This window comes from Haemaphysalis longicornis, unplaced genomic scaffold, assembly GCF_048455015.1.
Source record: "Haemaphysalis longicornis isolate Haplotype H1 unplaced genomic scaffold, Haemaphysalis longicornis Haplotype H1 scaffold_3, whole genome shotgun sequence".
Taxonomy (NCBI): domain Eukaryota; kingdom Metazoa; phylum Arthropoda; class Arachnida; order Ixodida; family Ixodidae; genus Haemaphysalis; species Haemaphysalis longicornis.
The window spans coordinates 105,549,086-105,609,521 of record NW_027526335.1 but is presented as its reverse complement, the minus strand read 5'-3'; the positions used below and the strand labels follow the sequence as shown (position 1 = coordinate 105,609,521).

Genomic DNA, 60,436 nt, shown 5'->3' with positions numbered 1-60,436 from the left:
TCCGATGCGATGCGGAAAAATATCTAGCTGGTTGGACGCACTCGGGAGCGGACGATCCGGGGATGTTCCGGAAACCAAACCAGTTCTCGAAGCGGGGGCGCATGCGCAGACGTGCCTTTTTCTACTCGTGTGTCTAGACGTTTACCCGTACTTCCAGTACACAACTGACAGGGTACAGGTGGAGGATTATCAGACCAGCACATGATCTTCTCTTCTCTGTTCAACAGGATTACCACCACGCTTCCAACACAAGCACCAGCCACAACGGGGTATAGACACGTGCACCGGACCCGGCTATTCACACAGGAATAAACGCGTTTACGGTTTATAAACATGTAGGAGTTGAAGCCCGTATGCTTTGTACGTGGCATCTTCGATTGCGAAAATCAGAGCAGGGCACACACAGAGGTAAACCTGTTGATCAACCCTTAACGCACGCTAACAAGAAAACGCTAAGAAAACATTTTAATACATGAAGCGCTAAAACAAGTGCTCCGCCAAAACCGGTGTGCTCTGTTCAGTGCTTTCGTCCACATTAATTTAGTTTCACCAACGTGCGAGGTCTGTCGATCCGGCGTACTTACTTGAAGCGAAGCGACTGCGTCATGGCGTTGAGCACTTCCCCAACCAGTCCACTCAAGGAGCGATCACCACTCGCATCCTTCAATACCACCATGTGCGGTTCATACTGCAACGAACACATCAAAAATGACAGAGGTCATTATCTTCGTCTAGGGAAAAACGAGAATTGAAAAATTGTAGTTACTTTTCACGACTTGCACACTGTCTAGGGGAAAATAGCTGATGTAAGCAAGGGAAAGTGTGACCGCATCAGTACTGACCTGGGGTCCGTACACTTGCGCCTCGTAAGAAACCAATAAAGTACCCTGCACCTTAGGATAGTTCAAACTTGATCAAAACACAGCAGCCCATTACCGGTAGATGAGTCTACTTTCGGTAGCTAGGTTTCGCAATTATATTTTGTTAATCCTTCCTAAGGGAACAATGGCATGGTGCTACAAACCATCATACCAAGAGAAGTTTCTGTTATGAGTTTAAATGTTTCTGACGGCCGACCGCAGTCGCAATTCCATGCACCGATGTGTTTAGCCTCGTCTGCAGTCTAAAGCGGATCAGACGGCAGGTGGCAAAATGGCGTCAGCGATCGCTACTACGAAACACGCACAAGCTTCGTTTGGCAATGCAGACGTGCGAGTAACCAACAACTTCGCATTTACGTCCAGGGCATGGATGGCACGAAAAATTTCAGGGTGTAAGAAGCTCATCGGAGCATATTTCTGAAAAGTAGGCAGGATCTTGGGTTCGACTTACTGGAAAAGTAGCCACGCGGAGCACGGAATCGAATGCCATGACCGAGCAGCTATGCGCGCCGCAAGAACACCCTCAGTTCATCGTAAAGCGAATGTCGTCGCCCAACTGCGACGTCGTCTTTAAAACATTTTGCCCATTTTTCAACGAACGAATCATTCGTGCCTCCTTTGCAGCATCATTTATAAGTTATAACCCTATTTACGTGAAGCTCTCTCTCTCTCTCTCTCTCTCTCTCTAAATATATATATATATATATATATATATATATATATATATAATCAGAATATCAGAAGATCTCTGCAACTGTTGCCTATCGTTTCTCAAAAGTAAACTGACCTGTACAGCTTGAGTGTTTAATCATTCGACGATATTTTTTCACATCACAGCGAAGTGAACGCGAGTATATTTATTACACGGTGGGTCATGCGTGTCGACACGTGGTGAATGTTTTTATATTTGTATTTGTTTTCAATATCGCGCCAGTTCACTTTGACATCTCACGGAGGGTGCGAGAAATTACACTTTCGCTTCGGGAGGTCATGAGTACCGCGGCGGATAAAGGCTTTTCGCATTTATCATTCCGCTGAAGCAAACACCGGAACAAACGCCGAGAGACACTTTGTTGGCTCATTTTCAGTGGCGTTATGATGGATAAGTTTGTGAGAGGAGGAGGAGAAGGAGGAAAAAAACTTTATTTGTCCCATCCGTTGAGTGAACTTGCGAAAGTTTTAACGGTGACTGTTTATTGGGAACGATATCAGTGAAAAGGGGTTTGCGCCTTTTAAACCGACCGAAGTTATGGGGAATTAATGCCAATATTCTCACCGCTAACGAAAGAAAAAAAAACCGTTTACGCTGTTGGTATGGGTCGTCGTTTCAAGTCTGGAGATGATTTGAGATTACCAACCTTTTGCTTGGAAGACGTTTGCAAGCATTGCCAAATCGAAAAAGAAGCTCACCGGGTGCTTTGCGGTCCAGTTTAAACAGCTAGTTAATAGTAAGGCAGTGAAGCTGTGATGCAAGCTCAAAAAACATGGTAAGCCTAAGGCAAACGGATTCCATTGGTCGATTCTTCGATATTTCGCAAACGTAAAACAGAACCTTTATACTGCAACTTTTGTCGTCCCAATCAGCTGCATTGTTACGGCTGTGTCATACAGCCGAGAGTGAGCTGGGGCTCAGCTTCCTCTCATACAAGTAGCACTGCTCTTTACACGAGAACTGCGCCACGATATGTGTCATGACAGCGTCCCTAGACAAGCCACTAATTTGGTAAACGGAGAGAAGCCAGCTCAATAACAAATGTCACTCGCGTAACACCGCGCACCATGACGAAAAATTAATTGACTTTTGTTGTCCTACACTGTAAAACGATTAGCACCCTCAAGGGGAAATTTTTCCTTTCTATAGCTAACACCCTTACACCCTAGCAAGAACACAAGACAAAAATCATTTAAAGCGTGTTATTATATGACTAACACCCTTGCACACTCTAAAAAACACAATAAAAAACACCTCATAACGCCATTATAAAATGTTCTTTAACGCCCTTATATAACGCCCTTTAATGCCCTATAACGACCTTATATGACGCCCTCTAACAGGGTATTTTCTTGTGCTTTTACTGGGGTGTAAGGGTGTTAGTCATTGAGACTAAAAAGTTCCCTTAGGGGTGTAAATAATTTTACAGTAATACGTGTAAAAAGTTAGGGCTTTAGAAGCCACCTTAGTTTTTCTTTATCAATGATAATTGGAATACAGGGATGTAGGTGTTGCGAAGCAGGTGTATGTTTTCGCTATTTTCGGTTGTAAACACAAATGAGCCACCCGAACACTTGGCATCAAGAGCGATTTTCCGATACATATAGGAACAGTTCACCGCATGCGTAAATGTAGGGGTTTCCAGAGCCGCGTCATTTGAATTTGAAATTTGCTCTCTCAGCCGCTGCTTGCTTAAAGTTTGGAGAGGTGCGATATGTCGACAAATGGACTAGGGGAACATTATTTCAAACAGACTGCATGTGTAAGATAAACCGACTCGACAAGGATCCATTAATGTGTATATTATAAGCTATCGACAATTTTTGATGCCACCCATGCGTATCTGGAGATAAGGGCAATTTAAGGGGGAGGGCTAAAGTGGGTTTGGGCATAGCTGTTTAGAAAGGAGTGCAACCGAGTGATAAGGTCAATGTGGACGCAAACTGCCTTGTTTTTTGAAACTTCGCGGAAAATAAATGTTCTTTTTTTGCTCTGTTTACTGTCTTTCTATTGAAGCCGAAAGCAGTAAGCAACGCAGGTCATCATTTATCCGTCTGCCTTAGATTTATACTAAGCAGTGAGAAGTTGGTTGCAACAGCGACACTTTACTTTTTCGGACACAGCAGCCGTTCTCCATTTTATTTCCACCTGCTGGGACACGTATGAACTAAGGAATTGTATCCCCATTTCCGCAAATAAACTTTTACAGAAACTCAGGCACCAGGTGACATCAAGAGAAGCGAGCTAATTCAAGAAATTAAGTCCATTCGTTCGCCCGCTATTCCGTTTATATGCCTCTACGAATTTCCTCCGTATTTCTGGCATATCGACATTTCATAGCAAAAAGGCATATCGCTTTATACAACCTTACATTTGCAGTGCCCTGCCCTTCAAACATCCTCAGTGTCTCACGTATTTCCATAATATCGCACTCACTGCATGGGCAGAACATATAACATTTCCTTTTAGCAGGCATTCAGCCACCCTTTGTTGTTTTCGCTGACTTTCTGCGATACCTACATAGCTTTGCTATCTCGTTCAGAGAACGACGTTGAACGACAGTGCAATGTATGTCTGTCTGTCTGTATGTATGTATGTATGTATGTAGAGTCACTAAATAAGGTATATAGTGACACCGTATATAGTGACACTATGTATGTATGTATGTATGTATGTATGTATGTATGTATGTATGTATGTATGTATGTATGTATGTATGTATGTATGTATGTATGTATGTATGTATGTATGTATGTATGTATGTATGTATGTATGTATGTATGTATGTATGTATGCATGTATGTATTTAGGTATACGTATGTATTAATGCATATATGTGTGTATGCGTATGCATGTATGTCGTGTGCATGCATGCTTTCGTTTGGGAGTGTGGGTGTTAAAACGTATATGTTAGTGAAGTCAATTCTTATTCATATCAATTAACCCTTCCACGTTTACGAATAGAATTCATGGTGTAGCTTTCGGCTCAGTGGAGAATGCCCAAGCGGTCTCTATGGTACTTACAACAACGTTTATCGCCCATAGGTTAGTTACTTAGTCTACCTGCGACGTCTTTCGTGACATCGATTTGCCCTGTAATTTACCTTTACCGCGTGTAGACCCTTCCCGTCGTCAGAGTTTCTAACGTTTTCCACGTTTGCATCTGATTTAAATTTCAAGTTAATTTACATAGGGCCCTTAACGCGAGCGTCAAGTTACTTCAAATCACCAGAAAACATGAATGAAAGACTTTTACTTGCTAAATGTGCTGAACCGAACCGTAACAACCAATCTCACGCGCGAAAGTTTCGGCCGCGAGCGTCAGCCACATCCTCTCAAAGCACCCATGAGTCGTTGTCGACACGACGTTTCTGACTTCGTAGCACCATAAACAAGGCACGCAGAAAAGACACACACAAAAAAAAGCAAAGCCTGAAAGGGAGAGCGCGAGGGAGAGTAGGCGCCGCACTTTCGGGGAAACTCTGACCCGAGTTACGTGACAAAGCATGTCGTGACACGAACAAATAACGCATTCTTTACTGAACAAGAGAACACATGTTCGAGCGGCGCATGCAAATTTTCCCATCGAGGTTCCGCTCGAAACCGATGAGCAGAGTTGAAGACGTATGGTAGGAGCCTGTCCCCGCGACTTTACTCGAAGACGGGCCTAAAGCCTGCCCTAATCACGGTCATGCTCACGTTTAGCTGCAATGCAAATGAACGTTCCAGCTAGAAAGTTTGCTCGGGCTGAGGCACGCGCGGCCGCATTACCTCGTACACGCTTCCCGCGTCGGGGATGGTGGCGGCTGAGATCGTTATGGATTGACAGCTTGCCTCCAGCCGCTCCCCACGCGCTCGTCGTGAGCCGCGGCCGAACGGTTCTCGTACGTCAGGGCCCCCGGCCAACGTGCCGGGTATCGTTGTATTTCAATCAGCATGACCATACGCCGGCTCTCTTGCCGCCTTAATCGTGTCACGTATCTACACACTCGCAAATTGCACGCAGTACCGGCCAGACCACGAACGCCTAGGAGAGATGGTCAGTTTCCTGGCTTCCCGAGGCTTAGACACCGAGGCTTACACTCGGATGCTAACACTCGCGAGGCTTACGCTCGCTTCAACGTGCGGAAGTTGAACACTGAAGAAAGGAAGGGTGTGCCCTGACTCCGTGAAGGGAGAATTTAAAACATTATTAAACACCGCCTTCCCGATTGGAGAAATGACTTGAAGGGGAGTATAAAACACTGAGAAAAACATTTTGAGGTTTAGAAGTACACCCAAGAATGCACGTTTACTTTTTGTTCTGATCTTCACCCATGTCACAAAACAAGTAGAAAGCGCCTGCCTGTGGTGCTGACATCTCTTTGTTGTTATCTTTGCCCTGCTTAGTGAAAGGAGGCAGCAACGCTATGTTACATCGTTCAAGACTTCGATACCACGTCGTAGAGAGACAAATACGAAAATGTAACCAACTACATTTCTTGTGTTCCATGTACGAGTGCCCCAAAAAGTAAATGGAGCACGGGATGGAGATATGGAGGGGATTTCTCCGCAATCTGGCTAGCCAGCAACCTCTAAGCTACTTCTCAAGACCGTAATTCTAGAATAAAATCGATCCGCACATATCCTATATATGCTGGCAGCCACATAAAATAGAAATTATTCTAATTTAGGAAGCCGTGCTCCGTTTGCTTTTTGGGGCACCTGTACGTCGGCATTGTCAACACACTGGATGAAACATTAAATGACCACCGTTTTATTTCATCCTGCTGGTAGCCGCTTATTCATTTTTACTGCCCTACTGACTCCACAAAGCAGTGATAAAGTAACAGCGCATATGCACGAAGACACACAAAATTCAGCCAGTCCAATTCTGCCGGGCGTTCGCACATCAAAATTCGCTCACAGTTATTAAACGTTTAATTTCAGGCATTAAATTGCCTTTTTGCGAACCTTGTCCCTTTCATGTGTGACAAATGTACTGTTCCCTGTACTCTGTAACCGACTGATTGATTGATTGATTGATTGATTGATTGATTGATTGATTGATTGATTGATTGATTGATTTTTTGGAAACCAATCTTTCACGCAATGTTCAGATTTTTGCACATAAACAGAGGAAAATACACAGTCTCGGAAACACCGGCGTGCAGGCCGGGCATTGGCATCGGAGTATAATAGCCTGGCCATGCGTGAACACTATACGGAGGACCTGCAACAATGCGAGCTTCAAAGGTACCCGGTCTTTATTTTTACAGCCACGAAGCCGACGTCATATGAGTCGAGTTGTTAATCTTTTTTTCAATATCTTTTGGAGCACATTCCCGGAGCACTCCCCAATAAGAATGATTCCACACCCCGATGGAACTGCACTTTTTTAAGCGCGCGTTGAGACATGTTGCCCTAAGCCTTCAAGGTATAAGGCTCTGTAGATTTGTGCGGGTATCACTACGTCAAAGATGTCTCTATATACAACCATTTACGCAGCACGTTTACGCTGCCAAGCTTATCGAACACGTGAGAAATTAGAAGGGAACGCCCGAGGGAACTAACGGGCAGCGTTCGAACGCGTAAGCCAAGAGAGCAGTTGCGCACTGTACAGAACTGGCCAAGGTGTGGCGAAGTCCTTCCCGGAAATCGCTGCTCCCTCCCCCCCTATTCTCCCTCCTCCCTGTGCACCTTCATGCGAATAGCTGCAGCAACGCAAGCTTTGGCTTGTCAGCTTTGTCTCCCAGCGTCTCACGTCGGCGCGCGTTCTCCCTCCCCGACCGGTAGCTGGCCACGCCACGCGGTCGCTCGTAAATTGAGCAGACCTCAAAAACAAGCCTCCCGCCCGTCAGAGCTCGCATACAAACGCGAACCCACGGCGCGCGCACTGATTGAGCTTGGCAGGACTTCTTGTTCTGTATGCTGAGCGGAGGGATTCGATGACTTGTGCGAGCGACCGGTAAGCGGCCGTCGCGGCAACAGGAAAGGTCGGTGCGAGCGCGCCTTGGGACGGCGGAAACAGAGGCCCCGCTCTCTTGCAACACCCGGTCTTGAGGGCGTCGTGACATCGGCAACGGCTGCGGGAGGCACCGTGTTTGCACAGCCTTCGACACCATGGCGACACCGACCTGCTCCCTGATCTTCGTTTCGGCCCTGCTTGTCTGTGCTGGCCGCGACCGGCATGCCCGTGAGTATTTGCTGTGTATGGCACCTCTTGACATATTGCGCTTGAGACTAATCTGGGGATGACATGAAAGCGATGACTGAAGTGCGGTACTTCAGCGCCTTTCAGTCTGCCAGGAGACAGAAGAAGTGTTAGTTTAGTGTTATATACACAGCGAAGCTTTGCCCCTCAGGAGGGCCCACAGGCATCGCTGGGTAGTGGAGGAGGAGAGGAGAGAGAGAGAGAGAGAAACTTTTATTGAGCGACTGGGGTTAGGGGAGCGTGGTGGCCGCCAGGAGAGGAGAGGTTGGCATTGAGGTTGGCCAAGAAAAGTAACACAGCGAGCCGTCCTAGTTTGAAGCTATTCATGGCAACGAAGGCGCAAAACAAACAAGGACGAAGAACAAACGACAAGGAAGAGCGCACTATAACAAAACAAACAAGGACGAAGAAGAAACGACAAGGACGAGCGCACTATAACAACTTGTCGTCACAGTGCGCTCGTCCTTCTCGCACCTTCGTTGCCATTGAAGAAAAGTGTTGGGGCTGGCGTAGGGTCAAAGGCGAGCCTTGAGACCCGAGTCCTCTAGGTACGTGAGGATGTGACAGAAGGCCTTTCTGTGTATCATGGTCGCCCCGGCTGGTGTATGAGGCCCTCTGGGGTGGTTGGTGGCAGCCCCAACTGTCGGCATCCAGACACGAGCTTGTTCCGGGCAGCAGCGTGTGAAGGGCCCGTGCAGAGGACGTGCTCCAGGGTCTCTGGATCCGGGAAATTCACAAAAGGGAAGGTGTCCTTGCGTCCCTCCCTGTGCAGCCGAAATTTTGTGTCCTGGAATACTCAGTACTTTTACAGCAAGAAAGAATTGTTAAAACACAAAGAAGACAGCTGTAAGTCCCAACATAGCGGCGAAGGTGCATTTAAGTGATGTTCGTGAAATTTTTCTGGGCGCCTCACTGTCCGCATCTGTCTTTTTGGTCCCCTGTCAGCAAACAGATATAGCGTCCCTTATTTATTCATAATTCACCGATAAATAAGCGTCAACCACAACTCGATAAATAAGAGCACCGATAAACAAGCAACCTGCTTCGAACTGCTTCGCAGTCCAGTAATTGCACGTAACGGTGAGGGGCTCATAGTGTTTTCATTCGAGGACCTATACCGACCAAGGCGTCACGCAATTGCACTGAATTTCTGTTTGCATGGTGCTCCCTTGGCTGGCTTGGCACACGCGTGTGCTTAACACGCATATAAGGTGGTACACGGTGAGCCTCTCGGCGACACTGTATAGCGCAAGGCTACGCGGTTCTGTTCTTGGTTCGCCTATCGGCCCAGGACAGAGGACACTCCCACTAGGAATGCATGCGGCAGCTCGTCACTCGAGAATACCCATAGTAAAGGAAAAGCCCGATCCCAGTCATTATAGCAGCATGTGGCCTCTCTACTGGAAAACTATAGGGCATACAGGTCCGGTGGTATTGCCTATTGTCACATTTTTCGCGGTTTGTTGCCGCCACACTTAAGGTTCTAGGTGAATCGTACGGTGGCGTTGCTATAGGGTAGTCTTTCGGTGTGGGGAACGTGGATATCAAAAATCTGCAAAGATGCATTCCCAGTGGAAAACGAACTTGCCAGTCAGACGACGTTATGTACCGTTAGTGGAAAGAAGCTAGGCCCCCAAACACTGGCACATTCTCGCTGCGGTTTTTGAGGAGGAACATCAGGTTACCTTAACTTCTTGTGATGTCTTCACCGCGGGTATACCATACACATATACGCTACATGTGACTGCGTTGCTCAAGACATGCGAATAATTTGTTGGTTCAATCATATTACTCGTCTTGTTGGGCCTTTAGTAGGCCTCGTTTCGTACGGTGAGTACCCCCAGTATCAGTCATTTCCTCAAGCAACCTCAGCCCCTGTCCACTGTATTTGGACATCTTCAGAGAACAACGGTGTTTGATGTGAAAGGATTCCAACATCTGCTTCTAACTGTACCCTAACCAAAGGCGCTGTAGCGTAGTAAACTTCGTGAAAAGCTGCATGCTTAACGGAGTATTTCTGGGCAAAGCAGTTGAGCAATACGTTTTACAGTAGCCGCATGCCCATGAGGCTCAAAACTATTGTACCCCCGGACCGCCGGGAGCATGCCTTCACTGCGCAGGCCATTACGGTTATGACCAGTTATGACCATTGAACGCCTCAACCGTTGTAGGGAACCTTCACGCACCGCGCCGTACGCGCTGGCATGGGTGTCGGCACGATTTTTCTTGAGGGGGGCAAAGCAGGCGCATCAGTGTGGAGGAGAGAGAGAGAGAGAGAGAGAGAGAGAGAGAGAGGGGGGGGGGCAAGTGCTGGTGGGGCTTGGGGGGAGGGCAAGTGCCCTCTTTGCACCCCCCTGCCGACGCCCATCCGCAGACGGCCACACGACCATCGTACGCTTCACCGCCGAAGGGAACCTGCATTGCAGGCTTTCTACGGCGATGGGGAGTACGATAATCGTAACCCTCGTGATAAGTGGCTTAGAGACCACGCATGCACCGCGCCTTTCCGGCATGGCATTGTGCAAGCAGGATCCCTAGACCTGGCCACCAACTACGGCAGCGTCAATCCCAAGTAGGCGACTATCAGGAACTGCAGCCACCCTCTCTCGCTTACAAATCTAGACGGCTTTCTGCGCCTTGCTTTATACAGCTTCCGTAACCAAGATTCAGGCAGTGTTGGTCATTTAAAAGTAGCGTCGCTGGACTGTCGGGTGCGCCGCGTGATGAGCACTTGACCGTTTTAATAAGCACCTGGCGCAGTGCACTCCGGAACGCCCAACTGTAAGCAGTCAGCACTTTCTGGTCGTCGATAATTAAACGTTCCTGAGCAGATTTGAAAGATCCGTTGCATGGGAGCTGCAGGTGCACCACACGGTATATCATGTTGCTATAAAATTGAGCTTACTAGTATGAGCTTCTCTCTGTTACGTCTTAAAAATATCTTTCATACACCAATATTAACTCAAATTTAGAGAAATTTCGGTGTACAAAAAACGTGAAACCCATCAATAATAACAGGCAAAACCTGCAACAACTTGTAACATGTGCAGCTTACCAGCACATCGCAATTCTTTCAGAAGTAATTACTCCGCAGTTATTTAGCGTAATTTAAGGAATTTTGGCACTGTTAATACTGAGGGTGACAGCCTGCATTGTGCGGAGTTCGAAGTTCGGCGCTTGAGTTTACTACGCTCCAGAGCCAAGGAAATTGTCCCATTGAAATTTATGGGCGCAAACATTGACAGCGAGTAAGGCAAAAACTTTTTAGAGTAATGGAAAATTCTTTCACAATGTTCATGTCCAAGTAGCCTTTCTGCTCCATACGAAATATAGCTTTCCTGCAGTGGTTCCACTGGGTTCCTGAGAATTGGGAATTTTGAGCGAGAAAGCTGGGGATTACAATTGTAACAAAAGCAGAACATACAAAGTATCTGCTTCGCAGCTTTGTGCTTAGCTAAAAAGGCAGGAAACTGCTATAGTTCTAAGGAGCAGGTCAAATTGAAAACGCTTTTGCCAGACAATTTGTTTATATGTTAAGAATTTCAGTCGTATTAACTAAATAATCAAACAAAATAAAGATTGCATGGGCTCAGAAATAAAGGGGAGTAATAGAATAGAAGTTAGTAAAGGTTGGGGCTTTTTTTACTTACCTACACCAAATTAAAAAAAAAGGTCCTAAAAATGTGTGCACATTTCTCGTCAGTGCATGCTTGCGGGCTCTCAATACTAAACGCAGGTGAGATTGGTCACTTATTACCTATAACTCTGTGTAGCAGTAAAAAAGCACCGATAAACTAAGAGAAAAACAACGATGCTGAACCACTGCCATCTTGGTCTCCGCTGCGGCTGTACTCACACAGGCGCGCATTATTAGCCCGATTATTCGAACACGCACTAATACCGTTACTTGCACCTACGTGCCCTTTGCACGAACATCGTGATTAAACCCCATGAACCCCAGATATCGGTGTTTGGTTGTGAAGGAGCTGGCGGTAAAGATCAGACGAAACTCTTTGTAGAAGGAGCCACCTTCGAGCAGCATCCTGTGATAAATCCTCTTTCTACTGGCTCTCTTCCTCTGGATACCAATTTCCGTTTCAACTCACTCCTGCGATCCGCCTCAAAGCCGGCGGTCATCGCTGCTTGCTTCGGGTTATTTCTTTGAGCTGTGTAACGCGTCATTCCACCGAATGTCCAATTTCCGATTAACACATCTCGCCGCCGCCGAGGAAAGCCAAACGAGAAAGCGGTGGAGTACAGAGAGCATACTGACAATACATTTATATTGAACTGGAGGACTTGGCAACAAATTATTTTACTTTACGCACAGCGCCTCCTTTGTCCTACCTTCTGCATCCTCTTCTCAGGAGCATGTCAATGGTGCGGAATTTCCCATCTTCTCTAACGTTCATGGCGTGGGCTTTTCCTCGAAAACCCTCCATATTAACCGTGCGCATAGTTATCACTAGCACTCAGCGATGGGAAGCTGTTTTGCTCAGCTATCAAGCCGCCCTACAAGAATAAGTCATCAAGCTAGCGGAGCAAGCCGCCAGGGCCCACGGACTCCTGGCTGACGTCTGACGAGCAGGGGCTGATATCACTCTCCCAGGAAGGGAATCAACCCTTTTTAGACATTAACGGACAATAAAGCTTACCTGACCTGGCCTGCGATTTATTAGGGCAGACCGCCTGAATTTATTTACATCATATTCATAACTATTTTCAGATGAAATCTGTTTATTCAGTCGAATTTCGTAAGCTAAATTTCCCTGGGGAAGACGGAAGGACTGATAAGGCACTTCCATGTTGAGGGCGGGGTACAAGATTAAAACAAGAATCGATTTACGTTAGGCAGAGCAGGCTTTGAACCATGCGGAAGCAGACCACTAAGTCATTGGTTAGATAAACCAGAATATCCTTTCCACATTTTACCTCATGCGTGAGACTCGTGCACACACGTCGTAACTCGAGTGCGTGGTCAAACTCACAGGTTTGTACTGGCGAGTACAGTAGTTATGAGTAGTACTCGTGAGTACAGTATTCGCGAGTGCTGTACTCATGAATACCCATGAGTACCCGCGAGCACTGTACACACGAGAACTGTACTAGCGAGTACTGTAGTCTCAAAAGCACTCATGAATGCAGTACCCGCGAGTACTACATTCACGAGTACATGTCCTCGCGAGATCTGCACTCGGGAGTACATGTACACATGTACATGTACATGTACATGTATACATGTACACGGGAGTACACGTTTGTAGTCACTCGTCCTCGTACTCCATTTTTTCTGGGTCTTTACTCACTCATCATCGTACTAACTCGTGAGTTTGAGTACAAATTAGTCAAATTAGTGTACTTACAAGTGACTGCACTCGTGAGTTTGAGTACACACGAGACAAGTTAGTGTAATCACGAGTGAGTTCGCTGACCTATGCAGATTTGTCGTTTTAGGGGTGACGCACATTAGGGGCTCGGGCTGCCGGTGTCTCCTGTCGTCACGGTAAATAAAGTTACCAAACGCAGGTCAAAAAACAAATTTGTGTTGGATAAAACCGGTTCAAAATAAACTAGCATGATCCAAACTAAGTTAGGCTAAAATAGCGATGTTGCATCGATTTTGCAGTGGGAAGCACCGGCGCATACTGAATGCTTCGCCCCTCCCCAGGTTTCACGTTAGTGGAGATGGCCCGGGTATTTTTATCATGTGACCTTTCCGCAATATTTAATGACCGTATCGAAATCAAACCTAAATTGTCATACCTGAAAACAAATTTCTTAAAAACAAGACCCGATTTTTGAAGGTTATATGACATTTCTTCCAGTCTGCCTATAACCTGCATTTTGTTTTGTGCATTTTTACCAAGTTAATACGCTGCGTATTTGCTTAGCGTAATAATGTACTCGCTGTCGTTTACTTGAAAACATGACATGAACTAAAAGCCGTTTAAGGTGCCGCCTTCGACAATTCACCATTCTTTGAAGCGAAGCTTTATGCGGCTCGGCGAATGAAAAGGCCGGTGTTCCCGTGTACGCAGAAAAAAAAACACGTCGGAGAGGAGTTGCAGGTAAGGGGAGGGAGATTTGCTGTTTTTATCTCAGAAGAGCGCACGTGTAGCGAACAGCTACGTGAAGCACAGCTCAAACAACAACGGTGGCAGGATCAATGGTGGTGCGAGCGAAGCAGCGTGAACGTGGCCCCAGCCGCACGTTATTTCAAAATGGCTAGGCTACCCATCATACGTAAAACACCCGCCGCACTTTGCAGCTTCGCTGGTTAACCGTCTGTATGGAGTGCATTTTTAAATTTATCGCATGTTGTTTTTGAGATTCACAGCAGGCACAGAGGAGCTGTGATACCACCAGGTAGGGCCAGCTACATCGTGTGCTAATCCGTGAAGGGGCACATGGCGCCAAAAAAGGTGGCGTACGTAGTATAACCTTGTGCGTTGAGTTTACACGTGTGAGCCGGAGCATTCATTTGTATACGTATTTCCTACTGACGATTTACTCAGACCTGCTTACTTTTCAGGTGTAGAAGGAAGCGTGAAAAAGCCTCGGTGTGTTTGTTTGTCCCAATTTTCTTTTTCTTTCGGAAGAGGTAGAGCAGCTTTCTCACATTTATACGTTTCTATACGTTTTATTGCACTAGGTTGCTTTGATAATCCCTTAAACTGAAGGCGATGACTCTGCTTGCGTGCAGGTGCACAGTTCATCAAGGGAGGAAGTGTCAAAGGATCCGTGAAAGGCGGCGAAAGTGGGAGTGCACTTTTTTACAAGGGAGCGCTGGGCAGCAACGGATTTTCTGACGGAAGCGGCTCCAAAGGTTCATTCTCAGCACAGGCCTTTTCAGGTGGTACCAAAGGAGGGGTCGCCTTGACGAAAGGAAGCTTTTCCTCGTTCGGAACCAAAGGTCTTGGTGTGCAACAGTCCTCCGCTCTACAAGGTCTGAAGGTTCCCGACTACAGCCAGCAACAAGGTTCCTTGAAAAGTGGAGGAGCCTTTGGCAGTCTCAGCCAGACTTACCAGTTCTCAGGGCAGAAAAACATCGGGGCTGGAATTGGCTTGAAAGGAGTTCAGGAAAGTCAGTTGACTAAGGGCTTCGTCAAGGGCGGTTTCGGTTCAGGGCAGTTTCAGCCGTACACTGGAATGAAGGGCGTCAAAGACAGTAGCTGGCTGAAAGGCGGCCAGAGCCAGTTGACCAAAGGTTTTGTCAAAGGCTTTGGCGGAAGTTACTCAAACCAGGTTCCACAATTATTTGGAGCTAAAGGTGTTGTTGGCAACGGTGGTGTCAAAGTGAGCGAAGTAAGGACCTCCTGGTCTAATGGACCCTCTTTGGTAGGCGTCAAACTAGGACAGGGTAATTCGGCACCTTTAGGTGCGCCGTGGAGCAGCGGAGTTAAGGGAACTTTCGCAAGTCAAGACGGAACAAAAGGACTCATCAAAGGCAGTGCCTTCGGCAACCTTGTCCAGAGTCAAGGGGGGTTAAAATCACAAGGCACCAAGGGAAATTCTTTAGGACTTCTCCGAATCGGACAGCAGTCTGGCGGAATTAAGGGACAATTCGTCAATGGTGGAGGCTTTGGCATCGGTGGCGGAGCACAGCAGTCTTTGAGTAGCACAAGTTTTCTAAATGGCAATGGCAGGTACGCATACCGACACAGTGCCTCGCACTATGGTAGCGTTTCCAGTAGAACGCAACACAGGCAGCACTCGTTTTATGGCCACCAAGGGAACTTTGGCTCGTTCAAGGCAAAGCAAGTTGTGAAAGGCGCGCCCTATCAATCCCCCCTTGGTCAGCAGAAAGGTGGTCAGCAGCAGTCGTTCTCAGCTCAAATGTGGGGCAGCAAGCAGGGTTCGGGCATGTCGAAGGGCTTATTGGCTGGTTACCAGCAACAGCAGTCAGGAGGGGGCGCCACACTCTTCTCCGCAAAGCAACAGCAGCAGCAACTAGGCCAGCAGAAGATTAGTTTTGACGGCTTCAAGACAAAAGTGGCGACGTCACAGCAAACAATCAAAAGTGCTCCGCAGCTGCGAATTCAGCAAGCAAGTGGTCAAAGCCTCAGGGTGCAGCAACAGCAAAGTGCAGCAGCTCCCCGACCGATAATCAAGAGTGCTCCGCTGCAACAAGTCCAGACAGCGGTTGGTCAGAGCCAGCAGAAGATCTCTCTGGGAGGCCTGAATATTCAGCAGAAGGCAGCACCACAACAGACGGTACGCATTGATCCTCTGCAAAACGTCCAGCGAGTGGTTGGCCAAGCCCAGCAGAAGCTTCCGTTGCAAGGCCTACAGGTGCAGGCGCAGCTGAAAGCCTCTCCACAACAATCCATTAAAATTGGGCCACAACAGCAAGCCCGGAACGTCATCGGCCAAAGCCTGCAAAGCGCCCAGCAACAGCAGAGCAGCCAGGTCGCCATCAAGTCGCCGTTCAGGCTTGGTACTTTTGGTTCGGGATCCATGCAGCAGTCGGTGAACGGAATTCTTCCACAACAGCAGCAGCAAAAAGGATAGGTTGACAGTGTTCAGCAAAAATGGAAGGTATAGGTGGACTGTGCGCAAGACTTTCCCGGATTTTCCGAACCACCTGCATATCTTACCTGAAGGACCCAATAAACGAAGCTCCTTAATAAAGTTTTCATACATTCACTCCAAGCGGGAGCATTAAAACATCAATACCAATTTTTCATGTGACATTCGTATGATGGGCGCCCGTGAATACCCAATTAACGTTTTTCTTTTCTTTTGGTGCTCTTTTGGGTAGTGCCGAATGAAGTAAAGTGTAAGTGCAGCAAAACGGGCATTTGGGCTAGTTCTTACCAGTTCACCGTGGTGGGGCATCGCGCAAAATAGGAACGAATAAGGCGAAGAGGACAACATGGCACCCATGTGGTTTCTTATAAATATCTTCTAGAAAGGACACTGACGCTACAACCGTGTGCCATTGTGGGAATCGATGGAGCACCTAGGTGGGAATGGGCCAGGACATTAAATGATGACTACCTCTAATTATTCTTGTGGCAGAAGGTGCGCACCAATTATGGGCAGGAGCGATGAATGCTCTCAACACGACGATCAGTCATTTTGAAATTTCACCTGGGGAAGGGGGGGGGGGAGGTATAAGCAAAACGATTTCAACGTTGTGAAGATTACGGCATGCTCTTGACGCTTTCTTTTAATTTTTAGTTCAAATAACTTCCATACATTGAAATTTTCTTTTTCTTGTCGTGTTGTTTTTACTTTTTCCTCCCCTCCTTTTCCCTTTCTCTTTTTGTCCTCTCCCCCCTTACCCCCGAAATGAGATCCGGCGTACGCCACCGCTGGGAATTATACGAAGAGAACGAATTTGTATTGTCTTCGTAAATGGCTTGCCTAAATCGTTTTAGCGAGTGTGGAATACATAAAGTGGAGCAAAAGTGCAGCGTAAAATGCTTGTTTACATAAAGAGGAAGTAAGAACATTCTGTAGATATAAGAAGCTTCAATAATGCGCATTTTCCTGCTTTTTCGCTGCTCTGGCTGCCACCCTCAAGCTCGGAATATATTTTAATGCACATAAATACACCGTAAAGTGGATGACAACGCAGCCGCGCCGGTAGCTGAATAGGTAAGGCATCAGGCGCGCAACCCGAAGGTTGTGGGCTTGGAATTCACCCTGAGCGTAATGTTTTTTTCTTCCGCAGTTTCTTTTCCAATCTTTCAAAATTTCTATCCTCATTCACAAAAAGAGCCAGGCATTTTCCCCCGTGCGTTATTTGGCGATCTAGTCTTCCGTATTCGCTTCCAGGTATGCGTATATGTATTTGTTGTCCCTATTAAATCCTTCGGTGACATCTGAAACAAGGACATTCAAAGAGCCCGCACTCATTGAATCTCCTTGCTTCAGTATATGCAACTTGTTGGTGACGCTCGGGGGGGGGGGGGGGGGGGGGGGTAAACGGTGTTTTTGATGTCCAAGTTCCGCTGTGAATGTTTGAAGCCTGCTGGCGACGCAGCCACAGAGAAAAAGAGAGCGTAAGTGCTGCTCTGCAGTTGGCACTCGCCCACTAAAGGAACCCACTATTCCGGGATACCCAGGCTGTGGCTTGCCGTCGAGGCCCTCGTCACCAAGTCTTGCTGGTGTCCAAGGTTTGTATCGGTCAGACGAGCCATCCACTGCGCATAAAAGGTAGACGAGATGGGTGGAAGGTTTGGAGTTTGTTGGCACCCCCATACCATGGTAATAAGATGCGGGGCGTGGGACAAGGGAGAGATATTGAGCGGGGCAGGTACCACTTGTCTGTAGTCTCCTGGGAGTGGTTTCTGGTTAACAGAGGACGAGATGGCAAGAATTTTCTTCTCAGTGTGCGAGAACGTCCGAAGGGCAGTGGTTCTGTTACTGGTGGTAGCGGAGGGCGTTGACTGTCCTTTCCGGGTAATGGCTAAAGGCCCCTTGTATGCAAGTGCGAAGCGCAGCGTGAACCGCCTCAATACCGTCGAGGGATTCCTGCCCAGGAATCCAGATGATCTGCATCTCGGGTAGCTAGCTCTTCGATGGTTAAGTATGTTCAATGCTGATTTGTGATGTGTCCTCGTTGACAACTTCCGCATGTCGCCTGCGAGGCAGTCAGTATTGTGATTGGGTCAGCTGGCTGACCGTGGCAGCCAAGGAAATCCAAACTTCCTCTGTAGCTTTTGTTGACGTTGTGTGCACAGTCCGAGCTGTCATTTTCGGACCTGCCACGTTAACAACGCAGACGGCGTGCGCTTGCTGATTGTGATATGAGGCTGCGTTTCTGCGTCTTGTTTGCTTTTTCCCATACTTGGCGTTCGTGATCTTAGCTCTTGCGATGAGGCGTGCCTACAGAGTGCGTGAAATTGGTAGTACTCGAATGTGCTGTCGAATTTGTAATGAAATACGCGCCTTGTGGTCCTGCATTGGTGACGGCGTATATCCGAGTTTTCTAAAAGTTGTCCTTCCTGTTGAATTAGCTTCAGTCGCTCTAGCTGAGAGGGGCACAAATCATTCAAACGAGAACCCTCATTTTTTCTCCGAAGCCAGCGCACGCCTTCGCTCTCGCGCTAACGTTGGTTTTTTGACGGTGTCGCCGCTGTCAACAACAACAACAACAAAAAAAAAACAGCGCTCGTTGTATGCCCGTGCTTGAGATGTCAGCGAAGGAGAGAATTAACTCTGATACTATGTGTGTCATAATGTCATATCCGTAGCAAAAATTGTATTAGAAACTGGCATTAGTCATACATTTTTTTATTGGGCGTATAAGACATGTATTAGGCTTATACAAACTTGTATCACTTTTACAAGTTTTTTTTGTATTAGACGTATTATTCTAATACAAAATAACTACAAAATAACCTATAGTAGTATATAATACTAATAGACCTGGACCTGGTAGAGCGCCAATAAACTTCAGAGCTATTAGTTTGTATGAGTCTGATACGAATTTATATATATATAGTAAAAAATGGGTATAGCTTCTAACAAAACTGTTTATTGGTCGACGTTTCGATCGGATGCCGATCTTTCTCAAGACAACCTCAAGACTTTCTCAAGATATATATATATATATATATATATATATATATATATATATATATATATATATATATATATGTGTGTGTGTGTGTGTGTTTGTGTGTGTGTGTGTGTGTGTGTGTGTGTGTGTGTGTGTGTGTGTGTGTGTGTGTGTGTGTGTGTGTGTGTGTTTTTAAATAAAAACTAATGCAAATGGGCCCACAAATTGCTATTACCTAGATTTTTACATTTTCCCGGAAGTCAGAAGGCAAAAGGTTAAAATGATGGCGCCTAAGCAATAATTTTGATTTGGTATAATATTATGAAGTGTTTTTTTTTTATAAATCTCCTTGAATCTCATCAAAATTATGATGCAAATTAACTCAATATTTCTTTTCTCACTTTCGTGCCTAAAAAATGCGCTCGCACAGATTCTGCGGGTTTGCATTGACGTTACAAAGGCAACTTCTACCCTCGGAACGCTGACTGAATGCAGGCGGCTCTTACTACTCGTTCTGGGCCTGCAGGAATTGCTTCGTGCGCGTCTGCGGATGGTGGCAAGACAGCGCGGCCATCCTTTAGCGACAAGCTCGGCAAAAGAAGTGTGCGTCTTGTTACCGTAGCTCCATCAACGGCCTGCTCCTTCTGAGCACCCGCCCTGGATGTTCCCGCCCATACCAGTCACGACCAGTCGACCACTGCGCCAGGCATTACGGAAAAAGAGCATGTAGGCGGCCGATGAGGCGGAGCGGCCGAGCCCACGTTTATTACGGTTGCGCTGGCTGCGCCATGGTCGGAATGAAGCGAGTAGAACGAGAGTGCCGTTCCCGAGGTGTGCCGGGTGCCGAGTGTGTTCCGTGCCAGCTGGCCAATCTGGTGATGATGATGGTGGTGCTACAAGCACACTCCGGCTCCCGCCCTGGAGTTATTCGCTATGGACTATATTCCACAAAAGTACAAAAACCACACTCATTTGTACACTGATGAGTCGGTGTGTTCCCCATGATCCATCGTCGGGGTGGGGATACCGTGCACGCACCCCGATCAGTGCCACAGCCACAGAACGTCAACTACGGCTGCAGAACTTGCAGCTCTGAGGGTGGCTTTCGCTCACATCATCAAGCAGCCCGCACAAGAGTGGGCTATCTTCCCGGACCGTCCAGGGTTGCACTTTAATGTCTAGCGGCATTTTCAAGACACCAGCTTGTGTTTGACATACATGCCCTGCATCTCCAAGCTATACAAAGGCACCATCACATAGCGGTACTAGTGGATTCTTGCCCATTGCGGGATAAGTGGCAATGTGAAGGCAGACATTGCCGCATTCATCGCGCATGACCATCGAGCACCGGAAATATCCCTACCATTCTCCAGGATCCAGCGTGGCATGTAACATGCAGCGTTCGACATGGGCTGGCGTATTACATCGTTACGCGCCGCTATATCCTATTGATACAAACTGCAAATTCAAGATGCCACCTGGACTCTCCAAGCGGGAAGAAGCAATACTACCTCACATGCGGCAGAATGTCGCATACACGCAAAACTTCATATTTAAGTTGAAACGGTCGCCACTGTGCACGCACTGCGATGTGCGTGAAAACCTGCAGCACCCGCTCTGTGAATGCGCTTTGTTTAGTGCGCCAAGAGTGTTCCTCACAGTGTCTTTGGGACTGTCGCTTTCAGGAAACATTCGACTGAAGGGCGTCTTATGTTCGTGAGCATGTCCCAAACGTGCTTCACGGGCCACAAAAGCTCTTACCATGCTTTTGTTACTACTTGTTGCGCAGCATTACGTAAGTCTTCATAAGAGCATCTCAAAAAGACTTAAGGGAAGCCTAGGCATTCTGAATACTTATCGAGGGGCTTTAAGCACTGAACGTCGCAAATAAGCTAGAAAGAACTATAGTTACGCACGATCCTTCTAACCGATGTTTTTGTTCTCTTGCCATAGTTGTTCTCTCTCTCCTTATGCGATCAAAACTTGTGCGTAATACAGCTTGAACTTATTCAGAAGAAGCTGACAAACTAACTGCATTACTGAAAATAAGCTTTCTGGTGCACTAAGGCATCAAAACGGGCGATTTATAGCACAGGCACTGCTCCCCTAACCAGCGGAGTGTAGCAGACGACCGCGGCGCTTGTCCCAAAGCTGACGCCAGGAGCCAGGGGGCGCCACTCAAATATCTCGCAAACTGTCCGGTCGTGTTAAGACTGGACTTTGCGCGCGGACGTCGCCTGTGGAGATCTCTTTTCCCCCCCTCTCTCAGACTCAATGTGCGTCGGCTATCACGAGACAAGAAAAAATTGTTCTTGCGTGTCTGTACTTTTTCGGGCCGTGTGCAAAGGCGGCGGAGCCGTTGACGCTTCTGTGCATAAATGCAGCACTTTCAGTGACCGATGTAAGACTACATCGGTAAGGAGCGCTGCTCTGTCGGAGTCAAGCTGCAAGCTCCCCCGCAAGGGTTACTGCTCCTGTATTGTCGCTGTTCATCTCTTGCCATGCAGTAAAGCAGTAAAATTTTGCCTTCGGCTCTTTGTAGTAGACACCGAGGCAGCTCTTCTGCTCCCCACTCGTTCCCCACGCTACCACTACATGACGGAGGCAACGGAGATCGGTACGGGGATGCCTTCGCCAATGTAACAAACCTTAAGCGCGTAAACACGGCTGAAACGTTTCTTTTGGATACCCTTGATTATCAAGTACTCTCATCCAGATATCAAACTGCTTTTTGCTCATTTATGGAACATTTGTCATTATATATCTTCAAAGCAATTCCAAGGAATTGTCCCAAACAACACCTAACTGGGCCAATCGAGCTATGGGGCCAAGCATCGTTACGAATTCCACCCGTTGATATACTGACACATTTATGTAAAGGAGACATCATATCAGATAACTGGCTTTGTTATAAGCGTACTTCACTATAAAAACGCAGGTGATCTGCTTTGAATGCATTGCAGTGGGTACTAGGAAACACTTTGAATAAAGTGAGATTTGGTAAAAATCATGCACCCTTCCGTCTAACGACAATGATGGTTGAACACGAAGCTTTCTCGTGATGGATTCTGTGGTTGGGCAATCCTGCACTGCGAGCATCTGCTAATTTGGAAGCACGCACCACTTTTCTAGAATACCGACAGCAACTCTTGTGTGTGCGCTCCGCAGGCCTAACGTCTGGGGTTTGTGCGTATGGCACGAATTGGTACCTGCTGCTTGGCATTGACGGAACAATTTTTTCAATGGGTGCCGCTATTAAACCCCAATATGTGAAGTTGGCCGGCCAACTTCCCGGCTGTGTTATGAAACAGTCTTCCAGCCTAGACTGGAGCTGGCACCACTGGCTGGAAATCAAAATTTCCAGGCTCGTCTCCAGCCAGAAATGTCACGTCTGCTAGCTGGAAATCGCACCATTCCCAGCAGGAAAAATTCCACTTCTAACTGGAAATCACCCTTTTCTTTCTGGAAATACCATTATTTTCAGCCAGAATGGTGTAGCTTACCAGCTGGAAATTGCTTTATTCTTGCTGGCTCTACAACCTTTCTGGCTGGAAATTGATTGTTTTCTTGCTGGATAGCGCACCATTTCCCAGCCAGAAATGTTTTTTTCTGGATGGATTCTGCCCCACTTTCCAGCGAGAAATACCTTCTTTCATGCTGGATTCTTCTCTATTCCCAGCCAGAAATCACTTTTTTTGCCACGTTTTGCAGTAACACATACCAAATTTTTATGAACAGCAGTCTCACCTGAAGTCCTTTGTAACAGACACCAAAACACTTTCAGCATTTCCGAATAAAAGAACTCTTCTGTGTGGGCTTTTGTGCCCCGAAGCAGTAACACAGAGGCCAGATAAAAAATTTAAAACTGTATTGTCGTTCCGTATATTACACATTTTCAACCTTGTCACTTGTGTACCCAGAACATCCGCAGGGGCCGGAATCTCCACCTTCTTTGGGTAAATGGTCCTCCCAGTGGTTCAGGTAGCCTATGAAAAATAAAGCATCATGAGAAACCGCGATGTCAAGTGATTTTGTGACCTTTGCACAACTGCCAATCAAACCATTTCCATCTTTTTATGTGCTTACCAGAGTTCTCGATGCCACTTCTTGGTCCTTCCACCCGCAGTCTTCTAGGTTGCAAGCCTCGTGTACCACATTCTGCAACGTAGACGTTCCCTCACAGAAAAAAAAAAAAACAGAAGAAAAAGCGATTTATTATAGATTGGTTCACCTTGTAACATAATATCACATGTGACTGTCTGCTGCCCTTCAATAGTTGACGGCGCCACACCGCTCATGCATTAATTACGCCGTGTTTACTAAAATACACGCCGACGTCTGAAACACACTAAGACCTTCGACAGCTACTCTCTCACTGTACACATGCCACCGGAATATAATAACGAATGACGCAGTCGAACTTTAGCGAGGCCCAATGCAGTGTTTTTACGAGAGCACCACACACGGTACTAAGTCGCTGAAATGATCAAGACTGCGTTAGGGCTATAAGCGTGCACCCCTTTTGATTCCGCTTCCCACACTGAAGAAATCTACAAGCTCATAGATTTGAGCAAATCAATATGAATGTGCACTTACCTATATTTGGTAGTATCAGTGTTGAACGGTACGCAGCCCATTGTTGCACCACATCGTTTTTTGGGCATTTCACTTTGTTATCGACAAGCGACAAGAATAACGCGAGAGCGATCCTGACCGTCTTCCACGAACAGCACAAGCACGCACAAAACCGCTGTAGATAAAAGAATTGAATACACTGTCAAAAGTTTAGCCCAAAAGAGGACGTAAAACACGCTGCAACCACGTGCGGGCCTCTGCACGTACGCCAACATGGAGCGGTCGAACACGTTTTAGGTGTGTGAAATGGCGCCGGGCACAGGCGCGTGAAAATTTAGTCCGTGCACAATTAAAACAATTTTGAAGAGGTTGTTGCTTTTTAGTTTGGGATCGCTTATTGTGGAAGTGTTTTACTTACGTATTAAAGCGATTAGCACACTTTTTATGTTCCAGGAGCACCTCCGGCTGGGGCTGGAAATATCTTTTCCACCCAGAATTAATTAATGCTGCGTTCCAATTCGCAGACAGCTTGGTAGACAGTCTACGAAGCAGTCTAACTAGACGTCTAAAGGAATGAAATTGGAACGGCGCCTCGGTCGCAAACGCAACACCAGCGCAGACGACCAGCAGACGACAGCGTCGTTGCAGACATGTTGAGTTGAGCAAGCCGCAAGTTTCGTAACTAATATTACCATTGTTATTACAAACGTTACGTAATTTAAAAACTAGGCAAAGTCACCTTCATGACTAGTAAATTTTATTAAATATTTAAATAAAGGAACAAGTGCTTTTGGTTCAACATAAAAACGCAAAAAGGTGGCGCTGGCGTCGTTTTTCAGTTCAGACAGGAAGGTAGCCTGCATCGTTGCTGACTTCGATGCTGTCTCCTCGAAGCAGTCTTCGTTGACTGCTTGTCCGCGAAGACGGCAACGAAGCTGTCTAAACGGTAAATTGGAACGCACCCTAAGAATTCCGCCTCCAGCTGGAAACCTTTCCGGCCGGGTCACCAATTTCCAGAGAGAAAAAAATTGTGTTCTGGCTGGAAATCAATATTTCTTGCTGTGAAGGTTACGTTTCCAGCGGGAAGTTGATATTCACAGCTGGCACTAGAAAATTATGCTAGAAATGTGGCTGGAAATCCTCATTTCCAGCAAGAATATGCAGTCCATTTTCATCTGGGGGGCCTAACGTCCAAAACCTCAAAACGGGAAGTTAGGCCTAACGTCTTGTGGCTAACGGAATGGTGACATGCAGAGCAACACCATTCTTCCCAGGATCGATTCTTTGGTTGTCGCCTGAGTTTTCCAAACTGCGACCATGTCGAAATGGTGCAAGCAGATAGACACCGGCTTTATAACACGAAGGGCCGAGATTCACTTCCGGTGCGTGGAGCGATCTTTTCTTTCACTTCGCCCACGATCATTCATCATCATCGTCAGTGAAAATTGGCTTTCCTGCAGGGCGTATTGGTGTACAACGGCATCAGGGAGGACAATAAAGCTTCTTTTTAATAAACCAATTTCGCTGTAATTAACGGGGGTTTACTGTATACGCATCTGTTTAACAAGCATGCATGCCCATAACATCAGGGTGAACGTGTATGGCCAGATGCATATCTAATGGTGCTTTTGTGATCATCCCAGCACCAAGCATCTTTTAGTGCCAGTCATATACGTTCCCACTGTACAGTCACGCAGGGGAGGAAATCCAACTGTCAGACTGGACGTGGCTCCCCCTGCCGGCGAGCTGGGCGGTGGCGGTTTCTGCTGCTTAGGTTTGGTCAGTCGCAATGACAGCGATGGGTGGGTGACAGGACCCGCTCTCGTGGTATTTAACGCCCCATGGGAGCTTCAGCAACTCCCAAGGACAAGTACGTTCCAAGAGACCGATGCATGCGGACGCAGGCCCGGACACTCTGGGTGGCCACCGAGGCTGGTCTTGGAATGGTCATTAGATCAAAATTTCGGTGAAAAATTCGTCATAAAATTCTTAAAAGCCGCACCCTCCTGCACGGGGAACATGTGCCTGTCTGCCGACGCGGGGGTTCCTGGTCCGGAGAATCAGGTCTTACGCGGGGGGCTCATGGTGGCCAGGCCATGAACTGCCACTTGGGGCGCAAAGGTCGCTGCGGAAAACGTTGTCTCCACGCTCTGACGAAAGCGATGAAAGAGGGGATTAGTACACCGAACGGCGAAACTCTCCTTGCTGAGTACCAGCTAGTAGACCTGGAATGATCTCCCAGAGCAGCCTAAAGATTCTTGTTCCTGTGAGCGAAAGAGTGGGCTCGAGAAGGACACCAAAAAAGGTTACGGAGCATATAAAAAACCGCGGCGACTCCACCACACCATGGACTCGGCAGACAATAGAACTACCGGTGTCCGGAGACCGTGAAAAGCAGGAGTTGCAAGTACCCAGATTAGTGAAAAAAGGCCCATCTCCCCGCGAGGGGGACTCGAGTAAATGCGTCGCATAGGGGGTGGGTGTATTGCGTTAACGTTTAGTGTTTGGGGAGTTGGTGGTAGTGAATGCGTTGCATCAGCAGCTTCTTGACGTAGTTTGAATGAGTCAACGATATAAGGCGTGTTCGTAGCCTTTGATTCTGTGTCGGTTTTGTAGCGCAGTGGGAAGAGCACCATGTGCCTCGCGTTCCGCCCAGAGGTAGTGAATGCGTTGTATCAGCAGCTTCTTGACGTAGTTTGAATGAGTCAAGGATATAAGGCGCGTTCGTAGCCTTTCATTCTGTGTCGGCTTTGTGGCGCAGTGGGTATAGCACCATGTACCTTGCGTTCCACCCGCAGGGTCGTGGGATCAAACCAGGCGCTGGTAAGTATTATTTTCTTATATAGTGTAGGGGGAGGGGTGCGGACCTGTTGTTGAGAGCGAGGAGGGTAGCGTGATGCGGGAGAGGAGGAGTGGGGGAGAGGGCGCACCTGCGCGCTGAGCTGTTGCGGACGGACGGCGGACGCTACATGTGAGTTAAAGAAATGCTCTGCATTTAAAATGGCTGCGGCTTAGCTCAGCTAACATATGCAAAGCAAATGCTTGGCTTAGTCTGATTGAGTCTTGGTTTCACTTGGTTAACCTTTGACTTAGCTGTATTGCCACCCACGTCTCAAAGCCGCTCGGCTCCGTGCAACGCTCACAGAAGGAGGCCGGGCGAACGCGGCGGTCATTCAGGGCGAACGCACCGTTCCTCTTCGCCGGGCGCGGAGTAACGTTGCCCGAGGCGACCCAGCGCCGCATGCTAGTAAGGCTGCGGGAGTGGTCGCTGCTTCGGCCGCAGCGGCGACCGCTGCTCGTTCTGCGCAGAACGACTGAAAAACTGGCCTTGTGCGCAGCGCCGACTGCGGGCCCGGCGAATCACTCGATGCGCTTCGGGGGGTGTGTTGCCGGGGGTGTCTCCGGTCATAAGGTCACCTAGCGCACCCTCCGCAAAATCGCTGGACGAAAGTAGTAAAGCTTTGCTTTAAAACTAATCGTTAGTACTGCTGGTCGGGACCCGCCAGAAGCACACAGGGTGTGGAACCGAGTGTCACGGGAGGGGCTAGTGCTGCCACCCTGTTATGTCCGCGCGGTCAGTGACAAGCTGACGCACGGGCACACTTGAAAATGCGGTTTATTCACCCAAAGAAGAACACGGCTTTTTGCGACTGCTCTGCAGCAAGGTCCCAAAGCGTCTCCCCGTGCATTGTCCATCGCCCCGAGGTGTCGGGGGCGGCGGCGAGGGAAAGGGACCTTCGCGGGGGACATTAATTGGCACGCTGTCGGGAGGCGCCGACGCAGAACTGCGTTTCCGCTGGGGAGCACGAACACAACACACCCCCAGATAGGTTTTCTCTGTCTCCGACGATCAGAGCCCAGCAAGCAGAATCTCCAGGGGGGGGGGGGGGGGGGGGCGGAAACCCCGTTACAGAGGCTATAAAATGTGTGAATCGACACTGTTTGATTCCCTCTCTGAGGTGTGAGCTCAGGCCTGAAAAGGAGTGAGACATCTTGGATCAGATCACAAACGCGCTGCCCCCATTCCCTTGTCCCTTTCCTTTTAACCCCACAAGTTTTGCTACATCCTAGGGGAGAGATCAGGGTCTCCTTAGGCCCGTACTCCTGGCTATGGGTCACTGAGCAGTTTTTCCCCCTTTATTTTATCTCCACCCTCGGGTAGTCAAAACTCCACTTGCCATATGTGGCTGGTTCATTTATTTTACAATTGGGTTTAAACTGGTTGTACTTAATGAGGTACTAGTCGAGACATTTGATTTGTATTCTTTTGTCTCATTTACTCAATGTCCAGTCACACATAATCAAAATACAAAGAAATGTCCAACCCCACCCATGAGGTGATACACTGCAGCCATGCGATATACTTAGCTCTTCGTTGCCCAAGTGAACTTGGAGCCAATGTAGGAGTTCCTCCTTCCGCTTGCATCAAGGAAACGATGTGCAAGCTGTGGCAAAGGTATTAAAAAGAGGACAGGAGTGCGCTTACTTCCGAATCATGCAGCGACGGCTTAGCCAAGGACGTGCACATATGTGAACCACTCAACGGCCCTGTTAAAAATCCTGTACAATAAGGTTAATGTTTTTAAAGGGACCCTGCACCACTTTTCAACTCTTTTTTCCCAAATCTTAAATGCTTGCAGAATGTAGTCAAATAACACGTACAGTATGGACTTAGATTAGGGGGTTGCAAAGTAGATCAGCCAAAAATTACTGCTCTATGCTCATCAAATAACTTATGAACTTGCTCGAAAGATTTTTCTCTCTTACGCAGTCTTCGTGCTCTTCGACTGCTGGAATTATGCCATTACAGCGGTGTGGCGGCTATTGGCTGGCTTTCCTTCCGTTGCAGCAATGAACGCATTCGATAGCCACTATAAAAAAAAAGCCACAAAAGCAAAGCAGAAACGGAAGGCATATTTGCTGCGACGAGCACATCACGCAATGCCACTCTGTGCCGGCGATAACTACAGCTTTCACAATGCTTCCAGATGCGAAGGAAGGAATGACAGTGTTTATCGGAAGTGTTGCAGAATCCCTTTAAGCAGCTTCTATGCTTCCCTCTTGCACTTGCACTGTTAGGCCAGGTTCAGACTGTCGCCGAAACTGTCGTAGTAACTTTAAAGAATGACGACATTTCACATCTCAGCCAACTGAACTGTGTGACATGCCGTTTTTTTACATCCGTAGATCACAATGGCTTTTGCGTCGGTAGTCTGAACATAGTAGCCTTAGATACCTGTCATCACCCAGGGGCTTTGAAAGGGGTGGGGAGCTCAGCCCCTTATGGCCTATACAAAATTTGATAAGTCATGACTTCAAAACCAAAAAAGACAACTGGCTGGAGAAGTCTAACACGTGAAATTCACGACTTAGCTGTTTGCCGGAACACACATAAAGTCTACCAATGCTAATCGTTATTTCAATCCCCATTCATGTAACTGTTTTTTTCATAACTCGTTACGGTCACACTCTTATTATTAGAGTTTTGCTGTTCCTGTAACAGGGAGTAAATGATGCTGTTTCAGATCTCACGATGTTGATTATGCAACATCTGAAGGCACTTGTGAGTACATCTTCAGTGCCAAGTGTAGGGTACAATTTCTCCGCCCTAGCGAAACAAATACTAATAGCCTTAATTTTTACATTCAGCAGGATTTTTGATGTGCATAGAATGCTGTTGCTTATAATAAATGTTGACCGATTACACATTTAGTGGGAAAAGCCAAAGCTTTTGGCTGTGAAAAACCTCTTAATTCAATGCCAAAAAAAAATGCACTCTAGTTCATCATCATCATCAGCAGCAGCAGCAGCACTAGCGATTTCTTGAGCCCCCACCTTCAAAACACTTCCAAAGCCTTTGTCACCACCAAATCTTTAGTGCTCCTCCTGGTTTTGGCAGGTAATTTCTGGTTCTGGCTTACCATTGCACTGTCTCCTCTGTCACAAGCCAGCAGTGAGAGTTGTTTTATTGAACCCATTTGTAGTTTGGCCAGTCTTGGGTAGTTACTAGTAATGCGTTACTGGTAACTAGTTACTTTTTTAATTAACTTTTAACTGTAACTAGTTATTTTTAAGTTAGAGCAATTTGTAACTGTAATACTGTTACTTTTTTAAAGAGTAACTATAACAGGAAATACCGCTAAAGTAAATTTTTTTTATAGAAAACTATCCATTAGGTACACACATTAAAGGCCGACGTATTGCGCTTGCTCCTTTTTCTGACTTTTTTTATCTTCACCTTTCACTTTTCCGTAACACGGCAGCTTTCACAGTTCAACTAAGAAGGTCGCTACAAGGATGGATTACCTTTCCTGCAGAAGATTGGGGTCGGAGTTAGGTCTTAGGGGGGATGTCTAAAACTATTCCTTCGTCTTGAGCGAGCAAACACAAGAAAAAAAAAAGGGAAAAGAAAGAGGGAAACTCTCGCTGCCAACTTTGAGGAAGAACTCATCCCAAGTTAGAGTGAGTTTAGCAAAATCATTCCCCGACACCAAGGGTGCATAAGCCAAAGAGGTTGATGCAACAAAATGAGGCGCGCAGAACGATTCTTGCTGTTGGGCTTGAGTGCGCCCCTTTTAGGTTCCCTTCGTCTGAGCTTTTACTAGTACATGCACTTTTGACTACCCGCACCCCTTCATACGTCAATACTAAATAAACTATCATTTTTCCCGCAATCTATTCCGTAGTTTTGTACAGTATTGGGAAAGTAACGACGTTACTTTTCAACAGTAACTGTAACTGGAACAAGTTACCTTTAAAAATTCTGTAACTGTAACAGAGTTACGTTTTTGGATTTGGTAAATGTAACTAACACTATTACTTTTTGCTGGTAACGTACCCATGACTGGTTTTGGCAGCCATTTGGTTACTCCTGTGGTCCCTATACCTGAACTCCATATCCTATGCACAGCCCGAATCCTTTTTTCTCCTTCAAGTTGATAAGAATGTCTTCTACAATAGTTTTCCAAACCTTTAATGCCCGCTTTCATATGATAAAATGCTACGGCAATGGCAGTGTTATGCTACGGCAGAGTTCATACAGTTTTGCCCAAAAGTGTGTGAAAGCCATTTTGTGATATGCAGCACAGTGAATCCAGAAGCCGGCAAAATCAAATTACAACTGTGACGCAAGTGTTCTTCAAACAATCAAACACAAAAGCCCAGAGGGTCTTGGTAGTTAAACACAACATACAAGCGTCTCTTTATTATACAGCATACAAACTACAAACTAAACGTATACAAAATAATATCTTTAGCAAGTAGAGGTTAAGAGGTTAAGACAAACATTTTGAAGTGAGCACAGCTGCATGAGTCTCCAGGATTGGTACGTTCGAAAAATACACTGGCAGCAGCAGTTAATTTAAACAGCCAACGGGCCCTTAAAGAGTCCCAGCACAGGGTACAGTTTCGTTGGAATGGATCTGTATCAATACCAAGCAAGGACGGCGCTGCAGGAAAGTGTTCATGGTTGTTTACCAGCTACATTTTAATTAAAACACAAGCACTCCTCAATCCTGAGTTAGCATTGCGCGACGCAACAGAAGTTGAATGCAGCAGTGGATGCAGGTAAAAAGAAAGTGACAGGGTGATAAAACTTGACAGTTTAAATTTGTGGTCCAACCACCTCAAACTTTGACAGGAAGAAATGCACAGAGAACGGTGCTTAGGCAGAGATGGCAGCGAGTAATCATGGCTTTAAAATAGTACTTTGTTCTTGCCCCCTAGGCCTTGCTTCTCAGCCTGCTTCATTCACTCCTTGCTACAAAAAAAAAAAAAAAAAAAAAAAGGAGCTACCCCCCAACGAGACTAGTCTTTTTAAAAAACTACACTGCTTTAACCTACATGTCAGGGTCATTTCATACACATGTACTCATTCACTGTTGCTGCCCACCTAGCCTTTATTCAGGCTTAAAATTGATCAACGATGGTATCAACTAGGAAAGCAGAGTGCTCGATTTTTAAGCAATCAGACTTGAAGTTGACCCGATATCAAAGAATGCAACTGTGAGTAAATTTTCCCAATTCCCTCAATACGTAGGCCACCCAAGCAACACGCAGTTCTGTGCAGTGCAGTAGAAGCTTGGGCGCAAGGATGAAATGTGGCGACCACACCTTGTGACCTACCACTGGGCCTTTCCGAGACAGAAATGGCACACTTCAATGAGGAGCTTAACATGTTAAACACCGCAGACAAACAAAACAGCCACCGCTTTTCCCAAACTAGACTTGATCTTTGAGCTGTACGCACGCATAAAACAACACCCAGGTGTTTCTTAACAACCAACATCTCAATTTCTACTCCAAAAGTGGTCGCAAGAAACAGAAACTCGCCGCCGGTGTGCAAGTTAGCATGACTCTTCAAACGTTAGTGACCACCGCTTCTCCCAAACTAGACCTTGTTGGCTTGATCTCCGAGCTGTACGCATGCGTAAAACAACCCCCAGGTGTTTCTTAACTACCAACATCTTAATCGCTACTCCAAAAGTGGTCACAAGAAACAAAGTTGCAACCGGTGTGCAAGTTAACATGACTATTCAATTGTTAGTGACCGTGCGGTAGTCCACACAGAACAGGAAAGTGTAGAGTACTATTAACACAAGTCCACCCACTGTTCAAAACGCAATGGGAAATCTCAATGCCCTCGTGTGGCCATCAGGAAGTGTTGTGAACTACACTGAAAAGCGATAAAGTGGCAAGCATTATATTTCCAAACTTCTAAGCTCTGCTGCAACCACTTTGACACTGCGAGAAACTTTGTTAGCTGCGTTCGCAGTGTACTCCAGGATTCAGAACGGGTTAGTTTAGGTGTAAGTAGCCAAAAGTCCGACAGAATCCGACAGAAAACTGGTTAGCAAAGCGTGGTCCTATCGGGATTGGCGGTGCCAGCTGCAAAGCCCCTCTGTGCAATACGTATGCTTTCGTCTTTGGTGCGGTCTCTGTCGGGGCTGTTTGGCTGTCGCACAATGCAAGCACAGACGTTCTCCATGGGCATCTTGCTTCTTGCACCGGCGACTTTGAGGGACTAGTGGGAGTTGTGGCACGGTGGGGAGAGTGCGAGCGGGTGCGTTGTCTACTTGATGGAGAAATAGATCACCAGGGCCACCACTGCTGCAACAACGACCACTAGCACGAGCAGGATGCAGGTCTTTCGCCGGTACTTCCTCTGTTAGAAAAGAGAAAGGGAGACCGGGGACACGGTTGGGACTGCACCGTAGCAGAATTTTCCTTGGCTGGCCGTAAAAGCAAGGATTCTTGTACAGTTGGTGCTACATAAGTATGCATTGTCTGCAATATCTGGCTTGTTTAAAGGCCACACTTGCGAGAAATGTAAGTCACCAGGCAAAACTTTATACACAAAAGCTTTTGATTAAGTGTTAAGATGAAGGCTTGCTGTGCGCGAAATATGAAGGTTAGAAATATTAGAAGAAATATGAAATATGATGGTTCTGCATGGATCCTGGAAGGTCTACTGCATTTTTTTTAATGACTGGTTAGGCAGACAGGTTATCACATGACCAAACTGCACCTAAAATTCAATTTCGTTGAGGGCAAGCCCTACAACATATTTTGGTGGCACCAGCTCTTGGCAATGCAATTATAGGTCATCTGGCTAAAAAACAAATAAACATGTGACCAGTAACACTGTTCATACTGCCACTCGCAGTCAAACAACCCTCACCAGGACTGAGTGTCTTCTTTTTTTCTTCTTCTTTCTACCATTAGTTCCTTTTTGTTTGTTTTATCAATGCTGCTTGCTGCTGGACCATTAAATGCACACATTATGTCACTTTACCTCAAAGGGCTTTAACAAAACTAACAGCACTGTGGAAACCCTTTTCATGGAATCACCAGCTTTGCTGAGTCTATTGGGGGCAGCCTTCGGACAAAGACATTGCGACAAGTGTAAAAGTCTACTTCAAAGCATGGATCAGACTAAGGTAGTAGTGAAGCTATGAATTTCCAATGAAGGTAAAGGTAAAATTGGTTACTGAGCCCATTGGGGAAGCCAAAAGTTATACCTTACAGCCCCAAAATTACTTTTACGGAAATTTACTGCAGTTCACAAAGACAACTGAAATTCTCTTTATATTTTATTTTCCTGAATTATAAGAAATAACAATCTACAAAGTTGACTTGCGAAATTTTTTTTATCTGATGTCTAGACCCAACGTATTCTGGATACAATGTGCTGGCATTTTTTCCTAGATTTTTAAGGTAATTGAAAAGAGAGTTTTTTTGCATAGGACAGCACAGTTAACAACAACAACAACAAAAAAAAACAATACTACACATGTTTTCACGTTTTATAGAAACGCACTTTCACAGTACTTTCCCAGTATAGTAGTCATGCACTTCCGTAACAAATATGCGAGAGCCAAGCTGTGTTTGCAAAATTGGGCATGCAAATAACGTCGTCCACGCATTCGATACCATTAGTAGCCCGACTGGACGCACATCACTGAGCTATTACTGTATAAAAAACAGTGATGGCAGATGTCACAAAAGTGAGTTTCACAGCCGACAGAGGGCACTTTCTATTTTCATTTTTCTTTATGAATCAGTGTCGACTTAGAAAGCACCTTTCACCCTTCTTAAAACCCATTTCACTGTACCTGAAAAACTTAGGCCCTTTCTCATCCTGCTTTTTCCACTCTCCCTCCCCCACTTTAACGGGGCCATGAAGACAAATTACAAATTTGTTCAGTCTGAAAGAACCAGCCTTTGGTGACCCACTCAGCTTTATTCGAGCAGCAAAAAACGTTTTTCTCAATGGAAACATGCAAGAAATATTTAAAAAGCTTCAAAATTTTGCACTAATGTGACAATATCCGTGGGAGCTTCAAAAACAAACCGTTATCAGTGTGTTAACTGCACATACACATTCGAGTGATACGATCAAATGGAACTGGAAGCCCCACTACAATCGCCTGGTTATACTGCTTTGCGATGGCTTAGGGTGGCGGCCAGTAGTGTCACTAGATAAGATACAGAGTACTGTCACTGAGGCATGCAAGTGAGCAACGGCGGCCATTTTGGTGTTCATCAGTGTTGCCAGATTGCCACTTCCGCAGCCTCACCACTAACTTTGGTGGGGGAATTTGTAAACAACACTGCCAAAGACGCAGCAACACGGCATTTTCAGACACACTTCTGCAGCTGAAATGCTGCGAAGCGCGTTATCTTTGATTTGCGTACGGAGCGGTGCCAGTCGCGCGCAGCCGCAAAGCAGGGAGGACAAGCTGAGACTACCACAGTTGACCGACAGAAAACGCATAAACAACAGAATGGTGCTGCTCGTGAACCGTCGCAGTGTAAACAGATGTCACGTGATGCGAACTGACCAACGATCACGGCGGTGGCATGGAACAATAGGAGAAAAGATTGCCGATACTCTGTAACCTTATCTAGTGACACAAGCGGTACAGAGTACTCTATAGCAGAGAGAGGTGTGTCGTTCGGGGCCGATTAGGGGGGTCCCTTTTGTGATGAAAATTTCTGCTGAGGAACTTCTTCTGTTGTAAGCAGTGCTCCTAGAGGCAGCTGCTTTGTAAGTTTTGTTTGTTAAATTAATTTTTATTTATTGCCCCAAAATAGTCTTATATCTTTATTTCATGAAATACAGTTTTATAAAACCATAAAACAATGAAATAAAGTTTTATAAAACCCATCAAATAACTGTTTAGTTTGATTTAAAAACTTATATAGGTGGTGCTGGCTGCAACAGGAGTTCACTGGCGAACGTGTGTGCTCCATACAATTTTTTTTCATCACTCTCCATCGGTTGTTCCCTCGCACGGCACACCTTACCTTCTAGTACACTGTACTAGCGGCCACCGATTGCCCAAACAAGATTCCGCGACATCATCGAGATGTCGCCGCAAAGAGGCTGGGGACTCGCCACTGCTCCATCTGCTTTCTTTGATATCTCGATTATTTGTTCGCGGTGTGCAATAAAACTGGTATCACTGTTACTGGGACAAAGCGAGTTTTTAAGGAACCAAGATCATATTTTGTCTTCCCGGCCCCTTTGAATGCCTCACCACCAACAGGAACGGGGATACAAAAGCGGTCACACTCACAGCGGTGCGACTTCTGACGACAACGTGCTTACTGGATGCTGCATTTCCACTAGTCAAGGTGAGTGGCATCATTCCAGCAGCAATGTTTCAGAAGAGAGCATCAACAAAGGATGTAATGGGACTACACCCCAGCAATGCACTGAATAAACACAGCGGGGTGCGTCACCACACACTGTACAAAAGAAGGCAATGCGTTAAAACAAACAAAAAAAATTGCTCGAGTATCTCCTCACTTTGATGCAAATGTCCTCTGTCGCTTCTACCATGCAAATGCTTCTCTCCACTTTCCTGCCCACTGTTTTCATTCATTTTCTCTCGTTTCACTCCTCTGAGAATAGAAACAGTGGGGGTTTGCTCACGCCAATTCAATTTTACCACATTCCCTTGCTTACACGCCATCTACTGGACCTTTTCAATACTGAGGGACTTCTTGCAATGCCACCTTAACGTCTAGGGCCGGGTGCGAGCACTTTTTGTATTTTTTCGCCAGAACAATGTTTTCAGTGCATATTTTTAGTTTGCTATTGCAAAAATAAAGCAGCCATGTTTGGTTTTTAATTAAAAAAACACTGCCTAGTACCAGCGATGTATTGATCTTTTGCCTCAAATACGCCAGATGTTTTCTTTTCTTTTTGCTGAACAATGTTGACAAGTATCAAGTATGATACCATATTTAGCGGTTTAGAAAAGTTTTCCCTCAATAAACTTCGCATTTCAAAATTTTTATAACTTCTGGCCAGGCGGCTGAATCGAGGAACAGACGGACAGACCAAAATTTTAGGGTAACTTAGCCCAAGAAAGGCCATCATCTTTAAACTCTATCCCCAATATTAGCATCGGTACCTGGTAGTTTGCAGCGCTGCGTAACTGCTCCACTCCCTGAGCCGTGTTCTGCTGAGCACCCTCAATGTTGCCTTCAATGGTATCTGCAAAAAGGGAAGAAAGAAACGGGCAACTGACTCCTCTTGATGATAATAGCAACATGTCATCTGCACGTTGATCAGGAAGGAGCAGGCACAATCCTGCTCTCCAACAGGGAGAAAAACACACCAATATACTCTATAGATAATATTCACTGAAAAGTTTAGCTGTCAATTTCTTCACCTGACAACACTGGAAACGGCCCACTGACATGGAACGGCTTGTGCCACTGCTCCCACACGCAGTGTTTCATCGGCTCCGTTTCAACTCGATTCTCAACGGTGGTGTCAACAGAGATGTTATTAATCACATTCGCATTTGAGTCGAGGCATTACTTTGCGTTCAATGGGCAGAGTTTGGGACGCCCAACAGACATCATGTGCTTAGCATGGACAAGCACTGCCATCCCGCGGAGGCCGACGTAACCAGTGACTGCGCACTCACAAGGTTGCCTACATGCGTGCCTTGACGGTGAATACAACCTGTAAGCTCTGCCTGTCTACACATCTGCCACTCCATTTTCAAAAGAACAAGTGTAATGGTGCTCCCACCCTTTTCCACCTCACCCACGTGAGGAACATCCTACAGTGGCGACTAGATACCACAACAACCAAGACCCTCAGCCCATAGATGGTGAAAGTGGCGGCACTAGCCGTAGTACCCTTACTGCTTCTCACCTCAACCACAGTGATCTCATATTCTACAACCGCAGTTCAAAATTTTACTGCCAGGTTAATCTTCAAAGCAGCAGTATTAAGCAAGCTTGTAGAAGACAAAATACAAGCTTGCTTAATTAAAAACACTGCTGTGTTCCGATGACAATCATACCAATTTTATCACAAACTTCAAGAGAATAATCTAGACATTATAGAAAACAAACAAAGCAGTGCCACCTCCCCTGCCACTCTCTGGCGAAGTCTCAATGACATCACAGCCGACACTTGTGCCGCTGATCAATGCCACCACGGAGAAACATGACTTGGTGCTTGCAGTAAGGCCTTCAGTTCATTTGATGGTGTCGCTTCAGTGCAGCTAATGCAATGATAACTATGTTTTTTGTAACGGCCTCTACTGTGTCACTCGTGCCCATAATACATCACTGAAATGTGGAATTTGAAAATTATTCAATATTTCTGGGGTTTTTCGGTTATAAAAGTGTGTTTCGTCGCTGGACCAGCAGAGCTCAGTGAGTTACCAAAGGCTGGTTCTTTCATACTAAATCAAGTTGTATTTTGTCTGCACAGCTTAAAGCTAGTGCCTTCATCTGGTGGCCGCAACAGTGAATGCTCCATCGTACAAAGGGAAAAATAACCAATCTTGAAGGGTCCTTGTCTTGTCTACCGCCACAGCGGGCACAACAGTTGGAAACACGCAAACATGGGCTCAGCGACAGCAAGCATGACAACACGAACAACCCTTTGTCGCTCTTACCGATGACCTCCCCCTGCGCGTGCACCATGGAGGCCAAGTCCTTGAAGATCTGGTTGCAGTCCAGCATGTCCGCCTCAATCTGCCGCACGCGCCGGTCACGTTCCACCAGCATCGCCTGTGCGAGCAAGGGGGCAACGTCACTCGTCTTCTGCTGACCTCTTGCCAGTGCCACAAAGGGCAGGCATGCAGGGTACACCAGGAAGCAGCGCAAAGCCACGAAGTTTGGTCACTTGGGAAAAACCCCACCTGCACTTTAAATAGGAACTGTACAGCTGGGGATGCCCTGTGGAGGGTGTAAAGCCATAACCTGCGAACAGCCATCTCTTCTGAACTAGCTATGATGCCCAGCTAGACGTTGCACTGATTGGTGAATGCTAATCGGCCCACCCTGACCTCCCTGGCCTTTATCAGCACAATAAACGTTCTTCTGAAATTGTTCCTACAAGGACAGCAAGGCAAGTTCCTCTCCCACCTTTTTCCAGGAAAAAAGTTTGAGATTACGACATGGCGCGGTGGTGTCAACTCAGTCCATCAGATTCATGTTTCATCAAAATGGGTCCTAAACGAGTGAGAAAAATCTCTGCTCCACTAATCACCAGCTCTTTTAACCAAAAAAATTACACTTCCTCAAACATCCTGTTTGTGTAAAAAAAAAAAAAAACCCACAAGTGTGTTCGTGTTTGCAACAAGGAAGTTTATTGGGTGATTTCTGTATAACTGCATTTTGCAATACTTTAGATTCTGCTTTATATTCTGGTTTGTTTACAAAACAATCATCAAAGGAAACGCATGCCTGATGACCACCTACAGTTGTTCAACACATTCACCAGCGCTCCCTGACTTCTACTGCTATCAACATACAAATATGCTGTCCCATTTGAACATCCCTTTCACAGATATTCCCCAACTTAAGCGGCAATTTAATATTCCAGCCATGCTTACTTTGTTGAGGCAACATCTATGTTGAGACAGCTAAAGCAAGCCCTCATGTAACATTCGCAGGTCTTGAGCCCAGCAAGCTAAAAGTCCCCAACAAAGTGCACAAGGATCTCCCCTATGTACTTCTGGTCCCTTGGATTCTTTTTTTACAGACCTGCTGCTTACCCAATTCATGAAGCTTAGCAGCCAATCTACTGGTATAATAACACTACACACCACCAATGCTTCTTTCATGAATAAACTAAGCTGACAATGATGCCATAGTGCAATTGACCTCCACTGCATGTTTCCATTTCACCACCATCATCATAATAATCACCACCACCATCAACTGGTCGTTCTTTTCCAATCACTTTAGACCACTCCCATTCAATGTCAGTGCCATAATCGACTGACCGGTTTTACGGCTGCTTACACCCTCCATCGGTCATGCAAATCCTGTAAGGTCTACCAGTCTTTAGTGTATACCAAAAGCAACAATGGCACGAAGCAGCAACACCCCAGGCTAGCTACAACAGTCACAACCAGTGGCTCCCGCAAAGTTGTTATCTGGCCACACCTAACCTGGGAATGACAAAAAGAAAAAAAAGTCCAGAGACACTCAAGGAAGGAAGGAGAAAAGGTAAAACAAAAGCAGGAACATTAACCAGGCTATGGCCTAGTTTGCTGTCTTACACGCGGGAAAGGGGGGAAGCGGGAAAAAAAGAAGGAAACAAAAAGAAGGGGAAAGGTACGTCAACCGAGTGCAAAAAGGAGTGCCCAGCTTTAGGATGTTATAGACGTTAAAGTTTGAGTGCACACTCTTTTGTACAAGCCCATTGTTTTGAGGAAGCACAGGAGCACTTTTGTCACCTTGTACGTACGACATCCGTTGGTCATTAAGGGTAACAGAGTGGATCCCTAGAGAAGGCAAGCGTGGCAGGGGGCGGCAGAAAGTTAGATGGGCAGACGAGATCAAGAAGCTTGCGGGCATAAATTGGTCACAGTTAGCACAGGACCGGGATAAATGGAGATCCGTGGGAGAGGCTTTTGCCCTGCAGGGGGCGTGGGTAGGCTGGTGGTGATGATGACGACGATGGTGTACCAGATGACGGAAAAGGCCAGTGGCCTGAGATTTTCTCCTCAGAGAACAGCCACCGAGAATCTAGCTTCCACAGAGTTGAGGAGAGCTGGCTTCTCTCCGAAAAAAAAATGTACGCACTCGCATAGAACGTGGTGTATGTAGGATTACCAACCATCCTAGATCTCGCGGGACTGTCCCGACTTTTGAAACACCGCCCTGAGTTCCGCGCCGTCCCTGTAGGGACAGCTATATTTCCCGAATTCGTTCTAGACCGTCCAGTTAGAAATTTTGATGTGATCCAACGCATACCCGAAAGCGCGCGTCACGCTACAGAACACAAAGTTAGCACAAAGTCAGCACTGCAACAAAGCAATGTTGCGGTGGTTGGTGGTGGCTGCGAGGGGCTTTAGCCGTTTTAGCTTGCAAGCCATTGCAAGCCAGAAATAGGGGTGACACTGGTGCCGCTGGACTGGTGCCATGGCCACGGCGGGCAGCGCCTGTAGTCACCATCATGGTTTGTAATATATAAACCCCCCTTTGTGAAGGCGACATCTTTTACGAATACATTCTCCAGCAAGAGGAAGTGTTGCGAGCAGCGCACAGCTAGCCGATATACAACTTCAAGAGGCCGCAACAATAAAGAAACAATGGACTTGTCAAGAAGATACCACAACAAAGAAAACTGATTTCGCTGGCGTACACTTTTCCCCCCCGTCCCGACTTGCTTCATTGAAAAGTTGGTAACCCTAGATGTATGGTCTCCGGTGCGTCAGAGACTTGACACACCTTACTGGCTGGCATTCCTATCAAATACGAGCAAGCATTTGTGAACGCAACTTCCAGCCAGGGACGACACATAACAGTTGCATCAGACTGCGGGGTGCCTAATGGTTTGACCTGCATCCTCAGAGACAACTAAGCACTTCTTATGGGTTATGAATACGAAAGCATGAAGTTGCATACCTCGGCAAAACTGGGTGCCACTCCCTCTCACTCGGACAGAAAAATATATTTTCCCTCACGCACTCACTCACACTCACGCTCACCATTCGCCCTCACCACTCACGCTCACTCGCACTCATGCTCACTATGAGCCCTCCACCACTCGCACCCACTCGCGCTCACACTCGCCATCACCACTCGCACTCACTCACGCTCACCATTTGTTATCACCACTCGCACTCACAACTCGTCGTCACCCCTCACACGCGAGTGTGTGCAGCAGACCCTCCATGAATTATGAAACCGAACAGTATTAGTGCAATCATGGCGTCAGAAGGCCATCCAAATCACATTCCTAAATCAACATGCAACCAGAGAATTATTTCTGGGGTGCCCCATAGCAGGATCCCAGTGATTACATGTTTCTGAAGCTAAAAGCAATCCCACCATTAACAACCATCACAGCGAGCGGATCCTGCGACGAATAGCCAACAGTGAGTACAACCGCAATGGTGGCGCTCACCGCGGTAAGCCCCGCAAAATGGCAGGAGTAGCGCGAGTGCACTCACGGGTGGTGAGCGGTGCTCCCCGTGAGTTGCTCTCGCAATCGTGAGTGGTGAGCGGGGCTCACTGGGCATGGGGCTCACACTCACCCGAACTCACACTCGCCAGTCCACAACGATGGCGAGGCTCACTCACCACTCATGAGTGAGTCGTGAGTGGGAAGGGTGTGAGTACACTCGTGAGTGAGTCTGCCGACCTAACAACCTTGTTTTGTCTTGCGTAGTTGAAGCGCTTTGCAATCTTGCTGCTGGAGACACTTTGCTTTGTGATATGGCTTAGCGCTTTCAAATGGCTTTTATATCTTTTACACATTGTGTCACCACTCAGAGTTGACAATGATGGTGAATTTAGCTATTTATTTTTTCTCTCCCTTCATCTGCGCTAGCATCTCTGCAGGTGGAAACACTGCAACATGGCATCTGCCTGCACGGCGGATAAGGAACCCGCTATGCGGTGTATGCACGACTCGGCACACACTGCAGCAGCTAAAACTTGTCACTGCCCACTAGAGCAGCACTATTGCTGACAATCAGTTCAGAAATACGTGAAAGAGGGTGATAGTGCGGTGGAAAATTGCGCTGGGGATCGTCGTCGGCGCGGCTTCGTAAAGCGGTGACCGAATAACTGCAGCGATGCTAAGCCTTTTCTGCGCAACCTGGCCTCGGAGCGACCTCTTCGTTGCGACAGCGGCGCATGCAAGACACACTAGTGGGCCGCTAGTTGTCAGTGGAAACCTTCAATTATTGTTGTGAGTGAGCCTGTTGTGTTTGGGGTCCCCCTATCTGGCCTTCCAAGGCTCGTTTCCCCTATTCTAGAAACGTAATGGCAAGCAAGGCCAACGCAAGAAGACCTGGCTGCCCAGCAATGTGAGCGGGTGCTGGGCTGGCACAGCCAGTTGTGGGCGGAGAACATGTGTTTGCTGCTAAAAAAAATAAGCATGATGTACCGCCGATCAGAGCAAAAGGCTGCGCGTATCTCGAAGTGGCAATGGCCTAGTCCTGTTTCTCTAGTTAGTCTTGCGCCGGGCCGTTGAACTCGTAGTTTCCACAGTGCTTTGGAGGCGCGAGGAGAGGGTGAGAGCTCCGGGCCTTATTGCTGGCTCTTTTTAATGAACGATAACTCGGCTAATAGGTACTTTTAAACCATTTTTGCGGGAGGACGTTCCTTGGATAATACTCCAGCGATTGCGTCCGTAAAATCACAACCTTTGGAACCCTCTCTAGGGCCGTGGAACCATTCCTGAAGGGGTCGTTTTTCTATTAGAGATGCCCATGGAGGAAAGAAAGCTTAGGAGAGGCCTCAGTGGCCACCGGCGCATTGGGAGAAGTGTGAAGGAGATTGCGTGGCTTTTTCACACTCATCGAGGCCACTGCCAGTCAGTGTCTTAGCAATGGCGCCAAAGGTCGGCCCACCGAGGCCCTCTGTCACTGCGCGGCCAAGCCAGTAGCCAATGGTTGGCAGGTGGAGACGAAGCACAGGACAGGGGAGCGGGCGAAGGAGGTGGCGTATGTGCTCAAAATACAAGGAAAAAAGGGGCAACCTCCGAAAATGGCCTTTCTGGCTTCAGTAGAGGTGACATCATGGCCTCTCGTAAGCTTCGGTTTCTTCCATGTGGGTGCTGATGCCCGACACTAGCTTTTTCATGCTCATGCCACAGAACACCCCGTGATCAGAATGCCTCAAGCAATGGAGCACCTCCGAAAAAGCCGTTTTTCTGCTACGGATTCAGGACACCGTCATTTCTTTTTTTCTTTCTCTTTTTTTGCTCAATAGGCTATTTATGACCTTTGGCTTAAAACTACCCATACACTGTAGCGCACACAGAAAACACAGTCATGCCCACCCAGTGAAATTGGTACACTTTCTGCCTGTCGAGTGCTCTTATTCTCAGCCAGGCCTCTGCTTCACTCGATCCAATTTCTCAATTCTTTTTCTTCAAATTTTAGGACTTTCACGCAACGAAGCTACACCTGGGCTGTGAGGCGCGCCATAATGGAGGGCTCCAGATTAACTTTGAACACCTGGGGATCTCTAACGTGCACCAAAATCTTGACACACAGCTGTTTTCGCTTTGTGCCTCCATCTCAAAAGCAGCCACCACCGCTGGGGATCGTAGCAGCGTCCTTGGGCTCAGCAGCAAAATGCCTTAGCCACTAAGCCACCGCAGCGGGTTGCTTGCACCAAGCCCCCACTGATGCAAAGCCTGTCGTGTCTATACCAGCCTTCGGAGTATACCGAAAGCAACAATAGTATGAAGCATCAATATCCCAGGCTGGTCGCAACAGTCCTAAACTAGTGGCTCACACAAAGCTGTTACCTGGCCACCCCCACCTATGGAATGGTAAAAACTACCCGCACACCATGGGCCACACAGAAACCCCATTCAGCGAAATAGTCCATTTTCTACCACTCAGGTGCTCTCTCCTCCAGCTATGCCTCTGCTTCTCTTCATCCAAGTTCTCACCATCCGCGCTCTTAAAAGGGACCCTGCGGCACGTAACACCGACTACTCAAAATGTTTTTTTGGGGTAAAGTATATTGTCTCAGAAATCTCCTCCCGCAAGAATTATGAAAATCCGTTCACTATCATTGAAACTGCACGCGATGAGAAATCGCACATAACTGTTCCCTCTCAACTCGACCGTAGACAATGCGACGAAAACTGCGCGCTCTCTCCAGGAGAGGGGAGCGGCTCAAGGCGTCCTATTCAGCGGCCTTCGATATATCACAGGCCGGGCAGTTTTCTCCTTTTCTCCGCAATGTTTGGGGGTCTATTTCCAGTCTAGTGCCACAAAAAAGCAGGCACGGCTGCCTGCTCGCAAGCACGCGCGCTCAGGCTGGTAGGGCGTTTTTGGAGCAATAAATGTTCTTGAGTGGCCTTGTTGAAAAAGGAGTAGTATTGAGTTGGTCGCTCAAACTCTGTGCGCACTCAAAACACAAGAGAAATATCAAAACTGCGCGCACAGGTTCAGGCATAGAATAGGTTGGCACACAACGCCGACGACGGTGGATCGTCACAGGAAATGTGAGAAATAAGCCGTGAAGTTGACCGGCAACACCCAATAGGACAGCCATGGCCTCAATGACGTCGTTTAGGCCATGCCAGGGGTGCATAATGAGAAAAATCGAAGAGAGCGCGGTGGGTTTTTCCGCGTCTTTCACAGCGATTTGACCGCTCACTGCTTCACGTGCACGTGTAATATTTGGCTCGGGTATTCCTGGCAGTGTAATATAAACGTCGCGCAGGTTTACTTGCACTGCTCAAAGAGTGTTGCAGGGTCCCTTCAACTGGGAAACTTCAAATGGATGAATACACAAGAGGAAAGAAGACACAAACATGATGCCTCGTTTATTTGCGCTGTTTTCCAGTAATGGCCCCAGCTTCCTGCCCCCTCATGTCCCCATTCAGTTGCTCACGTGACCCACCTGTTCATAGTCCAGGTCCTCCTTCCACTGCTGCTGTTGCTGCTGCTGCTGGGGCGAAGTGGGCGACTGGGGGCTGTCGACGTCTGCCAGCAGCGAGGTCGCCTCATCGCCACCACGCGGACGCTGGCCCTCCAGCCAGCCGCCGGTCTGAACACCGCCGCCCCCCGACGGCTTTCTCGACCCGGGACGCAAGTTCATCGTGTATTTCTGCCGCGTGGCCACTTGCTGCTCATGCGAGAACGAGAACAAGCAGAGGGATTAAACCATACTCGCCTTACTACCGATGTAACCCGAAACCCTTTCAAATTCCACAGCAAACCATTCAGATCTCTTCAATGTACAGCAGTTCAAAACTCTGCTTCCAAACCAGACCGTGCGAGCAGCCCTGCTACAATTGTCGCAGCTGGGGTGCAAGTGTGCTGGCAAAGCAACTAGGGGACAAAAACAGAACTTTACTAAATATTTATACTAAGTAATAGCACAACCTAATAAACGAAGCTGGCTTTTCAAGTTATGAATAAGGTTTACTTATGTTTTCATGTTTTCCTTACATGGTTTTCTTACAGCAGCAGCCACAAGCGCTCGAGTACTATTTTAAATTGCTCTTGATAGATGGCAGGCTAATCCCCGCGTCCCATGCTTGCCCTTGTTTACTCCCTGGGCAGGGGGCCAACCATGGACCGCTTTTTTATACACAGGGCTTTTTTTATGCATGGGGCCTATGGAGAGTTCTCCAAATTTTGTGTACTGAGTTACTCTGCAAACCATCTACTGAGAAAGTGAATGCACAGAGCATATTTCAGCCATTCCAGCCTTAACTTGTTTAACTATTTTGATTATGTACTCACCATCTGTTGTCTAAGTAAAATAAATCAATTGGCTTGCTGCATCAGTTGCCACTGCTGTCACAACCCTGGTGGCATTCCACTACAGGCCTCCAAAGGCCTCTCCTATTGAATACCAACTGTCTCTATCCTGCACCGGCCCAATTCCCCCCTCTCCCCTCCTCCCTCATCTGATCCCTTTACCAGTTTTCTGTTTTCGCCTACCATTCCCCCATGCCTCGGTAGCCATTTCATTGTGCCACTTGGGTGCTCTTCCCAATGTCTGTCCTCTGTGCCACAGTTGGGCCCAACTTTCTTTTGAGTTGGGATGCCTGCTACGCCCTAAGCATGACACCCACCATTACCCTTTCCCTGGCTCTTTAGGCTGGCCAAATTTTTCGTTGACAGTGTTCAAACAAGGCCTCACATTTTAATAAAGAGTTGAACGTCAGCACCTGTCTCAGTTGCCGTTTGCCTGCCCTTGGCCATTGCCACGTTAATGCTGTTATATTGTTTCTAATAATGAACAAATCAACACAAGAACAAGTACTGTCACCATGATTTCAGAGTCAGTTAGCTGCCCTTTACAGAGGAACATTGATTGTTAAAGCCTGAAAAAAAAAAAAAAAAAAACGAGGACTCCTAAGCACTTTTGACGAGTTGTGAATGTGAAAGCATTATTGTAGAATAAAACGATGCTGAGTGCTCCTTTAACTCGATACTCTGACGTCAAAGTAGGCGGGAATTGGTGAATAGGACATGAGCCTCTCACGGCTGCTGTCACCATCACTGTCCAATACCCTTGAGCAGGCATGAGGTGATTTCAATTTGCTATGTTGACGGCGCAGCCAAATAGGAATTGATGAACTGGCTGTGAGCTTCTGATTAGAGCTGTTACCATCCCTGGCCAATCCCCTTGGGTGGGTATGAGAGAATTGTAGGTGGGTTTGCTGAGGTCGTTGCCAAATGAGAATTAGTGAAAAAGCTGTGAGCTTCTGGCGGCAGCTATAATCATCCAGGGCTGGGCAGAGATACTTGAAAACGCATTCTGAAATGCAAATATCATGACACATGCATTTGAAACTTAAAATACAGATAGTAAGATACATTAAAGTTTGACTCAACGAGGTATTTCAGAGATACTTTTGCACATACAGAAAGTACTCCGTAATTCATTTAAAAGATACAGATACAGCTACTGCAATAGTTTTTCTATTTCAGTGACCACGTGTCCTGAAATACATTTTTATGAAGCATTATGTATGCCACATTCGCTATTGGCACCGACAAACAAGCTAGAAAGGGCGCAATATTTTTTTTTAGACGTAAACATGCTATCGCCCAAAATGCTGCACTCAGCGAAACTGAAATGAGCAGTGACGAAGCTCTTTATACATCTAACTGGGTGCTCCCCTTCATCCAAACGGTACAATGAGGCGAGTGTGTGCGTGTAACATACATTAAGGCTTGCACACCAAGCCACTGATCGCCCCCATGTTGTGCCCGACCGACATGCGTCCCATCGGCGCTCCAGCGGGCCGAATCCCGCGATTTCCTTTGATTAACTGCCCAAACCAAGAAGAGCCAGAACGCACACGTGCCTTTTGGTGGCAGTTATCTACCTGGCTGCCTCATCGGTGTTGCCTCATCGGGATTTCGAAAAAATATGGAATGTTGTTATAGCAAAATTCTCACCAAAACAAACTGTGACAGGATAAGAAAAGAGAAGCAAGAGACACAGCCCATACCTTCTGCAGGGTGCTGTACCGCTTGAGTACTTCCTGGAACTCGCTGCAGAAGCGACTTGATTGCAGCTTTTGTTGCTGCAAGTAAAAGAGAACAGAGGGCATGTGCGAGAGCGGCAACACTCGCCCTTGAGACCATTTCTGCTGTTTTTCAACCCGTGTTCTTAATATTTACATATTCCACCTATGCCCTTCCTGTGTGGCCACATTTTGATAGTCTGTTCGTTATGTAGCTGCACATGTTATAATGACGCTCTGGATTGAAGCAGCACCACACAGTGCAACTACAGTAAAACCTCGTTACAAGAGGCACTCAAGAGACCCAAGAATCATGTCGTTTTGAACATACAAAACAGCGCAAAAAATGAGGACTAAGAAAGAAAGCGCTCGTCTGTGCCCTTCTTTCTTAGTCCTCGTTTTTTGCGCTGTTTTGTATGTTCAGAATGAACCAACTGGCCCCACTCGAGACGCTAAATCATGTCTCTTGTAACCAAGGTCTCTTGTACACGGTGTTGCTAACATGGCAAACATAGGAGAACCAACTCAACCAAACCGTTCACATTCCAATGTCTCTTATAACCAAGTGTCTCTTGTAACAGTGACTCTTGTAAAAAGGTTTTACTGTGTGACGGCCGGACGTCACCACTGGTTGCCGCGGACAACACGTGCTCACACAAAAACGTGCTCCCACGTGGAGAGACCACTTACGCGGGCAAACACGTGCTGCCACGAGGAAAGACCCCGCGCGCATGGTACATGCGCCCCCCGTGTGTTCAGAAATGTTGACCTTGAAGCGCCCGGAAGGCTTGCAGGGCGGCGCGCCCGCACGCGGGGCGATGACCGGCCGGTCCTCAGCATTCCCTAATGAGCTCGCCCTTGCCCTCCCTGTACGCAACCCAAGGGGGGTATAAGGCAGCGAGCGAACAAGGCCCCCGACACTCTCTCCCGACTAGGCACCATCCGGCCAGGCCGAACGAGGAAGCCGCCCGTAGGAGTCATCCGATCGCGCACTCCCTCTCCGACCCGGGCCGAAATTGCGACGAGGGGACCTCCGGCTTCTGAATCTCCCGAACTTCGTTGCCCAGTTAGCCAACGGCATCATCTCGGGACTGCGTCCATGGTCCAGCGGAGTACGGACCACCTGCGCTACCAGGCACGAGAGTTCCGGCACCCCCTCAACGGCCCAGCGGAGCACGTGCACACCGCAATGCCGCATGTGACAGAGTTCCCGGCTCCACGACCCGGCGCCAGCCGCCCACCTGACCCACCTCTACCGAGTCCCAGCCTCTCAACAGGTGAGTGCACCGGCACCAGCACTAATTATTGTTGATTAAATAGTATATTTGAGCCTGCGTTGTCTCATTTCCCCTCAACTCTGCGTGGAACCACATAGTTGGTAGCGTGACGCCATCTCCCTTTCGGGGAGCGTCACAACTGTATACCACAGCAGTTATTTTACCTTTGTCTTAGCAAGAGCTGCAACCTGAAAAATTAGCATACCACAGAATATTAATGCTTTGGTGAAATACCCTAGACAATATTTTATGCCTGCATCAATCACTATCACATTTTTGCGAATTTATTGCATCAGCCAATACAAACACTTCAAATGAACCAAAACATTACAGAAATCTGACCAGTATTGTGGGCAAATGTTGATGCCATCGTACAAACATTAATCGCGAAAACAATTTTCACATTCCTTCGAGTGCGATCACCATCATCATGTGTTGTCCGCTCTAGAGAGCTCAGGAGCTTCTACCTTCATGGGCCCAAAGCTATCAACCCTGGATGTTAGTACAATATAGTTTCATGCTACAATAGACCAGAGAGAACTATGTCGCTGCAGCTCCGTGGAATCATAGCCACTGCCATAACAACTGGGAAGTGTTCCATGCTTACTTCATCTGGCTTGCAACATGGCTTCTTGTGGCTTGTGGCTGACATTCTGCGTGTGTGTGGCTCACTAGTGGCGCACTGTTCTTAGAACATGGTGCTACATTCATGTGAATGGAGCAATTGCTTGCTTGTTGGGCAATATGCTGCGGTTTTTAGGTTCGCATATATAGTTGTGATAAGGACATTCAGGAAAAGGTAAGCCAAATTATGGGGCATCGTAATCGCTCTGCGACCATAGCAGACAACGCTGCTCTGACAAGGCAAACAGTGAGATGGCAGATAAAGTAACAGACAACAAAAGCATGTTTAAATGAGATGTTTAAAAAGTTCTTGTTTGAGAATATGGACTACACCTTTACGTCAAGAAAAAGCTTTCAATACTGTTTTAACAATAAAATACGGTTTTTGCAGCCACATGCGACTCTTAAGCTTGTTTGCGAGCCACGCCAAGTAAGAATAGAACACTTCCCAGCACTCCATGATGCTACACTCTTTGAAGTGCGGCTTGTCTAGACACTCGCGCTAGAATTCTCTCCAGTATACTCCAGTATAAAATTCTATGGTTAATAAATACATGGTGCTGCTGTTGAGACCTCGACATCTGAATTGTTTTTCTCTTCTTGACTTTTCCTTTCTTTTCAGTTTTCTTCAATGGTCACATGCAGTAAGAACGTTCCTTACAGAAGTGCCGCAGAAAGTTGCCAAGCAAGATGACAGATGTCTGGGATACGAGTCTGGCCCCAGAACACTGCACAGGTGGCAGTGTTGCACGTGGGGAAACCCTGCCACTCACAAACTGCTTTGGCATCTACAGGAGGGTCCTGGCCAAATTGACCGAATAGGGCATGAGTGATTGGTTGCTGTACTACTTAGGGTAATCAGCCTGAATCCCAAATCTGCCCTGTCATCTTGCCACTGCCCAACGACCAATGCCCGCACTGCAATCGCGAGGGAGTTCCACAGGTCTGGTGGACGGGCAAATCGGCACGCTCAAAGTTGTGGACTTTTGCACAAGCCTGGGCACAGCAGTAATCGCACTGTGTGTGATCCTGATGCCGCACACCAGGCCTTGGTGAACAGCGCAGAGCTCAGAGTTGGTGCTTTCTCGGCCTGATTCGATTTGGTACTTTTGAACCACATTTTTGCTGCAACAGTCCACAACGATGCCTTTTGAGCCTGCCCCACAAAAATAACCTGCCTCCTTTCGCTTCCTCCAGCCGCAAACGCAGCCATTGGTGGTGCCAAACTGCCATTCTGTGGTGCAATACCGAGACAGTGCGAGATACACTTTTGGCAAACACGCCAATTGCTGATACAAGCATATCACGAAGTTGGTACGGCTAAAGCGAAGAAGGTTGAAACAAGACGCAGCCTATTGATACTACCGCAGCGCAATGCTTCCTCCGTTGCAAGCCATGATGATAATAGCGCAAAGTAACAAAGAAACAGGGCATGCAAATTTGGGGTTGAAAACTTTGGGATTTGCAAAACTTTGGGATCTGCACAAGGCAGGAATTTAAAACAGTAAAACTTAAAGAAAGACCTCGTATTAAAAGTTTCTGTGGTAAGTGATAAACGTAAGCAAGGTGGCAGCACCTATGCTGTTCACGCTAAATGTTTTTGAGTGTTCCACGGTCAGATTCGTGGTACTGTTAGAGCAAGCAAATTACTTTTTTTTTTAATTTTGTGCTAAGGTATGTGGCCATGTAACAACATTTACAGTCAAGGAAAATTGCATTATATTCTGAATATGCTCCCACTAACACGCGAGTAAAATATTAATGCACAAAATTAAAAAAAAAAAAAAAAAAACGGCATTACAGTCTTGCAGAAATGGTAATTTAATGCAAGTGTTGTTTGCGTTACTGCCACAGATAGCTAAGTCCTGACTACACCAACATGCTGGCAGGTAGGAGGAGTGCTGTGAAGGTGTCTAAGGTCTTCTGCAAGAGCTGTACAGCCACACCAGGTTTTCCACTCCCTTCAAATTGCTACGGCATCAGCGTGGGCCCAAATGCAAACCTCTGGGATGGAATGTACTAAGATGGTCGGCGGAGTATGCATCTCGGATGTACAGTCAGTCAGGAATACCCGCAGAAAGTTTCACATTTTCTTGGTCGAGTAAGCTTCCAAGAGGGCTTCTAGCACCACTTAATGGGATAAAGTGTCAAAGGCCTTGCGGAAGCCTACAGTAACTAAAAGGTGTGGACGCTGGGGCTGTGCATGCACCAGTAATTCACTGTCCTTTGTCCTTGAACTTGTCACAAACACACATCAGCTCGTACAACTTGCTTCTCCTCTTCACTAAAGAATATTATTCATTCCCTACCAAAATGCTGCACATCCAGCATTGAGAAGCCGTGTTGCTCATAAGTACATTATTACCTTTCCAAATTTTTCTTTTTTGTAAAGCAACACACGTACGAAAATGAACAACACCCTGTTGTGAACTATGTTGAAAAGGTGAAGTACAAACTATGCCGCATTTATGCATTAGAGCCCAATTCAACTCTTTGGGCAAGTAGGGTTGTTTCTAATAGCTTAGGTCCTTTCCAACACTTCTTTTTACAGGCCATCTCCCACGTGTCATTGCCAAATGAGCAACTTTAGTCCTAATGTGGGCACATGCTTTATGCAAAACTGTTGCTGGAGCCTGGTCTAGGCAAATGAATTGAATTATTTTGCCCTGTTCAAGGATTTATTGCCCTGAGCAAGCGGGAACACATTAAGCTAGTTGATTCAGCATTGGAAAGCACTGTGAGCATGCTAAAAAACAGCTTCCAGTAGTCTGAAGTTGATGCAGCCTCAGCATATTGTGAAAAATGGCAGTGATGATCTCACCTTGTCGCCATGTGTCACCAGTGCTGACAGCTCCTTGAGTGCATCTGAGGTGCTATTGATGGTCAGGTTGGCATTCTGTTGGGTCATGTGCCTGTGCAAGAGATCACACACCATTGCTGAATGCGCTCCCTTTATCCCTTTACTCGCAAGGTAAAAAAGAAAAAGGCTGGCGACAGTAACAAACCTTGCAGCACCCCCTTGAACAATCCCAAAGCACTTCTCTCTACGACGGGACAAATATGGCGATCCCGCACACGTCCAATGTATATTCAATGAAGCTTCGTTTTTGCTCCAAATACGATTTTGAGTGCATTTAGTGACTCAGTGTTCATCACAGTCCAGCTGTAAGCAACACACGTTAATACATTGGTGCCCTCTCCGTTAATGCATTTTTCCGGCACTTAAACATTGAAAGATCAACCTCCAAGTAGCATTTTCTAAGTCTGGTATTTGTTGAGGTATATTTTGTTTTCCTGGGTCGCACCTTCGTCTTTCCTGCATCCTGAAATTAGCATAAACAATGGTCTACTGAAAGGTGTGTCTGAGTGGGCTATAACATTCTTCTGAATGTAATGACCCACTTAGACACATCTTTCAAAACATTGGTACGACTTACTTGGTCCCACTTTCTTGTTTAGGCATGCATTTAAATTAGCTTGAATCCTTTCCATACTTAGTGGGATTGCAAAAATACACACAAAAAAATGTGTAAGACTTTCTGTTAGAGTAGCAAACGTGCCCACATTTAGTGTTACTTGCATCACCATGCCTTGTACTTTGAACAGTTAGGGTTGTAAAGAGCGCCTTTTGGGTAGCGAGGCGGGAGGACATTTCAGGAGACCACCTTCTTTGGAAGCTGTGCAAAGATGAGAATGGCTGATTTTGATTCTGATTGTAGGGTTTTACGCGCCGACGCAGCGCAGGCGATGGGGCGCGCCATAGTGGACGGCTCCGGATTAATTTTTTGACCACCGGGGTATCTTTAATGTGTGCCAAAATCTCGTACACACGGACGTTTTTGCTTTTCGCCTCCATCAGAAAAGCGGCCACGGCGGCCAGGAAAACCACTGGCCATGAGCGAGGGAACGTTAGCACACAGCAATGTCCTGGATCGGACCCTTGTGAGTCAAATGCTTCAGCTCCTCTAAATTGCCTGGGCGAGGAAATAAATCCTCACTATCCACCAAGTAGCCTGCATGTCCTTGGATGTTTATTGTGGAGCAATAAGTGTTGCAGATCAAATGTGCTTGCCGCTTCGTTTGTTTCGATGTTTCAAAGCGTGCGCACGGCTGGCTCTGGACAGCCGCAACACGGGAAGTAGCCCGCTATACAGCTAAGCAAAACAGGAAGACACATGCTGATAACAACTCGTCACTGATTTCAGTATTACAGGAAAATACCTGCAAACATAAAAAGGTACACATAATGCATAGTAAATCCTGCCAGCCACAGTGTTCTTGCATTTATGAACTTTCCCTCGCAAATCTCTTTGAAAAAACCTCACGCAAAATAATTCCAGTGGGGACCTTTCAGGTACGCATGGCATGCAACCTGCAAAATCAAAATAAGGTGCACTAATTATTTCTTCATTTTCAGGTCACACTACTTGACATAAAGACCGACAGCCGCAGACAAACAAACCCACTTGGATGTTGGGAAGCGTAACAGCCCACACTGCCCACCATCAACACCGTTACGGTTTTGCCCAGAGACAAGCGCCAACAGTCGCCGTTTTTCCCTCGACTTGCCAGTTACCCAGTCACTCACAACCCAAGTCCCAGGCAAGCCGTACTCACAGCTTTTCTCTGAAGGCGTCCGTGTCCGCTTGCGTCCCAAGCTGCTTTGAGGCTCGCTCCAGTGTTCCGGCTGCAAGGTGAAAAAACTTGGGACGACAACTCTGCAGAGCTAGGGCAGCAGACACCACCCTCAATACTGCAATGTTTTTTTGTCTTTTTTTCAACCATCCACAAAACATTTTCTGCCACGATCTAAAACAAACTAATGTTTTCAGAACTAACTCTAATCGATTTTATTCTGCTTATAACATGCTAATTTGTTGTGAGGGAGGCATTTTACCCTTTCCTTCACAGAAGAGAGCAGCATCACATAACATTAGTAGTGGAATTAGGAATGCGACTTCATTGCCCTGGCAATTAGTAACAGACTCAAGCACAATCACGGATGGACAGTGTAAATTTTAATCTGTAGCCTATGGTGTTTTGAGCATTACGAATTGTAGCAGAATAGATACCTTGGGCAGCGGCATTTCCACTATTTATTTTTGCTGTGAGTATTGGAAGTATAAAAAGTATTGGTAGTATTGGAAGTATTGCTGAAGTATAAAAAAGACTTCATACACAGAGTAACTTGATGTATCAATTTTTCTTGTACTATTTGCCAAAGCAGTGGTAAATTTCAACCCCAGATTCCAAGAACAGAGCAGTGAGAGAAGAATAGAACATATCTTGTGTTCAGTAGTGACTTCCTGTGCCCACATGTGAAGCTGCAGATCAAACAGGTTGTGTGCACAAAATGGTGACGTTTACATCTTCAGCCGCTGCAATGCGGCTATAATAGAACTAAAGGCCCTCACTTTATTGTGAACACCGAGGTGAATGGTCATAATGACGCCAAGTCACGTTAGTGTGCGGAACCTAACTTCCAGGTTTTCCCCCCATTTTTTCAAGACACCAATCTGTAGTCACTGTTTCATTTCTGGCCCACTTCCAAAAAATCTTACAGATTCACTAAAATCCAGAAGACTGCGAGCCTCAAACCTGCTGCGAACTCGTCACTTCATTAGTCTACAAGGCCATCACAAAGGATGCACATCTTCCCTTTTGTACTCTGCTCTAGATATAAGCTTCACGTAAACTGCTTAACAACACCTCGCACAAGTTGAATGGAGCCACAAGGAAAAGTTCAACAAATTCCCATCAGTATCTGTGCGTGAGAACATGTAACACATTTACTTCTCCTCAACGGTTCTCAGGCACTACTGCCTTTTGGGAGTCAAAAAACAGCCCACAAGAACTTACTCAAATTAGCATAGCTACAAAAGAAATCAGCCATAACAAAGATGGGTCACTTGCTTCAAGAAGTGCAGAAAGAAAAAAAAGACAAGGTGTGACCAAGCTTAACAAACGATATGCCGAATTTGCAAAAGCACAGAGATTACATAAGGTGTAAGTGCAAAAAGCAATGATCTGTTTTAGCAGCCTAATGTTCCTGCACGGACATTTTCCACACTAGGCTGCTGTAATGAAACAAAAGATGACTGAGTGAGAAACCGAACTTGCAACCCGCGACTCACTAGAATAAACGAAAGCCCTTCTTCTCAAACGTCAGGCAGCATGAGCATTGTGAAACTGATGCTGTATTCGGGTGGTCGTTTTAGAGCGCTCCGGAGCACTCCAGAAAGCGACTCTGTGTTCGGGTGGTCGAAATCGAGCGCTCGACGTATGTTCGGTTGGTTGTCTCAGAGGGTTGGCCTCCGCTCCAAGCGCCTCCGACTGCTCTGACTCCGAAGTGGGAGCGCCGCCAAAATCTGGAGGCGATCGGGTCACGTGACCCCGGCCGCCGCGGCTCGCCCCGCTCACCCATACTCGCCTGCCTAGCCTGTGGCGTTCACTGAGGTTTGTTGTGGGAGTGTTTCGACGTTTTTGCTTCTCGTGCTATTACTGAAGGCATCTCCGCATCATGTCGAAACAGAGATGCCTATTTAGTGTAGGGGAACCGTCTCCGCTGCTTCTGCAGCTCGAAATCGACGCCGAAGAGTACGGCAGCTCAGACGACGACTCGCACGTTTATGCGACAAGGTTCGCCGAACGGTTCGCCGAACGGTTCGCCGCACCGCTTCCTGTGTTCGAAGTGCCCGAATACGTTCGCAACTTCGGCTTGGAGCTAACGCATCCAATCTGGATGCCGCCATTTGTTGAAACACCTTGGCCGGCCTGGCTGTTTGCAGTTGCCGTGTTGGCCGCGCCGCGGCGCCACGGTTGCGTGCTGCTCCAAGATCGGGTACGCGTTAGGTTGGGCGTCGGTGACTCTTGCTCGGATTGGGGGAAGCAGCGCATCAGCAAACTCCGAGTCAGAGTATCAGAGTGACCACCCAAATAAAGCATGAGAAAAAATACAATCAGGTCTTGCGAATGAACTTGGGTGACTGCAGTTTCAGTGCAGTCACCCAAGACCATCGTAGGCCACTGGGTGCAAATGTTGGCCAGCAATAGTGGAAATGGCAGGCCATGTTACTCACTTGCAGTGTTGATCGAAAAAAGGCTGGAACTAATGTTGTCGCATAGTTGGTGGTACCGCTGCTGCGTATCTGGCGGAGAGAAAAGAAGGAAACAGAAGGTAGGCACATCGTTATAAATCCTGCACAGTCCTATACTATACGTAGCCACTACTACTCTTCACGTCATCAACCCAAATTACAAGCACATGATGTACGACCACAAAGTTAGGTGTACAAGTTGAGAAGTTTTGTTTGAGCATCAATGCCAGACAGGGAAAGTCCACTCAGAAGTTTTCTTTGCCACACATCGGCACACAAACTGCGCAGCGATTAGACAACGGTGGAAGAATAGTGCTTTGGGAGTATATTGCTTAAGCCCCCAGCCCCCTCCTCCCCCGGCCACAAAAGCCATTGCCAGTAGGCTTCACCAGCATCCAGAAGGGCTTGTTAAAATAACTTGGCGAAAGGGGACTCCAGCTTATGGGAAAAAAAAAAAAAAAAAAATGTTAGCTCCCTCATAAGACGGAAGGAGAAAGAAAAATTACTTCATATTATTTTTGGACAAAACATTTTTTTTGTGTGTGAGTATCTTCAAGTTCCCCTCCACAAGAGTCTGGTTGGATGTTTGCAGGGTAACACAGGTTGCCGCGCTCACTTGCCTTGTTTAGGAAGCCAATATTAGTAATGGCAGAAATGTGGACTGCCTCTGTGTAGTGTTTTAATGTGAAAGCATTAAAGGCCCCATTCACCTAAAATGCAGCATCCAGCATTTCAATGACCCAAAATACGGTTCGAAAAATGGCTGACAGTGCAAACAGAATAAAAGCAAAGAATGGACAATTAGGTGGATCTGAGATTTGAACCCGTGTCCTACAGAATGCAAGTCCAACCGGCATCCCCTTTACCATCGCCGAGCCACGGCTTTGCTAACAAAAGGTGCACTCTGTGAATGCGTCGTCGCCTTCAACTTATAAACGTGTGCTAAGGCCCGTATTGAGGCCTACAGGAGTAATTTGAGCAGGCTAACTACAGAAATAGTAAATCACATTTACGCTAATAGTGAACAGTAGGGCTCACAAGGGCAAAAAAGAAGAAAACAAAAGAGAAGAAGAAAACAATTCACCACAGGTAAGCTCTAATACACTAAAGAAAGGGAGAATGAAGCAAAAAAAAATATGGAAATGACCTTGACAATTATAATGAGAGGACACAGTTGCACCACGTACAGGAGTATTTTGAGCAGGCTAATTACGGAAATAGCAAAGTGTGTTTACGCTAAGAGCGCATATGCAGGGATAACTGAGGCAATTGGCCAACCGTTCAGTTGTAGTAACAGAGAGGGAGGAAACAGTGCAAAGGCAAAGGGATCATACTGATGGCAATATGGATACATAATTCCGCCACTTGAGGCCTACTTTAGTAATTTAAGCCTGCTAATTACAGAGGTAATGCGTTATGAATTTGGGGTGACCTCCAAATTCAGTCCAAGTAACACAGAGAAGAAAACGATGCGATCGTAAGAGGATAATGGTGATAATCGCACTACTGGACAGGTTTCTGTATGTCAGTGCTGTCTACTGCGATGGACTCTGAAGCGACTATCTCTGCGGAAGATTTGAAACTTGGTACCCTACAGTTGTCTCAGAAGACGGCGCAAGAGAACAGAAAAACGCCGTATGACGAGCAAAAAAGCAGACGCTCACTGCAGCTAAAACCACCTCACGACGACACCAGCACAACTGGTACGACACGAAGGTTTCGCACCAGCCATTTACTTCTCCCGCAACGCAGACATGAGTTGTGGGAGTAATTTGAGCATGCTATTTTTGGCGATTTCGGTAACTTGAGCAAAATACTTTGCCCTGAATATTTTTTTCTGCAAACACCTAAAGGATTCAGCCACTTTGCTGCCATTTCAACAGAGGTAAATGTACACGTGCGCTCAACACATGTCGGCATGAATACAATGTTACACAGCTGGATTAATTATTGCTGTTATTTAATCTTCGGACAGAGATAAGATGTTTTCGCACGTGACAGACATGCGACCTGCTACCTGTCTAATTACATTAAACGTTTACTTAGGCACCACGAATAGTTCATCCAGCATTTGAATGCGTACTTCAGATTCATCTGAATAAGTGACATCTCAATTCACTCGACATAAAGAAATCTGACACAACTTCGTGAAACAGCATAGGAAATAATTCACGCTGCTTTTTTCGCTTACAAAACCACTGCGCGGTTCTGCCGAACTGCGACTTCGAGCGTCGGCGAACGCATACAACGAAGCAATACTATGCACCGCTCACCGGGCGTTCGCGACGCTGTGCCCGTAGCACCGTAACCTTGGTCCGTGCTTCCATAGTTTTGGGAGCCTCGGCCCCCGGCTGGGCTGTTCCAGAGAGACATTATTGTTCGAGGCTACTACACACACCAATGGCACCTCCCTCGCAAAAGTGACTGATCTACTGGTATCGCCGCCTCTCAGCAGTAGTACCAGCAGCCGCGGTGTCTCCGTTCATCCGCAGTTCCACAAAACGCGAAAACAATGTCACGGTCGTGCAACACAGCACGCCCAGCGCTGCAACAGCTGTCGGTGCCGCCGACGAGAGCGCACGGTTTCCGCTGGCGACGAGACACGCCTGCTGTCTTGCTTCGATCTCGTCTCTAGCGATCTTCGAGTGGCGGCGATCAGCTGGGATTTGTGGGAGTAGTCAGAGCTCGGGACTCCGTACTGCTGTATGCGGGATGAGTCACGTTACCACCTTAACGGCGGTCCGCCGATCCGGACATTTATCGCGCCGAACGATAGATTACTGTCGAAAAGATAGAGGGATACCAGTGATACGCCGATACGATAGTCGGCCTATAGGCGAGATTAGACTTCGCACGCTGTAGCGTCAGAACCCCAGGCTTCTAATTAAAGGGAAGTATATTCGAAACCTCTGCAAAAAGCGGAACAGATGGCGCGAAGGGGACGCCAAGAGCGGGCACGAGCACTCATAAAGTTCAATAACATATGCACAACATCGCGAAGACGTTCAACACAATCAAATCAAGTTGTGTCGCTTGACAAGCTAACGCCGCCTGTGGACAAACACGTGAATGGACGAATGAAATGTCGAAGCATACGAGTCGATAGACAGATGTAAGCTCTTTTTTATGCTTTTTGTAGGCTCTTTATTGTTATATTCACGAGAGAGACTGAGTGACGCATGTTTACGCAAGAACCAAAAGCGCGGGAATTTCAAACTGCATGTCATAGTGCACTCCGCTGAAGTTTATTGAGGAAAGCGTAGGCACTTGCGCCGACAACGGCGAGGGCTCGGGAGCCTGAGCCTCTTCTGGTGTTTCCCGGGGAAACATCGCTAGAGAGGGCTCTGCCCCCCCTGGCGATGCGGATCCTTGTTTCCCTTCCAGACTCCCCAAAATGTCATTATCAGTTGAGGTTACTTTAGAGTTGCCTCTACCTGTTCCCTTAAAATTTTATTGGAGCTAAAACCTTGCTGCATAATTTAATTGGCGTAGACGTAGGCTTACTTTCATGCTTTCCATTTATTCCTTCGAATCCTTACCATATAGGAGGACAAGCTCACTAGAAGCACTAGCGGGGGTGGATTCATCTGTATTTCTTATTTTATTTTTTAG

At 46.9% G+C, this 60,436-nt stretch overlaps 2 protein-coding genes and 1 long non-coding RNA gene across 3 annotated transcripts; 1 reads left to right on the top strand and 2 right to left on the bottom strand.

Moving 5' to 3' along the window:
- Positions 1-7,425: 7,425 nt before the first annotated feature.
- Positions 7,426-16,440, top strand: LOC144173370 (uncharacterized). The gene is made up of 2 exons (XM_077701832.1): positions 7,426-7,768; positions 14,490-16,440. Exons 1-2 carry the CDS (start codon positions 7,696-7,698, stop codon positions 16,295-16,297), a joined length of 1,881 nt encoding a protein of 626 aa, XP_077557958.1. The 5' UTR covers positions 7,426-7,695; the 3' UTR covers positions 16,298-16,440.
- Positions 16,441-23,149: 6,709 nt separating this feature from the next.
- On the bottom strand, positions 23,150-24,646 carry LOC144173369 (uncharacterized). The gene is made up of 2 exons (XR_013323235.1): positions 23,385-24,646; positions 23,150-23,284 (listed from the first exon to the last, which is right to left on the bottom strand). It is a non-coding gene; the product is annotated as an uncharacterized LOC144173369 (long non-coding RNA).
- Positions 24,647-31,041: 6,395 nt separating this feature from the next.
- On the bottom strand, positions 31,042-59,890 carry LOC144174980 (syntaxin-7-like). Its single transcript, XM_077703986.1, has 9 exons — positions 59,098-59,890; positions 56,807-56,875; positions 54,345-54,414; positions 52,549-52,639; positions 47,812-47,886; positions 45,240-45,464; positions 38,306-38,420; positions 36,797-36,879; positions 31,042-33,036 (listed from the first exon to the last, which is right to left on the bottom strand). The coding sequence occupies exons 1-9, from the start codon at positions 59,195-59,197 to the stop codon at positions 32,944-32,946; spliced, it is 921 nt and encodes a 306-aa protein (XP_077560112.1). The 5' UTR covers positions 59,198-59,890; the 3' UTR covers positions 31,042-32,943.
- Between the last annotated feature and the right edge of the window lie 546 nt (positions 59,891-60,436).

Excerpts from the sequence above, each read along its gene's own strand:
- LOC144173370 (XM_077701832.1), top strand. The coding sequence starts at position 7,696 with ATGGCGACACCGACCTGCTCCCTGATCTTCGTTTCGGCCCTGCTTGTC. Across the intron at positions 7,769-14,489 it reads TGGCCGCGACCGGCATGCCC|GTGCACAGTTCATCAAGGGA; the intron begins GTGAGTATTTGC and ends GCTTGCGTGCAG.
- LOC144174980 (XM_077703986.1), bottom strand. The coding sequence starts at position 59,197 with ATGTCTCTCTGGAACAGCCCAGCCGGGGGCCGAGGCTCCCAAAACTAT. Across the intron at positions 52,640-54,344 it reads GACGCCTTCAGAGAAAAGCT|GCACATGACCCAACAGAATG; the intron begins GTGAGTACGGCT and ends TCTCTTGCACAG. Across the intron at positions 47,887-52,548 it reads TGGTGACACATGGCGACAAG|CAACAAAAGCTGCAATCAAG; the intron begins GTGAGATCATCA and ends TTTTACTTGCAG.